The 71,117-nt window shown below is 41.3% G+C and overlaps 2 protein-coding genes across 4 annotated transcripts in view; both read left to right on the forward strand.

Moving 5' to 3' along the window:
- The window catches only part of pkp2 (plakophilin 2), a 20,164-nt gene extending 8,202 nt beyond the window's left edge, over positions 1 to 11,962 (forward strand). The window contains exons 6-13 of the mRNA XM_033614313.2: positions 786 to 963; positions 4,007 to 4,124; positions 5,338 to 5,499; positions 7,534 to 7,710; positions 8,776 to 8,929; positions 9,060 to 9,252; positions 9,460 to 9,547; positions 11,136 to 11,962. Of these exons, the coding sequence (XP_033470204.1) occupies positions 786 to 963; positions 4,007 to 4,124; positions 5,338 to 5,499; positions 7,534 to 7,710; positions 8,776 to 8,929; positions 9,060 to 9,252; positions 9,460 to 9,547; positions 11,136 to 11,198 (1,133 nt within the window). The 3' untranslated portion in view covers positions 11,199 to 11,962. The remainder of the gene's footprint in view (positions 1 to 785; positions 964 to 4,006; positions 4,125 to 5,337; positions 5,500 to 7,533; positions 7,711 to 8,775; positions 8,930 to 9,059; positions 9,253 to 9,459; positions 9,548 to 11,135) is intronic.
- A 16,127-nt stretch (positions 11,963 to 28,089) lies between these two features.
- rassf8b (Ras association domain family member 8b) lies at positions 28,090 to 58,810 on the forward strand. Of its 3 annotated transcripts, none has more exons than XM_033614960.2 (9): positions 28,091 to 28,538; positions 48,209 to 48,379; positions 51,164 to 51,514; positions 51,689 to 51,894; positions 53,408 to 53,611; positions 53,769 to 53,828; positions 55,372 to 55,494; positions 56,217 to 56,343; positions 57,862 to 58,810. In XM_033614960.2, exons 2-9 carry the CDS (start codon positions 48,268 to 48,270, stop codon positions 57,975 to 57,977), a joined length of 1,299 nt encoding a protein of 432 aa, XP_033470851.1. In that variant the 5' UTR covers positions 28,091 to 28,538; positions 48,209 to 48,267; the 3' UTR covers positions 57,978 to 58,810. The 3 variants fall into 3 exon arrangements, with proteins under 3 accessions (XP_033470852.1, XP_033470851.1, XP_033470849.1); XM_033614958.2 differs by having other exon boundaries at positions 28,092 to 28,538; positions 53,769 to 53,843; XM_033614961.2 differs by lacking the exon at positions 55,372 to 55,494 and having other exon boundaries at positions 28,090 to 28,538; positions 53,769 to 53,843.
- Positions 58,811 to 71,117: the final 12,307 nt, after the last annotated feature.

Genomic DNA, 71,117 nt, shown 5'->3' on the forward strand with positions numbered 1-71,117 from the left:
GAACTCTGTGTGGCATTCATCTGGTCTCTGATCTGAGCTGCTGTTAACTTGCGATTTCTGAGGCTGGTGACTCGGATGAACTTATCCTCAGAAGCAGAGGTGACTCTTGGTCTTCCTTTCCTGGGTCGGTCCTCATGTGTGCCAGTTTCCTTGTAGCGCTTGATGGTTTTTGCGACTCCACTTGGGGACACATTTAAAGTTTTTGCAATTTTCCGGACTGACTGACCTTCATTACTTAAAGTAATGATGGCCATTCGTTTTTCTTTAGTTAGCTGATTGGTTCTTGCCATAATATGAATTTTAACAGTTGTCCAATAGGGCTGTCGGCTGTGTATTAACCTGACTTCTGCACAACACAACTGATGGTCCCAACCCCATTGATAAAGCAAGAAATTCCACTAATTAACCCTGATAAGGCACACCTGTGAAGTGGAAACCATTTCAGGTGACTACCTCTTGAAGCTCATGGAGAGAATGCCAAGAGTGTGCAAAGCAGTAATCAGAGCAAAGGGTGGTTATTTTGAAGAAACTAGAATATAAAACATGTTTTCAGTTATTTCACCTTTTTTTGTTAAGTACATAACTCCACATGTGTTCATTCATAGTTTTGATGCCTTCAGTGAGAATCTACAATGTAAATAGTCATGAAAATAAAGAAAACGCATTGAATGAGAAGGTGTGTCCAAACTTTTGGCCTGTACTGTATATACATAGGGCCATTTTAGCTAACATTTTGAGATAAATATCTGTGCCTATAATAACGTATATTTCCATCTCACTCTCAGGTCTTTTGTGGAATCTCTCGTCTCATGACCTTCTGAAGGAGCGTCTCTCCAAAGAGGCCTTGTTTGTCCTCACCCAGTCAGTCCTGGTACCCAGTTCTGGCATCTTTGAAGGGGAGAACCCAAAAGATGAGCTCCTCGCTGATGCTGACTCTTTCCACAATGCTACAGGCTGCCTGCGGTAGGCTCCTCTGTTCACTTTGAAACTAGATACTCAGTGAGCTTTTGTAGCTTTGTAGATTAATAGATTAAAGTAAACAGACACCAGCATCAGCAGATATTCAGCTCACACCAAACTGAATACTCATGGTTTCTTCAAAAACATGCTGAAACTGATGGAGAAAGTCAAAATATTACAATCTAATCTATCAGCAGTGAAAAAGAAGCCCAGTAGAATCCGTGTTTGGTCACTGAGGCATTTTAGTTTTATGGTATCACAAAGGGCAAGAGTTAACAGATGGCAGAGCTACGGTAATATACAGCATCAGTCTCTGCCAAGCTGAGTTATGAGTAAACAGTGTCTCAACATGGTGTAAAGGGTTATCATCTTTCATCTGAATCCAGGCTGTAATAAGAAGCAGGAAATGCCGGCAAGTTTCCGTGCAAAGAACAATGACTCTGTTTGATTTCTTGTGAATCCTGTTGGTGAAATCCCAGTTAAAGGAGTTTAAAGAAGAAGACAAACTGAAAATGACAGTTACACCTCAGTTCCACTTACATATGTGACTGTTGTCCGTAGATCTGTAAATATACCGATGATGCCTCTATTGTCCAATGCAAGGCATTTCTTTCTGGATGGATAGATAGAAACTAACTGTAGCCATGGGGGAGAGGCTAATTTTGTCCATTTTTCGCCATGCAGCAGTTGGAATATGCTTTTCGAACATTACCAGATCAAAAACAGGACTAATATAGCATGGCAACAAATAAATGTAGATGTTGGCCTGCATGTTATGTGAAATATATTATATATATATATATATATATAAATTCCAGGCCGAAATATTACAAAGGGGGGAAGTTTTGCTGGCACATTGGGTATCATGGATATTCCCATAGGAATGAATGGAATTCCGGCTGACTCGTCTCCGTACACATACGTAAGTGGAAACGAGGCGTTAAAGCTAAACACCATAAACTGTATGGATGACACGTCTCCATTCACTCTCACTGCACAAAAATAATCACATCAGGGTGATAAGAGCTGCCTAATATGACAGAAACCATCTTTAGGAAAATTTTATTTGATGTGTACTTTGAGTTATTAGTTTGGCCCATGTCCCATCCTCTAACATGGAGAGGGTGGGGTTTATGACCTGTACTGCAAATCCAGGCAGAGGGCAGAGTCTCTGCAGAACAGTACACCGCCACACACTTCTAGTGGGTCATAAGTGATGACTGAGAAGAATTACATCTGTTCAAGTCTATACATTGTTTTTCAGGAAAATCCTGCGTAGTACATCTTTGAGATAAATATCACTAGTCTACAGCCATGCTAGTGGTTTTACCTGAGCTAAATGCTCAGATTAGCATGCTAACATGCTCCCAGTTATGAAGCTAACATTCTGATGTTTGCAGGTATAATGTTTATGTTCACAGTCTTAGATTAGCACGTTAGCTTGCTAGCAGGTAGCAACTGAGTACAGCTGAGGCTATGAGAATGGCATTAGTTTTGCAGGTATTTGGTCATAAAATTTAAACAAATCAAATTTTGTATTAGTTTCTACTGGCAAATCCACAAATGTGAACCTGCTGGTGGTGCAAGAAGAAAAGTAATTATGATGCATGTAGCTAGCATGACTGAAAACAACAAGCTAGGTCTTCTTGTATATTAAAGATGGTCATTAATACATCTGTTGCCATGGGAGATAAAATCTTTGCGCTCATCACACCCTGGCCAGCCGTTAGGAAATATGGGCAGGGGGACAACATTTTTAAAAGTGGGCCTCTCATCCACACCCGTCAGGGGGCAAAACTGTTAAGGTACCCCAGTTTGCAGAAATATTTAAATGCGCCATTTTCAAAAATGGCAATAATCCCGTTTCCCCTCACCAAAATTTAGTGTAACTTTGAAGCGTTATTTGGTCCCCTTCCTGATACCTTCAAGATAGCTTAGCATGGTGGGTACCAATGGATGCCTTAGGTCCTCTAGTTTAATATGATACCTGTGTCTACACTGTGTCTTTAAAACAAAGTCCATCACAGCAGGTATTCTTACAAAAATTAGTCTGCCTCAATTGTCACCTTCAGCTACGCCCGCCATATCTGGTGCTTGCATTTGGTTGTTGCCTCTTTTCTCCTTCCATTTCTCCTTCCACACCTGACCCATGTCAGATGGATTAGTGTTGCCCCCCCCCTTTGGCCATGGGCCGGGGTCGTCTGTACTCTTTCACCTCTCCTGATGACGGACCTGGTCATACCTGTACGTTGCTTGTTATAGGCAATTTTTTCCTCATTAGCCACAATTTATCAGTTCAGCGGCTACTAATTACGCCATCAAATAAAGCCTAAATGAGGAATGCTTTCTCATTAAGCCCAGTCACCAAAATAGATAATTAATCACCATCTTTTAAACAATTTCTCTACTAGCATGTGTTAAACCGCAATTTATCTGTTGTGGTCTAAGATTGTGTAACATATTGTCAGCTTAGCTGTTAAGACATACATCGTCTCTCTCTCTGTTTACAAAGCAGGAGATATCAGACGCACAGCTCCCCTGGCAACCGTAGCCAGGTCAAATGAGTGAAAGACTGAATTATTCATGGAGCTCTCTCTTCTCTCCGCTCTGCTGAACTGAAATCACTCAGTCCTCGCTGGCCCAATGTTATCAAGTTCTCCTCATCATGTTCTCAAAGCTTTTGAGCTCCCTGTGGATGAGAAAAATGACGAGTTCCTCCCCGATTTATGTTTCATCACAGCACAAAGAACCTGTTGTGTGGAGTTTCGAATGTTCATTGTTGTATTGTTTTCCTCAGGGAAGTTGGATTGCATAAAAAATGTTTTTGTTAGTCTGTAAAATAATTTGTCATGATTGCCACTGGCTTCGGAAAGATCCAAAACAGTGCATCCATTGAGTTTTCACAATGATGTTGTTGACAAAAGGGGACTTCCTTTTTTATTTTGCACACAATTCAATGTAATTAACGTTGCTGAATTCTCTGATATGGTATCTGATTGAAACATACACATAAATGTCACATTAACTTGGTTGTTTTTGTTTATAGAAACCTGAGCTCCGCTGGTCCAGATGGCAGGAAAGCAATGAGGGAGTGTGAGAATTTTATTGACTCTCTGGTCTACTACATCCGGGGTGCCATAGCTGACTACAAGACAGATGACAAGGTGAAATGAAAGTGATACACATCCCAGAGAAAACATTTATCTATACAGTCTGTTTCACAACAAACTGCTGAGCGGTTGGAGCTACAGTGTAATGTGCTATGTATGCAGGAAGTATGTAGTAGGAGGAATTCCTACATATATCTACATGTATTGTTGCATACATGTACATATGGGCGGAACATGACGTAATCAGCCCCTGGGCACCCTTGTGCTAAATGCCCCACCACTTCTCCTACACAGAAGCAAGACACACAGACTTTGTGATGGTTTTGCCTTCTATTTTCCCTTGTTGTGTCTCTTGAAGGTTTTTGTCTCTTTTATATTTATTTTGTGTCTCTTTGAGGTCATTTTGTGCCTCTTTTGGGTCATTTTTGTGTCTTTGAGGATATTTTGTGTCTCTTTTGGCCGTTTTTGTTTCTTTGAGGTCATTTTGTGTCTCTTGGAGGTCATTTTGCTACTCTTTTAGGTTATTTTTTGTGTCTTTTAGGTCATTTTGTGTCTCTTTTGGTCGTTTTGACTCTTTGTAGTGATTTTGTGTCACTTTGAGGTTATTTGTGTCTCCTTTGGTTGTTTTTGTCTTTTTGTAGTCATTCTGTGTCTCTAGTGATAGTATCTATCTCTTTGAGGTAATTTTGTGTCTCCTTGAGGTAATTTTGTGTCTCTAGTGGTAGCATTTGTCTCTTTGTAGTCATTTTGTGTCATTTTATGTCTTTTTGTCATCATTTTGTGTTTCTTTGGGGTAATTGTTTGTTTTTTGTCATTTTTGTCTCTGTGGTCATTTTTGTCTTTGTGTATGCCTTTGCATCACTTGTGGTCTTTTTGAGTCTCTTCCTGGTTGGTACCTGTTAATTCTAGCAACATTTTGCAGGTAAACGCTAGGAGGGGCCCTGGGCCTCAGCCCCGGAGGCCCATTCAGTAATCCATCCATGCATGTACATATATTTTGTGAAATTGGGCCCATACTTTTTCCCACTCTGTATTGCATGTCATTCTCATAAATCCTGTTGCTTCTCACTGAATTGTAAAAGTCACAGTCCAAAATTTAAACATAATTAGTAGTTTGAAACTTGTGTCTCACTTTTAAAGCAAAACTTACTAAACTGCAGTTTACCCACAGTACCCCCATCCAAGTTTCAATCTGCTGTATCTATTTGGGTAAACGCTTTGCTGTACTGCATTTAATTTAATATTTATGTATATATCTGCTCTGAAGTCCACAGAGAACTGCGTCTGCATCCTGCACAACCTGTCTTATCAGATAGAAGCAGAGCTTCCCATGAAATACGCCACAGATCTCAGAGAATCTCGACAAAACTTGGCTCCCAAGCAAAAGGCTGTCGGCTGCTTTGCTCATCGCAGTGCCAAGATCACAGAGGTAATCCCTTCGGACAATAATGCACACTGACAATACAAAAGATGTTCCTGCGGTGTAATATTTGAGCGCAAAATTCTGTGAAAACTGCTGCATTGCTGCAGATTTAATCACCCATGAAACAGCTTCTTAGAAGCCAATCAGATTTTTCTGTCTCGTATATGATGCATGGGGAGGGAAACATCAAACCAAATGATACATTTTACATTCCTGCTTTGTCAGGTGGGTCTGTGCCAGCAGCACAAAGACCTGCTGTTATGAACTTAGTGTTGCAATGCTTCATTAAAGCTGATCTAGTCAATATTTTTATATTAACAATATACCAAATGACTACAATATGAAAGGAGTCACCTGTGGTGTCACTGTGTGCTGTAGCATTAAAGTTTCCCTTAGTTGGATTTAAGGGGTCATGAAACCATAAAAAACAGCCCAGGACCAAAGTGTGTGGTGTCACTGATGAAGGTCAATAACATCTTCACGCTCCATAGCCTATGCACAGCGATTCATCAACTAAAGCTCTTGGAGTGGTGTAGTCACAGCTGACCTGGGGTTACTTACCCCTGCGTGAACCCACAGACTGACTTTTCTGTACCAAGAAGTCTTGACAGGTCCGGGTCAGAAGAGTGTAAAGAAATGCATTGGCACAACTGTTCCCATAGGTCAGACACGTGACAAAGAAATTCACATAATTAAGAGCAGCTGGAGTGAACAGTTCGGCTAGCTGCCATCCCCAGAAAGGCAAGAAGCAAAACCAGTGGGTGCTACAATGTGACAATATGACTTTTTGTTTGAGTCCTCTTCTCCGAGCAGACTGGCTGCTACCTCCAAAGCTAGCCTGCGCTGCCCAGTAGCGACTGGCTACACATACCGCCCCAAGGTGACGAGGTATTCCTCTCGAGCCTTTGTAAGCCTTTGTCCTCCAAATCTGTTCCTGGCTAATCCTATTTTTTTTCCAAGGTCCAATGTTGTAAAAAGTCAAATTTCTCTTTTGAAATATAAAGCAGGTATAGGTGCTGTTTAAATACTGTTTAAGCATCAAAATGCTCAATCTATGGAGAAATGCACACAGTCTGTATTCAGAAACTGTGCCTTTAAATGAGACTTTTGTTAAGTTATAATGTCACAACCATTGACCGAATCACAATGTTTGTTTACTGTAACTTTGGGGTAAAAAAATCCCCTTCATCTAAGCATATAGACCATATATAGACACTTTCAAACTTGAAATATAATCATTCCAAATGGGTCCCCTTGTATTTCCTATTGATCAATCAGAGCAGACTGGGCTTTTTTGGGAGGCGGGCTTAAAGAGGCAGGCGCTAAAACGGAGAATTTTAGACAGAAGGTGATGCAAGTACATTCGGGCAGGACAGTGTTAGAAGAATAATGTGTTTTTTGTACGTTAAAGCATGAAAACATGTTCTAGTAGAAACCCAGAATACAAGTGTGAACCTGAAAATGAGCACTATATGGGATCTTTAAATACTCCAGAGATTAAGTATTAGGACTCGAGACTGATCGTAAAAGAAGTGAAGCAGCAGAGACTGAAATGACCCTACCCTTCCCATAATGCCACCTCATAGTGTCTTGTAATTTTCATTCCTGAGTGAAATATGTCACAAACACAACTCAGAGTTCAGGTAGGGTCACCAAAAATATTTGAATGTTTTACAGGAGGAGAAAGTAGAAGGATTATGATGCAATGAAAAACTCCTCAGACGTCTTTGCATGCCCTTAGACCCCTTAAACAATCATCTGCATTGCAGCTACTCAGCATCTGCACTGAGCAGTGTGAATTCTTTATAATTAGGAGAATTTACAGTATGATGCTGCGGCAAAATGGCACGGATGCTCAGCCAGTCTTCCCTGGTAAGATAAACGTAAATTGCATAACAAGGGCAAGAGAAACAAGACAAAAGAAATGATGTATGTCCGTCACTGTTAATCTGCTGCATAATAACCTCTTGTTGTCAGTGTGAACTCAGTGAACCTGCTGACATGAAATAAACTGCAGCTAATAAGATGTGTCCTTTTCAGCATCTGGAGCGACAGTGCCCCCTGCTGGAGGAGAAGTCAAACCCCCGTGGTATAGAGTGGCTGTGGAGCTCCATCACTATCCGGATGTATCTGTCACTGATGGCCCGCAGTGTGCGTCACTACACCCAGGAGGCCGCCATGGGAGCCCTGCAGAACATCACGGCTGGGAACGGAGCAGTAAGACGGCACAGATTTACTCTCTCTGTTTCATTTTAGAGTTTCTTAGATTCTTACTGTAAAGAGGAAAATAACAAAATAGATACTTTGACCACAGCCTTACTTAGATTTTTGAAGATCCATATTTGGATCTTCTAAAGTTTTAGTTGTGGGTCAGATGAGAAGAAGATAGGGTATAGGATAGGAGGGGGATAATTTGGGTGAATTGATTAGTTAATAACTGGACATATCATTTAAGCACTAGATAATTGAGGAATTCATGAGTTGAAAGAATCTAAAGCATGGGTACAGCATAGCATTGTAATATTTTGCATGGCAACATTGTAATGATGCACTTACACCATGTAGAATTGTCAGTAAATTAATATTAATTACAGTTATTGTATGTAAATTATTAATATAACAAACACAAATTAAACTTTAGGCTCTCTACAATAATACAATCAATTGGTTTTTCCGTCCACTACATACATTTTGCTGCAATGAAAATGGCTGAAGTGAGATGAACAGACTGAAAACTCTATCTTATTAGATAACCAGACGGTCACATAGTTTTCCTTTCTGAACATAATTTACAGTTAAAAAAGGTAATAAATTGCAGTAGATATTATCGCAATACTCAGCATATTAGAAAACATTTAATATCGCAATAATATTGTATCGTGACTTGAGTATCGTGATAATATTGCAAAGTGGAGCCTTCAGTTTCTTACTGATTTAACAATTTAGTAACTTAGTTTAAAGGCATTTCAAGGGCATCTTTGAAAATATGTACATGGATTCACAGCTTTAACTGAAGAAATGGAATTATAAATGAAAACAAAAATACGATGCGATAGATGTGCTATAATATACTTCATTGCCTTCGTAGGCATGGGCAGGTAGGCAGGCAAATGATCATAATACACTGTTTTACACTTGTTTACAGAAAATATTGATATTAAACGAACCTTTAACAGCATCAGAAACTGATAGAAACAGATATTATGTATTATGACCTGTAAATCAAATTTAAAGCAACAGCATACATTTCACATACCTGATGTACGTTCTGTGGCCTTGCAGGTGAGTGAAGCCATCGCCTTCACTATTGTTCAACGGGAAAATGGCCTTCAGCACGTCAAGAAGATGTTAGAGGAGGGAGAGAGTGATGTGAAGAGGACGGCCGTATCGCTAATAAAAAACCTCTCGCGCTATCAGGAGCTGCACCCTGACATCGGTAACTGTTTTCCATCAAACCTGAGATACTTTTAATTATGAATTTCAGTCCACTTTGCCTCCAAATGCACCACAAACTGTGCTTTTTAATTTTGCGCAATACATCTTTTATTTGCTTCGTCCTCCTGAAGTGAAACAGGTGTTGCCAGAGTTGGTATGGCTGTTGCCCAACGACGACACCGGCACCGACCTGCCCACAGAGGTGACGGCTTCTCTGTGTCAAATCCTCACTAACCTGAGTCAGAGCGACAAACAGCACGTCAGGACCATCGTCAACCATGGAGCCCTCCCGAAGATCATCAACATCAGCAGCAAGGACAACGGGTTAGTCTGCTCCTCTGTGAAACTGAATCACTTCCTGTTTGATGATTAGCACTTCATTAAGAACACAGTGACACTCATAGCTTAGTTCATTAATAATTCATCTAGAAGCAAAGAGCCTTTTATCTCTGATGTGTAGTGTTTTTCATACTGATATCATACATATGCAGTATACAGATAACAGAGAATCATTAACTTTTAATTTCCTAGTTATGGACCAACCAGAGCGGGTCAGGCAGCGTGCGTCCTGCTGCACACCATGTGGAAACACACAGATCTCCATGGGGCCTACAAGAAGGTGGGTTCCATCAACATGTTTCCATCCTGTCTGCGTGTATTCTTACAGTCTCTTAGATGTTTATCTTTTTGCTTTGTGTTGTTTATGATTCCTGCATTAGATGCTTTAATAAACAGTGTCAGTTTTTGCACGTGTCATGGCACAGATAGTACCGGTGAAATCAAAGGAAAATTTAATAAGCTTCTTCTTGTCTTTAAGGTGCTTCATTAGACAGGCAATTAGGTGCCAGTCATTTTTGTACAGAATAACTCACATAAAATAACTGGAACATTAGCACACTGAATACTGACAGAGGTGAAAAGTAACTAAGTACTTTGACTGAAATAGTATTAATATAATCAACAAATAAATTATGATGTATTTTAGAGATAAAGATAAAGCCCAGTTCAGACCAGATGCACGATGAGACTAAACTGTTTTAGAAAGTTGTAAAGAAAAGTTGCAGTGGTGTAAACTGGCCTTATAAGCTCGACTCAAGCAGGCTGATGGTGTCACCTGCAACTCCGCCGGTCAAATCAGTGGCTGGTTTTAGAGCGTAAACCTCGTCACCTGTTTCTACAGCCAGTAAGCTTGTAGTGAAGTCCACTGGTCAAGTCACAATGATCGCAGACGGTGTGTTTGCTTGCTGCGGCAGGTGCTCTGTCCCCACAGAGTTTTGTTTGTGTTTTTCACCGTGTCATCACTACTACAAATGCAGCTGTAGCCAGTATCTCACTATCACTATCCTCATTTATATTTTAAGAAGCTACAAAATTATATACAGCCACAAAATGAGCCTGAAAAGCTGGAAATCAGAACAGAAGCACAGAGAGTTGTTGCATAGAGATGATACACCATCTCCTCGAGTTGCATTGGTGTGAACTGGCAAGTTTTTAGGTAGTTGCAGAACGGCACATTGCAAGTAGTTGCCTGTTTCAACTCTTCTCGTTACAAATCTTTGGTCTGAACTGGGCGTAAGACTTTATTAATCCCTTGGTGAGATTCACGAGATACCCAGGAGTGTATATGTGTATATACAGTATATATGTATATATATTTAAAAAAACGCCTCACGTTTAGCTGCAACATCGAAGTAATGTACATATTAATGCATCAACAGTTATATTAAAATTAGAAAATACACATTATTCTGAAAGAGCCCATTCTGCAAGATCAATACTTTTACTTTAGGTACTGTAAGTATATTTTGATGCTGATACTTTGTACTTTTACATAGGCAAAATTATGACTGCAGGACCTTTACTTGTATTTCTACATTGCGGTACAAGTGCTTTTACTTAATTAGAAGGTCAGAGGGCTTCATGTAAGTCTGAACATTGATGCATTGTGACAGAATTGGTGCAGGTTCCATTATGACAAGTAACATCTTAAAGAATGACTCTATTTGTTCACAGTGTACAGTCACTACTGATGTGGTTATTCATGAAGAAAACTAATCAGGCATCTGTTTATTGGGCCTGTTGTTGTCAGTGTCTTTTTTCATGCAACCACTGGGGGGCATGAGAGTGAAATTTTACACAAACCTTTTTACCTAAACGACATGAAATACAAATATAGTGTCTATGATCAACTCTTTGTTTGTCAACAGTGTGGCTACAGGAAGTCTGATTTCATCAATGCCAGGACAACAAAGGCTGTGAACTCTGGGTGAGACTGAGCTGAGGATCCTAAAGCACCAAACTCAAGCTGTACCTGTTGACCGTAACGGCAGCAGTCACTCGATGCACTGTTCCTCCTGTAATGTTCTGCCTGTGTGGGTTTTTTTTTTTTTAATGCTTAAAACAAACCATTATGAACTATGCCTACATTTCCCTTAAAGGGCCCATGAAATGGCTTTAAAACTGTATGTTTATTTTGTTTATGGTAGAGCTGGTCTTTGTGTTAGTTAGATAATCAGGTTATTTTGATTGTGACACAGGAAAAGAGCGGATGTTATATTAAAATAACGGATAAGTGGACAATAACTAGCTTACACAAGATCATAACAGAACTTCATCTGCCTGCTGTCTTAGCACCGCATGGTCAGAAAAACTGACACATGAATGTAGAGTGTTTTCCACTAACAAAGATAATGAATGAAATGGTAAGTATTTCTGTATGTTTGTGTAGTTTTTTACTGTAGCGGCAGCTCAACAGTTGAGAATACTGTGCTGTGTGTTTTCTTTATTTTAGCACTTCGGGCAACACAGTAGAACCACAATGAAAAATATTCAGATATTTCCACTAAAGGCATTGTGAAGGATGAAAAATCAAATCAACAGCATTATTTTGTGACAAACCAATGAACTGTTCTTAAATGTATATAAAATGTATTTTTAAATATAATGATTTCCTACTGTAACACAACAACAACAAGCTGATTTCTTACTGTCCTGAGTTGAGTTGATTGATCAATAAATTTTGAATAAAACTTTATTGCGTTCATTAATAACTTAAGAAAATGTCAGAATACAGTAGATCCCGACTGCTTTAGCTGAGTGTCAAGCCTCAAGCCTCAAGCGAGGGAGTTCAAGTATCTCAGGGTCTTGTTCAGGGGTGAGGGTAGAGTGGAGCGTGAGTTGGAGCACTGTGCTGGACCGCACTGTGCTGGACCGCCGTGGTGAAGAGAGAGCTGAGCCGGAAGGCAAAGCTTTTGATTTACTGGTCCATCTACGTCCCAACCTTCACCTATGGTCATGAGCTCTGGGTAGTGACCGAAAAAACTAGTTTCCTCCGTCAGGTGCCTGGGCACAGCCTTAGAGATAGGGTAAGGAGCTTGGATATCTGGAGGGAGCTCGGAGTAGAGCCGCTGCTCCTTTGCGTCGAAAGGGGTCATTTGAGGTGGTTCGGACATCTGATCAGGATGCCTCCTGGGCACCTCCTGTTAGAGTTGTTGTGGGCACATCCAACTGGTAGGAGGCCCTGGGGCAGACCCAAAACATGCTGGATGGATTACATATCTCATCTGGCCTGGAACCACCTTGGGGTCCCCCAGGAGGAGCTGGAAAGAGTTGCTGGGGAGAGGGACGTCTGGGGTGCTTTGCTTGGCCTGCTGCCCCCGCGACCTGGCCCTGGATAAGTGGATGAAAATGGATGGATGGATAGTTAAAACAAAAAAGAATTGTTTGGGGTGGGTAGATCGAAGAATAAACTTTTTGGGATTGTGTCAATGGCCCGCAAAATGGTTACCCAAAAGGAGAAAGGATGAGGAAGAAAGCAAGGAGATAGCATTCATCCTCTCTTCAGCCAGTTTGAGCTCTTAAGATGTACACAGGTGTTACAAAGGCAACTAAAAAATGTATTTGGGAAGTCCTTTGTTCTATTTATAACTCTTAACCAGGCTGGTTTGCCCAATGCCAGTTTTAGACAATGGGATAATAGTGGCATTAGTAGACTGAAGGAATTTTTGCCTATGTGGGACTCCTTTTGTTGTTTGCAGATTAGGCATTATATATTGCACTGGGGCCGTGGGCCGCACTGCCTGCACGTCTATATTTATGCCCCTGCCAAAAGCCTGTTATAAGGCTTTGAGTTTTCCACCCCTTGTTCCTTCACAGGGCTTCAGCACACACTTGAGAAGGAGCTTTTTTTCACCAATGATGATGAAGAGTCGGAAGATGTTTGGAGACATGCTAAAGCAATCCTGGTCTGCAATCGTATCAAAGCAATACAGATTATACACAGAATGCATATATCCCCCAGCTGTAGACATCATTTTAGCCCTTCTCTTTCATCCATGTGCCTTCAATGCTGGATAGAAATTGGTATTTTAACTCACTACCTTTGGTCATGTGGTAAGCTGAAAGGGTACTGGTCCAATGTGCTATCTGAAATAGAAAAAATATTGGGTTTGAAGCTGGAGATGGATCCAGTGTCCCTCATCCTGGGCCTCCCAGGCAGATAACATAAAAAAACATTGAGAGGTTGTACTGTATTCCTACTTATGCTGCGAGAAAGAACATTTCATTGCAGTGGATTAATGACAAAGTACCAGCTGTTGAAGGCTGGCAGAGAGTGCTCTTTGATTTAAAGTACCTCACATGTATATAACACCCAAGAACAGACCAATTCTATAACATTTGGGAACCCTACCTTAAAGATGTAAAGCTTAGTGTCTCTACCATCATGCTGCAGGGATTTTCTTCATTGTACTTGCTGCACATTATTGTGGTAACCTCTGGTGTTGGATGTATTATCATGTATCATTCTGTTATCCTATGGACTTTGTTTTGGAGTTTTCTGTTTGTGCTCCTTATTTCATGTTATTCATTCATGTTTCATCTGCTTCCTGTTTTATTTTGTAGGTTCTCTCCTCATGTGTCGTGTCTGGTTTTACTTCCTGTCTTTGTGTGTTTTCCCACCTGTTTTCTGTCACACCTGTCTTGTTAGTCCTTCCCTGTTCCCAGAGTCTTCCCTCCACACCTGTTCTGTATTAGGGCCTTTCCTATTTCTACCCCTTAAATCTTCCACTTGGTATTGAGTGCCCTCGTTTGCGAGATAACCCTTGATGAGTGAAGTGAGAAATATTAGGGTAGAGAACTTTCCCTAAGAAATGGGACACAACTTCATGCAAATCGGTGTGGCCAACGTGCAGGCATACGTCACGCATAGTAGCGACGCAAGGAAAATGCCGACTCCAGTGCTTGTGTTGTGGCATGTGCTATGTTTATTCTTCTCCATGTGATGAATCAACTGAGAAATGCTGAAAACAGGGGGCACCTACAACGTCCTCTCGTTCTAATCGATTTTGTTAAATATTGAATGATGAGTTTACGCTAGTCCAACCATCTGTTGTTTGTATAGCCTACATTCTGATCGTACAGTAACAAGTTAACGAAGTTGCTGACTTCGCAAGGTGTTCTGGGAAATTTCATCTTCCACTTTGTTGAAAGTGTGGGTCAGGGCTCCCTTGGAATCTACGGCGGGTTTTAAGTGTTGGAAACCACTTCTACGAACTCAATTCTGTTTTGGGACACCACTAGCCTAAACGTTAACGCGCACAACCAAGTGCAAGTGGGTATTTCTAGGGAAAGTGTGGGTATTGGGACAGGCCCTTAGTCTTGTTTGCTCCACCCTAGTGTTCCCCACCATACCCTTGTTGTCCCTCCTTTTGCCCGTGTCCTCCTGATCCAGCTGTGTCTTGTTCTTGCGATTAGCTTCCTGTGTATATATACCTGTGTGTTTCCTTTGGTTCCTTGTCAGTTCGTCTGTCTTCATCCCTGTGTTCTTGATGTCGTCCATGCTCCGTATACTGCCTGATACTTGTGTTTGGATTTTTTTACCTGAGTTTATTATATTTTTCCCGGTTGGTTTTCAGTTTATTTTTTGTTCTGCTTCCATTTGGACGTTCAGTTACAGTGCCTGCTGCATCTGGATATTTTTTTATCGGCTATTCATTCATTCATTCATCTTCTAACCGCTTCATCCTCTTGAGGGTCGCGGGGGGGCTGGAGCCTATCCCAGCTGACATCAGGCGAGAGGCAGGGTACACCCCGGACAGGTCGCCAGACTATCGCAGGGCTGACACACAGAGACAGACAACCATTCACACTCACATTCACACCTATGGACAATTTAGAGTTATCAATTAACTTAATCCCCAATCTGCATGTCTTTGGACTGTGGGAGGAAGCCGGAGTACCCGGAGAGAACCCACGCTGACACGGGGAGAACGTGCAAACTCCGCACAGAAGGGCTCCCACGCCCAGGATCGAACTGGCAACCCTCTTGCTGTGAGGCAAGAGTGCTAACCACCACATCACCATGCCACCCTTTATCGGCTATATTAAAGCTTTTTGTTAAAACCTCAACTGGCCTGTTCGTCTGCATTTGGGTCCTCCTTGAACTGCTACGTGACAGTCTTTGTGTCTTCGTACTTTCTTTCTCTCTCCCATGGATTTCATAATGCATTTATCAATTGCTTGTTGTAAAAGTTAAGATTGGGTAAGATTTAGACAACAGACTCTGACATTCTGAGTTTGAACATGTAATACGACCTTGTCTCAGTGTTTGCTTTACTGTCTGCTTTTTATGTTCTTGAAGACAAATTTTCACCCTGGTGGACGGTAAAGATATATTCTATTCTATTAACTTTATAATGAGTGCGGGGAAAAAAAGTCAGTCACTGCAAAGGTATTAGGCCTTTATGATGACAAATGACTGTTTTGCAAAGTCTAATAATATACAGTAAATATTCCCTTATGTTAGGTACAGTAAATGATTTCTGTGTGAGGAAAGGTCGACTCGTTCATCAAAAACTGGCTCACAACTGCCAGAGATCGATATAACTTCAAAAAGCATTTCTGACCTTCTACTTTGAAAAAACGGATTTAGGCCCAATCCCATTTCATATTTTTACCCCTTCCCCTTGTTTTCAAGTACCCAGAGTGAAGGGGTGGTAGTTGAAATTTTCCCTTGGAAATGCGTCAAATCTTCAAGACCCTGATACACCATCAGTAGTTGTTGATGGCATTTACATAAACAGATGTGACTGTGGCAATAATGGTGTAAGCACAATAACATTTGCCATTTATGATGGAGATAGAAAAGCACGAGCACTCAAGTTCCACACTATCGAAACAAGTCATCAAATAAAAAGAATAGTGTGTCATCATTAGGCTAGCAATGATGCTCTGTAGGGTAATGTTAGCAACCTGTGCTCCGACCCTGTCAGTCTGCACCAAGCGGCAACCTCCCAGGCTGAAAAATGAAGCCAACATTAAAGTGCCAAAAATTGCAGTTCCCTGATTGGTCACTAGAGGCTGGCTGAAATGTCGTACACAGATCAATAATAACAATCTTACATCAGCTAGCCAGCTAGTTAGCTACCCAGACATTGGTGTGCGGGCAACTTTTTTGTTATGGTTGTTGTAAAGAATAGGACATTAAACCAAAATAATGCAATGGCTATCGTCATTTTTTTTTTTTTTTTAAAAATTAACAATTAAAATACATTTTAGTTTCTTTTGTCGCTTGTGCAGCCATCTTCCTGATGATTTCTCATAACACTGAGTTTGGAGTATGCCTCTAGTCCTAACACTTCAGCCTGGTAAGACCATCCTGATGACATGAGCACAACATTCTGTTTTATTCTCTGTATCAGTCTGGAGTTGGTGTCGCTAGAGCACAGCTCTGGTCGCATTTTCCTGACCAAACCCGACCCAAATCTGCGACAGTTATAACTGAGCCCGGCCTGACCCCGACAGACTTTCTGATTTTTAAGTCCAAACCCGACCTGAGCCCAACGCAGTTTGTTACCTGACAGTTATTTACCACCTCCTGCCTGGAATGTAACTATCGGCCTGTGTTGTGTTCAGGCGTTGTTACGTAAATAACACAGTCCAGCACTTGAACACGCCAAAGCACAACACAGCAGCATGTCAAGTGGGCCGAACCCAAATGGAACCCGAGCAAAATTTCTGATTTGTTTGTTTTTTGGTTTTGATATCATGACTCAAATCCTCTTGAACAATTTGGATCAGTTTGTCTTTGGCAGACAGAGAGAGATCATCACAGACCATGTGCATAACGAGTGTCATGGTTTTGCCTTGCTTCTGATTCACGCAACACTCGCCCCCGGTCTCCCCTGAGAGCCAAGTGGAAGTGTCGGGGGTGTATTGAGACTGAGCGTTACAGTGCATGGACAAGATTAAAACCAAATTAAACAATCAAGTGTGGGAGATGAGGTCTGCGCCAGTGGATTAGACTAAAACCTCCGATGTTTGGTTTGTACATTAACCCGTCAGGCCTCTCTGTGACTTTGAGGCCTAAAGCAGCGTTAACCTTGTGAGGATCTGGCAGGACGAGCCGCACTGCGGTACAGCTGAAGGAGGGAGGAGTGGGGAGGCTAAGTGACAATCAAAATGGCTCCTCCCAGTAGTGGATATTGCAAGCTGTGTGTGTCATACATGAAATACAGGTAAGCAGGTGTAGAAGTTGCAGCTCATAGGAACTAATAGGAATCTCATCCTCAGAGCCTCGGTGGCCTCACTCACGACACTTTTATTTAAAATTCCTCCAGAGATCCACTTTGTCTAATGAAGCTGATCCCAACTGGGAAATCTACAAAGGCCTCTCTTGATTTCGGTAGTTACATTTTCTAAATGAAATTAATGAAGCAAGCAATTACAGCTCTGTATCAGTGATTCTCCTTGAATCTCCCTGTGCTCCAGCCGGTACATAGGACATAATGTAGCATGACATGATGGAGAATTGGAAATTTGAGCACTGATATGATTTTCTGTCTCCTGTTTTGTGGCATTTTGTTGGACGTATGTGTGCATGCGTTACAAGACAGAAAATGAAAATTAATTACTGAAGGACTTGGGATAATTAAATGGAAGCAGTTTTTACATGTTATTATGCTTCCTTTAAAGATGTTGAACCCTTTTTTTCTGGTCAATAAAATAAGGAAAACACAGGTTTGTTGTTGATATATCCTGCAGAGGGCAGTGGTGTTGCACTAACACAACTGCTCATCAGTCACCTCAATAAAGAGCCCAGAAAAGATTCAGTTTTGATCTGTAAAATTATCCCTGAGTGGTACTTTGTTTATAAAATCCCAATCCCACATGTTTCAAAGTGGTTCAGCCCTCAGATTAAAACCCTAAGCCTTTCTATTTGAGGAACTTAACTCTGCTCTTTCCTCTTTTTCGCTCATAATCTCTAATTCACCCACTTTGTGAACTATTTTGGTGACAAAGTCCTCGAGAAAAAAAAGGCTCTGAAGAAGCCAAATCCTTTTAACAATAGCTTGCTTGTCTCTCCACAGCTTATGTTGCTCTGAGAATTGGTCAGCTTTCTTATTTCACACGGAGAGCCTCGTTCTCTTGTAATGGAATTAATTAAGTGACCAGACTTAAAGCCAGAGGCATCATGGGATTAATCGATTGAAATTAACACATACATGATACTTGTCCCTTAGAAGTGCTAAAGATATGTTACTTTGTCAGTATCACTCAGCGTGCACAGACCAACATGAAATAATATATGTCCAAAATGTCATCGGTTACAGGTACCAAGACACATGAGTATGGGTTTGTTTGCTGCTGCAGTTGGGTGGAGTGAAGTGGGCCATGCTGCTGTTGTCACAGAAGGACCGAACATGTTTAGTTCACAGAAAGAAAGAAAGGATTCTTTCACCAGCAGCAGAAGAAGAAAACAGGCTAAAGAGAAGCCAGTTTAACTTTTTTTCTTTACACTGAAGCCATTGTCAGGGGCGTCTTCACTCAAATTGCTTTCCACTGACATAATCACTCAAGAACATTGGGGCTCTAAAATGAAAATGTGCAGAACTCAGTGCAGCATTTTCCTCATTTCCTGGGACCACATGTGCTTTTACCTCTCTGATCTTTTGAGAACGTGTGGAATGAAGTACCACCCTGTAATGTCACACAGTCAGACACAGTCTGCTCTGTGCTTCAAGTCAGGACCAGACAGTATTAAGCACCTAAAAACAGAGCTCCTAAAATCTATAGACACCCCAATTTGTGACAATCACTTTTTTAAGCCGGGTCTCACCGACATTGTGTTCTGGAAGTCCTCATATTTTGGGTTATTTGAGATGAAACAAACAAATAAACAATTACTCACAACCAATTGAGCACATAAATATCTAATTTTCTATGTATGCTACATATTTAACATTCCTGTGATGAATATGAATAAGCTTTATTTGGTGATCTCTACCTGCTAAAGTGACTGTAATTGCTTTAAAAACAGATTTTTACAGGAATAAAAACTGGTAAATCTCAGTTTTGAGAAGGAGCCGTTGTAAATGAGCTCAGCTGTGGGCATCTCCTACTCGTCAGGAGGCATCGCCTTCAGCTGAGCTTAGTCTTCAAAAGTCTCAGTCTGCTGGAGCACATGGTCACTTGCTCTGTGGCTGAGAGGGTGTGTTGCGTGTTTTGTTTGCCTTCTTTTTGTCTAAAATTGATTTTGGCAGCTTTAGAGTCAACCCAAATCAAGCGCCTCTTTCCTTTTTGGCACAACACCTTCTTTTAAAAGAACCCATGTCCCCCTAAAGCGCAGTTATTTTCTTGCTTTTGTTTTGTTGTCAGAGTTTGAGTTAATCCTTGTCATGGGGTGCAGCAGAGGACTCGGCCAAAGCGCTGCTAATTAAAAGCACCTAAGTTTGCCAGATGACAGGCATCCTGATAGTCAGTCATCAACTGGCAGAGACAAAGCAATCATTGAGTCCAGGGAGGCAGAGCACTGAGATCTTATGAAAGTGGGACAAAGGTTTCACCAGTTAGACTCCCAAGACAAAGCACAAGTTTCAAGGCTGTGCAGTCACAAGTTTGTAAATACAGCCACCTTAGTTTTTATCTAGTTGCTTGGGCACTCACTTTGAAACTACAGGCTACTACTGCAAAACTTCTAACCACAAAATCTTATACAAGCAAAACACGACACATCTCTGGTAAAAAGAAACACCCACGTTCCCCAAGCCTGATTATAATCTTTAGATCAGCACATGTGGCTTCAAGTGCAATTGTACAAGATTTATTTTTTAAAGATGCTAAGAATTACTATAAAGCAGCAGTTTTATTGTTATAAGATTTATTAAAATTCAAACCCAAACACTCAGATTTAAAACAGCAATATTACAATCCAAGGATGTACTGCTGCTTCTGCAAGTGAAATGACAAAAAGACAAATTATGAACCTACAAAAACAAAGTGCAATTAATAAAACAGGCTGTCTGTATGTGAACAAACCCCTTAAATCATGTGCATACACATAATACACACTCACTGCAAACAGAGACAGTATGACATAGATTAAAATCCATTAAACATCAATACACAGTCATGTGAATGAGCAAAAGAAGCAGAAGTACATTGATGCTGAAATTAGCTAGAGACTAAAACCGTTTTAAACCAGGCTGTAAAAATGTTTATTTCTGCTGTAAAGTTGGGCATTTTAACATTGGGGTTTGTGAGGATTGACTCGTTCTTGGAGCCAGCGTCAAGTGGCCAATAGAGGAACTGCACTTTTCGGCACTTGAGCGTTGGCTTCATTTTTCAGCCCTGGAGGTTGCCGATTGGTTTGCAAACCACAAAATCCTGATACTAAGGCCCTGATCACACAGAGAGCATTGCTTTCCACAGTAATTAGTATCTAGTTACTAAAATGTTGAGACAGAGGGTACTTGCTGTAGCTCTGGTTGAGAGGCTGTGAACAAATAGTTTGTTGGGCACAGGGAAACGGAGATCTGTGTGGGTACATGAGACCCTAAAAAGAGGGTGGATCACAGGGAGCACCACCAGTTGGTCCAGGAGCTTCTCCTCGGTGATGACCATTTCCAGGCATATTCTTGGATGACTCGGGGGCAGTTTGACAACCTGATGTCTATCATCAGGCTATATAGCTCTGGGTATCCACCAGCTGCTACCACCAGTTTCTCCTCCATTGTTTACCAACTGTAAACTTGTTGTCGTGACCACCACAGAAGGCCCGCCTCTCAAATCATCTGATTGGATAATGGGGAAAAAGAGATGACGTGGGGTGTTTTTCTGCTCTGAGTTGGAGGTTTTTTCAACTTGAGGAGTTCAGAGCGCTCCGGCCAAAACACCAGGCGCCTAGAGCACAGAAAGGCGAGGTGCGTTGCAATGAAAAACTACAAAGTGATTTTGTCCCAGACTCGTTGCTGCACCAGTATATCCCCTAAAACTGCTAAGATATTGCTTTACCTGACTGATGCTGATAAATAACTTTTCTAACTAATCTAAGTCACTCTTTGTGGGTAGCAACTAAATGTTACAACCTAATACCATATTACAAATTACATTTGGGCAAAAAATTTAATTAAAAGTTTACCATCAACTGAACACTTACTTTCGTTCGCCAAGTTTCTGCATATATGACGCTGACTCGGGAACTTGTGTGCCAAAATTTTCGTCGACTTTCTGAGTTGTTGTTCCAACTTGGGGAGGTGTTCATGTAAATTTTTCCAGTGCAGAACTAATTTTTTCGATTATTCCGACACCATGAGTGTGGGGTTAAACTAGTTTTGAAAGTCCTTATCCACTACAAAGGTAAAAACAAATGAATAAATAACAAGTGACATCACTGTGTTAAAGGAGACATAAGTGTTTCCTCTTGTTGTTTTTGGGAAGAAAAATAAGACTTTGAGTAGTCCTTGAGTCTTTGGGTAGATTGTAATTTCATTTGATGTTTCAGGTACATCTCCCCCTCAGTCTCAGATGTCTCATGTGTCTTCAGGGTGAAGCAAATGTCAAATAGTCTAGAAGTAAGATCTGTCAGCCTGAGACATAGAACAGAGGAGAGAACATCACTTCACTACTTGGAAAGCATGTACAGGAGGGAGCCAAGGACTGCACGTACTTGAGAGGGATCCCAGCAGTGAAATCCAATAGAAGCAGTCAACCAGGTAGAAAGACGGCATATGCAGTTAAACTCTCAGATCTCACGGTCTGCAGTGGTGCCAGGGAGTAACTGGTGGCTGACTGTGCCAGACACAGTAGAGACGGGTCAAGAAGGATGAGGGACATGAAAAGGCAGGCAGCATGAGAAGTGTTGAGTCCTTTTTGAAATCCTGAGAGTTAAGAGAGCTTGCCTGACTCGTGACTGATTGGGGTCAAGGAGGTTGTGTTGTGACGGGTGCGGAACGAGCTGGTTAGTTAGGTGTTTTGAGGAGTTTGAGAAAAGGATCAAAGGAGTGATTCTAGCAGGTTCTGACAACAAGATGGGTCAAACGCAGACTTCTTGACCTGATGGCAAACAGCACGCAGTCACATGGACACTCTGATGGTTCTGTTTGTGATTAAGAGAGACAAGGAGCACAGAGTTTAATTTACCCTTAACCCTCTCAAAAAATTCAACTTGTTGACATGACCTGGTTTATGTGTTTGAATGTCTATATTCACTGTAACCTAATATCCATGAAGGTCCAGGATTGGGTTACACCAGCTATTCCTAGACCCGCTAAAGTTATTTATAAAGCCTAGCTAGTGTTTTACTAAACCCAGTTGCACCATTAAAGGTCCAGTGTGTAGGATTTAGGGGGATATATTGGCAAAAATTGAACATAAGTATGTTTTCATGTTCTTGATGTTAATATCTATACTGGGAGCAGATCCTTGTCCAACGAGATCGCCATGTTGCAGCACCATGTTTCTACAGGAGGCCAGAAAGGACAAACCAAACACTGGCTCTAGAAAGAGGCATTTGCATTTTCACGTTGGCCCCTGTGGTTAGGGGAACTGCCCACTGGTCCGATATCCCATTGTTCCGACCATATTAAACCCAATGTTCCAAAGTCCTGTTGTTCCGAAATCATCATGATGCCCTGTGGTTAAGGTCTGGTTAGGTTTAGGCACAAAAACCACTTGGTTAGGGTCAGGAAAAGATCATGGTGTGGGTTAAAATGAAAAAGAAAGTGACAAACACATAAGCCGTGAGCCTGCTTCGCCTCAAGCCTTTCCCAGCTGACCCAGTGCTGGCCGCGGCGCACCATTAAGGCAGAAATACGCCCGCCGGGAGCCGTTCAGCACCGCGGACCGTCGGACTAATGGGATGTCGGACCAATGGGCTGTCGGACCAATGACATGGACCCGTGGTTAGCAGCCTCTCTGTGACAAGAGCATCAGAAAAACATTCATTTGTAACGTGAAACTGCTTTACTACACAAAATGAGACCTGAAAGAGGCATATGCCACTTCCCACACAAAGGTTGTGATCCATAAAAGCAGCTTTGATGGGAGAAACTTTGACCCATGCTTACGGACATTTGGACGGGAAATTGGTGACACAGATGGTGAGGTGGAAGCCTGATTGTAGAAATTGTTTAATATTTTGCCGTTTTTGGCTTTTGTCCATACCTACATTTTTAGTATGCTATGCACTGTTTTATAAATTCAACACACTGTCACTCCGACCTCATCACATACTGATGTTTTGGTCATGAACTTTCTAAGTCCACGTACGACGTGAAAGGTACCCTGGGTATGTTGGGTGTTGATGTTCTGGGACACCGTGTCAAGTTCTCGTCTTTCAACATACACTTCCATTTCAACAGGAAATGTAATGTTTACATACAGTTTCTTTCAAAATAAATGCACTACATCAGTACAACAATGCATTTTTTTTTCCTTCAACAGCTAACGCACATTGTTGGGTTTAGGCAACAAAAACACGTGGCTAAGTTGACGAAAAACGAACAGGGTTTGGCTTTAGAATCTTACGGGACACAAACACCGTTCTCTGGGGTGAAAGTCTGTGTTTGTTGGACTCATTCACCACCAGTCCCACCTGCCCCAGTCACACTTTCGCCGCCTTAACTTGTCCTAACGCGTTTTCCCCTGATGCCGCCAGGCGCCGTTAAACTAAATCAGCAACTGGCTGCGTATCATGCTGATGTTAAAGGATGCCTTTTTTCATTGGTTTCTGCCACTGCAAGTCACCACCCAAGCAACTGATTTTGGCGACTTCAGAGTGAGACTGGGCTCATAAATGAGACTCCTGGTCCATTTGTTTTGGAGAGGAAAAGACCTCTGCGGATAGCTCCCTCTAAAAACCTCCTGAACAACGAACATGAAATGTATATTTCTATTTTTATGCCTTTATTTGATAGGACAGGATGAATGTGAGGGAAGAAGAGAGAGGGAACGACATGCAGCAAAGGGCCACAGGTCAAAGTTGAGCCTATACAGCCACTGCAGCAAGGACATGGCCTTGGTATGTGGGGCGCCCACTCTACCAGGTGAGCTACTGGGCACCCCCAAAAAGGGATCCTAACTGGGAATTCATCATGCATGGCACATGAAAGAGGTCTTAGCTGGAGGTTTATATATTTCCTTCTTTAAGAAATGTTTGAATAGCCAGTATTGGAAGGCTTCCTGCAGCAACAACCTCGGCTTGAGTTTTACAAAAGGCTTGTTTTCAGTGACCTAAAACACAGTATGTGTGGACGAGGCCTCAGAATCTCATTGTTAAACCACAACCTGCTGTTTTCAACAGTTACACTCGGCAGTTACTGAGTTTTATAAACCTAATCTTTCTGTAAAACTAGTTTGTGTCATCTGTTTTAATTCAGTCCTGCATATATGTCCACTTGAAGCACCTAACATTGCAACCACACTGAGAGGCCGTTTACACGTACACGGTGATTTTGATAAACGGAGACATCTTCCTTCGTTTGTGCCCTTCGTTTACACGCAAACGGAGATTTCTCCTCTGAAAACGAGTCTTTCTAAAAACTCCGGCCAGAGTGGAGATTTTGGAAAACTCTGGTTGCGCGTTTGCATGTAAACTGAGATAAACGGAAATAAACAGAGTTATAGGCAGTCGACGTCACAGTATGCGCCGGAACTTGCGCCTGTGTCAAAAGTGCAACCTATGTTGCTATGGTGACAGTGGATACATGGAAGGCTTGAGCTTCTCGTTACACTGCCACCTACAGGTTTGGCATGCATTTTGTGTATATATACACGGGTAAGCGTAAACGAAGATCTTTTTGAAAACGGAGACGGTGAAATGTCCGTTTATGAAAATAGCCGGCAACGTGTAAGCGGCCTCTAAGTTTGAACTTTGGAGGAGCTGGCACAGCTACACACACAGGTGTTTTCACTTGCTGTGGTTGATTAGGCCTCTGCTGCTCAGGTTTGACGCTTGGTGGAGTTGTGTGAGGAATCTTAGGAAGGTCTAATCAGGCAGAGAGACAGCACCTGTGAAGGGACCTTAATGAGTTGGCTTTGAGGCTGAGACAGGGCGTTCTGGACTTGAACCTCTCGAGCCAGATTTTGAAATCAAATGCTGTATTTACATAACAACAGTGCAAATCCCCATGCTTCAACTTTCTGTGATGAATCACTAGCGGTGGACACAGGTTGTGTGAGGGGCAGGGACAAAAAACTTTTAAAGGGCACCAGCATGCAGAAAAGTTTTAAGCATGAAGGGCAGCTGTTTTTGCCAATTTTCAGGGCACCGTAGAGGGCAATTCCTCATGTTTAATCTTCCACAGGAGCATCCAAAAAGGTACATTTGCTGCATTTTTTTCTCAAACATCAGGACACCAAGGGGTGGCGTCCACCACGATGAGCAACAACCAAGCAGAAGCCTGACTATAGTGCACATTAAGTTTAAAGATGAGGCTTTAAATCCTGGAAGCATCTGTCAAATGTTGTCACCGCTGCCTGCAAGACAACATCAATCACACATGGCGGGATTGTCACAACAGCTGAACCATATGCTGAGGATTAATCGCAGAGTTTAGTTCTGAACTGATATATAGACCTACTACACCAGAGCAAATGACTGCTATTAAAATTAAAGCTGGCGTGAAGCAGAACCATCGTGGGTTTTATCAAATTTATGACTCATGTAAAGACGTTTGCAGACGAAATGGGTTGGCGAGGGACGGATTAATTGAGCGTCGAAGGAACAGATTAAGAACCGGATGCTGCAGCTATTGTGTACAAATGTTGTTGAAAGGAAATGCTTCTTGTTCAGTGTGGACAGTTGTGCATCATGTCTGCAGTGAAATTTACAGTATGCTGAAAAGCTGAAGGTCATCTGATTCTGCCTGATCAGCACAACAGGCGGCTGTCATGATTAATGCTGTGAGACATGAAGACACGAGTGCTGGCTGGAATTCAAATAAGGACACACAGTCTCATACCTAGGAAAGTAAAACACATCTCAGTAAAACATGCAGCTGCTCTGATAAGGCAATTAAAATGATCACAGAGTTTAAAGCATGTTGATGTCGAGTCTGTGCTGAAGCTTAATGCCTGTTGCTATAGAAGCAACATGACGTAAGACATATGTCAGGAATGGGAATTTAAATATTTTACTTGAATCACACATTTCTTTGAGAAGGAAATACACTCACCGGCCACTTTATTAGGTACACCTATTCACCTGCTCACTAACTGGGGGCGGCAGTAGCTCAGTCCATAGGGACCTGGGTTGGGAACCGGAGGGTCGCCGGCTCAAGTCCCCATCCGGATCAAATACGGAGCATGGACTGGTGGCTGGAGAGGTGCCAGTTCACCTCCTGGGCACTGCTGGGGTACCCTTGAGCAAGACACTGAACCCCCCAACTGCTCGGGGCACCTGACCAAGGCAGTCCCCTCACTCTGAGATCTCTCCACTTTGTGCATGTATAGGTCCTGTTTGTGCATGTGTGTGTCTTTCAGACCTGTGTGTTAATGACAACGGAGTGAAAAAAATTACCCCTCAGGGGGATTAATAAAGTATATAAAATTTAAAAAAAATTTAAAAAAAAAAACACACACACATAGCTAATCAGCCAGTCGTGGTTTTCAAACTTTTTTCAAATTAGGTAGAGTTTACCCTTTATTAGGAAAACATTCTCTTTTTTTTTTTTATCATTCCTCTTCAGTCATAGGTATATATTCAAGGTGGCAACGGGCCCCTCCACCCCACGGGCCCCAGTGCAACCGCACTGCCCGCACTGTCTATATTTACACCCCTGGTAACTAGTGATCTGTAACCTTCACAATTCTGAGTAATGAAATAATCTTGTTAATTCAGAAAAAAAAATGTTGTTTTTTTTTCCTTTTTTTGTTGTTGTTTTTGTTGTTGTTGATTGCTAAATATGATATGCTGTTAAAAGGGTAGGTGTTACAGGCTGTAGCTGCAGCCCAAACCTTCTCCGGACAGCAGAAGTGTCTAAGTTATATTCATTCATTCATCTTCTAACCGCTTCATCCTAGTGAGGGTCACGGGGAGCTGGAGCCTATCCCAGCTGACATTGGATGAGAGGCAGGGTACACCCTGGACAGGTCGCCAGACTATGACAGGGCTGACACATAGAGAGAGACAACCATTCACACTCACATTCACACCTACGGACAATTTAGAGTTATCATTTAACCTGCATGTCTTTGGACTGTGGGAGGAAGCCGGAGTACCTGGAGAGAACCCACGCTGACACGGGGAGAGCATGCAAACTCCCCACAGAAAGGCTCCCACGCAGACTGAAATAAATGCTTATGTTTTCTCAGAATTCTGAGATAAAATAATACAATAAAATAAAATAAATAAAAAATAATGATGAGTCAAAAAAAAAAAAACAGGGCAAAAAATATTTGTTTTTTTTACATTTAATTTAATTTAATTTTATCTATTTATTTCCCCTAAAATGAATGCATTATGCTTCCATAGCATGGTGACATAAACAACAGATGTGAAAACTCTTTCATATTTTGTTTGTTTGCATGATGTTCTAATTTCTAGAGCGAAATAAAAATTTTTATGTTTTCTCAGAATTCTGAGATAAAAATCTGATTGAGTCCAAAAAAAAGAAAAAACAGGGCAACATTTATATATATATATATATATATATATATAAAAGTGAATGCATTATGCTTCCATAACATGGTGACATAAACAACTGTACAAAATAAACTAAACATAGATCTAGAGAACTACAGATGTGAAACTCTTCATAATTTACTTGTCTCTATGGACACAATGTGACCCTGAACACTCTGCCTTCATCTCCACACTAATATATAACAGTCCTAATACATGTCCACCCTGTGCGTCTCGGATCAGACCCCTCCAGCTCCATCGTGACTGCATCACAGCTGAGTGGATCTCAGGGTCCATTTGCGTCGCCAGTGCGTTGCAGCTTTAACCGGTCCATCATGCCTTGCGGTGTCCCGGTTCAGTTCCGACGCAATTAACAACAACCTCAGTGGTCTCCCCTCAGTGGTGGTGGCGGGCACAGCAGCAGGCTAACAGGCGCAGCAGCACATGCAGGGAGCCCAATATCAGATGTCCAGTAACCGGTCGGACGCGTGTTGACATCCACACGGGTTGTGACAGAGGCGGGGATGTGCGCACGGCGTTAACTCTGCTGCAGCCAGGCGCGGAATAAACAGGATCTCCCGCATGTAACCCGCATAACATGCAGCGGAAAGTAGCGGATTTTACCCCAGAGAGAGACACACACCGAGGCTACAGCACAACGGGGGAGTTTCACATGCTCTGACATACAGTGATCTGCTGCTGAAAACAGGTATGTTGTTGCTTTTACACAGGGCTCCATGCTGGCTCTGTCTCTGCTGTGCATGCGTCAGTCAAGCCAGCATTTAAAATCTGCTGCCAACACAACAGCATTGAAAGCTTTTAAATCACCCTGAGAATATCAAGTAATAGTGAATATACTTTTTGTTATTAATGAAAGAAAGGGAAACACACAGCAGAGCTTACACACACTGGTCAGCTGGAGTTGCATAACTTTATTGTGCAAGAGGGTCAGATTTATTTCCTCCTTATCCTCCTTTTTTTCAAATGCAACACTAATGTGGCACTCAGTTTTATAACTTACTTTTATTGCACACAAGAATGCATCCTTAAATGGAGTGATACTTGTGGCAACATACCTGATCCATGAGCCAGCAGGAAATGAGTGAGTGGTCAGTGTGTGAGTGGATCTGCTGAGCCCTGCAATGATGAATGATCTTAATAGAGTTGGGCAATAAGCGCTCACTCAGCAGTGGCTTTAATCAGAGTTCCTTCAACTGAGTCATATGGCTACAGTGAGAGAGGAGAAAGTCCTTGAGGCACACACGTGTGATGGAGGCAAGGACAAAACTCATTCACACACATTGTGTTTGTAGTAGGAACACACAACAGTTTCCTCACTTGTGCACAGGACAATTACATAAAGTGTGTTTTAGCTTTTGTTACTGACCCACATTTGAAGAACATAATTTGACTTCAGCAAACTGTTACAGTTTTCCTTTTATTTCCTTATTAAAGAAGCATATATTAACATGCCATCCTTTTTATCGATGACGGTTAACTTTTAAGTCCTGACTGTGCCCAGTACTGTCTGAGAACTGCTAACTAAGGGTGCTTTCACTCCTGCCCTGTTTGGTTCGGTTCAGTCGAACTAAAATTTCTTTGCCCCCTAGGTGTGGTTTGTTCGGGCAGGTGTGAACACAGCAATTGCACTCGGGTGCGCACCAAAACAACTGGACTGAGACCTTCTTGAAGAGGTGGTCTCAGTCCGGTTACAAATTAACTCAGGTGCGGTTCACTTGTGGTTCTGACCTCGATCTTGTTTGGGCTAAACATGAGCATGTTATGCACATTCAGCACATCCATTGCATCAAAACATTGTTTTCTAGTTGGAGCCGCGCCTCGTTTTCAAACTGTATGGTTTGACTAAAATGAACAATGACAGCAATATAGTCCACGATGAGCAGCGCTAAAATCAACCTGCGTAGTTGTCCCTCCATTGTGACATTAGAAAGTGTCACATTTATCTTGCAAGTGTACTCTTCTTCAACATTTTGTTTACTTCCTGGATTTTTCCCACATGAAAATTCTGACCAATCAAGAGCAGCTTTCTCACACAAGGCATTTGATCTGGTCGCTTGTAAATGCTGCCGTGAGAACACGAACCAACTCTAGGCAATTATGCAACTTTGTAACCAAATTAGTCCCTGATTCAGACCAAAGCAAACACACTTTAGGTCTGAAAGCACCCTAACAGTAGTGATGTAGGGTTCCAATCGTCTGGCACTGAGACATGAAACAGCAGTTTCTCGGTTAAAATCAAAAACAACCAATGACCACCGCAGTGGAACTCAATTAGCCAATCAGCGCAGTGAGTGGGCGGGACTAACACAGTTGCTATGCTGTTGTCAGGTGGTGTGTCAGAACCAAGGAGTAGTACAACAATGGCAAGCGCTATAGATGAGATAGGCGCTGCTATTTTGCTGTGTGACATGTTTTCTCAATATCACCCAACATCGTAATTTGCTATTGCTTCACTCTGTTCCATTCTTAAAAGACCCCCAAAACAGATATATTGGCATGGCTAAGCTTTAGGATGGAGTTAAAAAGACCATAGTGGATAAGTTGTTCTCTAGTGATTGGCCAGAGGAAATCGAACCCCTCTCCCCAAAGAAATTGGTTAGATTGGACGTAATGTCAGACTGACGATGGAAACAGAGTGTAACGAGTTGACACAGAGTGTAACGAGTTGACACTTCTGTCAACTCTGTCAAACGAATTAATCATTCTTATTGACCGACTCTCGAACTGAAACAAGTTAACTCAATTTGCAAGTGGGAATGACTCCAGCATCCTGTTTCTGCATGGTGCATGTGCAGCGTAGACTGTAGCAAATAATGGACGCAGCCACCAGCCACCACATCATCCATTGGGTTTTGGATCAGACTCGTAAGGTCTTGAAACACCATTGGTCAATGTTGGGCTGTCGGTGAGCATCTGTTAAGTGTTCAAAAGTCTGATTGCCCATGGATAGAAGGTGCTTCTAAGCCGGTTTGTCCTGCTCTCCAATACCCTGTATCACTTCCCAGAGGGCAGGAGATTGAAGAGGCCATGGCCTGGGTGGGATGGGTCAGACAGGATCTTCTTGGCCCTGTTTAGCACTCTTGAATTTGCTATGTCTTCCAACGAGGTCAGAGGGTAGCCAATAATTCGCTGCGCTGATTTAATGATCCCTTGCAGGGCTTTCGTGTTCTTGGCCGTGCAACCTGTGTACCATATAGTGAGGCAGTATGTCAGCACACTTTCTATGGTGGAATGGTAGAAGGAGCGCAGCAGGTGCACATCCAGGTCACATTTCCTTAGCAGTCTTCGGAAGTGTAGCCTCTGCTGGGCCTTTCCGACTACCACTGACGTGTTGGTGGACCACGTTAGGTTATCAGCAACATGCAACCCAAGAAACTTAAAAGAGGAGACTCTCTCCACACAGACGCCCTCTATCTATAGTGGGGCTGGGTCAGCTCTCTTCCTCCTCCTGTCCATCACCATCTCCTTGGTTTTGCTGGCATTCAGCAGGAGGTTATTCGCTGAGCAACAGGCTGCAGGCCTCTGGACCTCCTCCCTGTATGCTGACACTGTTGTGTCATCCGCGAATTTGACGATGATGTTAGAGTGGTGTAGGGGGGCACAGTCGTATGTGTATAGGGCATACAGGAAAGGGCTTAACACACATCCCTGAGGCGAACCTGTGCTCAGTGTCCGAGTGGTGGACGTTAGGGTCCCAAGCCTCACTGTCTGTGGCCGGTCCGTCAGGAAGCTGTTTATCCAATCACAGGTGCGGGGTGGGAATCCCAGGTCAGTTAGCTTCTGTTAGAGAAACAGAAGTGAGGCAAGTAAACAAAGAGCTAAAGTCAGGAGGGAGTGAGACCAAACTAACATGTTACATAAGGTAAGATTATGATACTGTATTTTCATTTTAAATGGACCAAAACTATTTAACTATTTATTTTTTTTAGGATAAATAAATAAACTCTGTGCAAAAGCTTCTTATCAAAGCATCCTGTACATTTGTGTCCTTTTAGCCGAAAGCTGAACATCAAAGCTTCATTTACAGCCTTTACTTATGTCTCCTTCACCCATCAGTCATTTTCATAATCCAAATTATTGATTTCATAAAACATAGTTATCTAAACATAAACATGTCATTCCATGTAGGTCTAGCTGATATTGCCTCAGCAGCAAACACGTGCTTCTAAAGCAGAAACCCTAATTTAACAGGCTTTACGGTGTAAATCCAGCCCAGACTCCCCCCGCCCACCACCATCATGTCAGCTAAGCTCCGAGTCTTACAGGGTTAAAGGCTTATTGTTTCCACCAAGCTGATTAGTTTTAACTTTTGAGACGGCAAGGTGGCAGTTTGGTCACTTCAATATGGTGGTCGTTACCAGCACTTGTGGAAATATAATTAATATAATGCTGAGATAAACAAAACTTCCACATATGGTTGTGGAAATAGTTATAATCTCCTGCCCTCCTCCAGTAAAGATGTTTTCAGTCATGGCGTGTTTTGCATCCATGTAAAACTCCACCGCTTGTTTGTTTACAGGGAAATCTTACATTTCATCTCGCAGAATAAATGGCTGACAGTTCCTGAATGGAAAGCTGTTCTGTGTGATTACTCCCTGAATCTTTTCACTCAGCCCGTTCCAGCTTTTGTTTAACCTGCAGCCACCTCACTCTCCTCAGCTGACAAAGTCGATGTGGAAGTAATCTCTTAAAGGCGTCTCCATTGAGCAGCACACAGCTGCATCTCGCAGAGCATTCATGGGGAGATTGAAGCAGAGGTCGGAAATTAAAAAAGAAAAAGCAGAGGCTGTAAAGCTGTCAGTTTTGGTCCAATCTTACATTTGAATCAGTTTTATAGCTTTATCAGATTTCAGGATGGACTAGCAATAGTTGCTATACTGTGTGAAGGGTGAAGAGAAACGGGAAAGATGAGATACTGCTGTATAATGTATCAGGCTGTGCGCCAACTCAACATCACAAAGTCATGAGCATATTACTGCGAGGGCCACTGAGCCCTCACCACACTCCATCAAGAAGTGTCTGAGGACGTGGGTCAAATCCTAATTTAATTAGCTTTTTATATTTACCATCCATGGAGCCATGCCACAAGAAATGCTCAATTCAGCAGGTATTTCAGTGTGGCTCATCCACCACTTTGGTCCAGACTGAAATATCTGAACTGCTGGATGGTTCTCCATGGAATTTTGTACAACCATTAACGTTCCTCTGTAGATTACTTTTCATCTTGCATCGTCTTAAGTATAAAATTATGACATGTCCAATAGCCTCCTTTGGTTTACTGTACTTTGTGTTTAGTGCTAATTAGCAACTGTTAGCATGCTAACACACCAAACTAAGATGATGAACACGGTAAACATTATAGCGTACCTGCGAAACATCAACATGTTCGCACTGTCATTGTGATCATGTTAGCATTATGACGTTAGCATTTAGCTCAAAACACTATGGGGCCTGCAATGGTGTGCACTGGGCTTTGAAGCCAATTTTCATAGTGGCCAAACAGCAGAATTACAACTTCTGGTTCTGTCCATCGATGTCACTGGCCTCCAAGAGACATTTTCTGACGGACTTACATTAGGAAAGCAACGCCTGTAAATCAGTTGATACTTTTTTTTTTTTTTTTGAGTGTTGACAATCCCTGCACAATGACTTATTCTACTATCAATTTGGTTCAGTAACATTTGGATAATCTTAAAGAGCCACAACATTACATCATTTTATTCCCATTCAAGTTAGCAGAGTGCTAAACCAGAAGTCATCACCTTGACTGAAGTAAATCTCTAGTGTGCTTGCTCTGTGGGCCCAATGATGCGGATGCAGCGCCTATCATTTGTTTTTTTTTGTTTTTTGGCTTTATGCGCCACTGAGCAACTTTCATAAGAATGAACATGATCCCACCTCCAACGTTGTATCCAGGTCTCTTAATACATTGGTTCCCAACTGGTCCAGCCACAGGGTCCAGATTTCTCCTTCCTCATTAGTTCAAGGTCCACACAGTTTAGCATATTCAGCATCACACTTGCATTTGGCCATGTCATCGAGCTAGTTTGCTGTCAAGTAGCTGTCCACTATTTACTCACTCTACAGCAAGAAATGGCACTTCAAAATAACATTCACTGTACTTTCAAAATAAAGTTTAACAAACTTGGCATGTTTGCGAGTCACATACGGTCCATTCACAATGGACCCACCACCCACTTTTGGACTGTGACCTACCAGTTGGAAACCACTGTCTTAATACATCCATGATATGGCCTCACAGAGCTGCTTGCATAGATACAGATGGTGTCTAGTCATTGTTTGGGAGTTTGGTCAGTGGTCTTTTATTAAAGATATTCTCCTAACCTACCATAATATCAGTATCCTACAGCCATTAACACCGTGTTGTAGTAGACTAGCATGTTTAAGTGGATTCCATGCATGTTTTGAGACACGACTAGAGCAGAGCAAATGTTACACAACGCCATTAGCCTTTTTTGTTTAGCCAGAAACAGCCCCGAAATTGTCATCACCAAATCCACCAGACTCCATCTAAATAAACACTAATTATAGCGTGTCTAGAGACAGCATATTTTCATATCTAACGAGATGAATAAAGTTTTTTTTTTCAGCCAAACCAGAGTTGGTGATTGTTGAAACTGTGGAAAGATGAGCCAAGATGGTTTCTGTGAGCTTTATTTCGTTGAAGTTGACTTGAAGATAAAAATACTGTTCATTTAAATGGAGTTTGGCAGAGTTGACGATTGTGACTGTTGGGGCTATTTCTGGCTGAAATTTTGAGCATTGAACACTTTATTTCCTGCATTTTGATGAATTTTTTTATGCATCAATTTATAGTGTAGGGGGAGGGGGACGTATTAGGTATGGCAAGAGAAGTAAGATTGGTTAGGGCTCCTCTGATTTGTAACATTAAACTACTTCACTCAGTGTATTAACCAAGAAATGACCTCTACGGAAAATTTGGCTCCCTATAGAAACTCCTGAACAATTAACACAGACAAATTTCTAACTGGGAGAAGTTTCAGTTGGTAGTATGTACAAAAAAACTTCTGTAAGAGTTGTATGTAATAAATAAGGAGTGTGTTTATTCACTTAAAGGACTTGTGTAGCCAGAGATGTATTTTGACCAAACCATATAACGACTCCAGTTGAAACTACTCTCCACCAGCAGACCACTTCTGAGACGTTCCAGCAACACCCCACTTTAATCCTCAGTTTGAGGAACCCCGCTGCAGCACACACCTCAGTGTTTTCTCGCAGCCCACATTCAGAGGACACAAAGAGGAAGTGACAGGAAAGCACGGGTTGCTTCTTAATTGTTAGCGATTGTTTGGTCTACTTTCCCATACCGTGCCCTCCAATCAATCCAGTCATCTGTGTAAGGCCTCGGACAAAGCCAGAGCTTGGTCGCCATGGTGAGGGATTGTTTGCATCCAGTCATGCCGCTAGCCATGCAGGCTCACACACACACACACACAGTGCAGCATGCTCTTTTGTGTGTGCACCTCTTGTTTCAGGGGACCCCCCCCCCCCCCTGCTGCCTCGACCTCCTTGTTGCTTTAAAAATTGGCCCCTGATTGAATCATCACTGTTTTCGAACTGCTCACTCCAGCTGGTGCTTAAAAACGTCACGTCTTGATACAAGTCACTCAAATTACATTTGCAGGTGTGTTAGTAAAGTATGAAAAATATAGTTTGTCTCAGAAGTGTGTTGATGGATGATTTCTGTACCAACAAAACTGTGCTAATTTCAAAACAGCATCAATACAAACAAATGTACTCAACCTCAGGTAAATACAACCTAAAAGTCTCGATTAGTGCGGTATATTTCAAATTCCAGTAATCAGATATTAAGACATTAAGTACATTGTTAGAAATGGCACAAGTACATCATTCTGAAAGAGGTTCACATGGAAGTATGGCAATTTTGTATTCTTACTGTTTTTCTTACAAGGTTGTCCCTTAATAGTAACTATATTTTCACAGTGAAACTACAATTAAAGTAGACACTAATGTTGTCCATTGGGCTTGTGCTGTTGGAATGTACATGTGCAGGTTTAATTGCATTTCATTATGTCAGAAATCCTAATTTTATGGCAATCAACAACAACATTTTTCTGCTTCTTGTTTGCGGGCTGCTGGAGAAGCTGGGGTCAGAGGGTTCAAACTTAATCAATGAGTTTGTTAAAGTGTTTTTAAGTGATTGAGTGAGGGAGCACTGGAATGACGCGAGGCAGGAAATGAACTCTTTGGTGGATATTTTGCATTTAAACTCAGACTCAGACTTGTTGTGACTTTAAGGTCAGGTGTGTAGGATTTGGAGGGATATAGAAGCGGAAATGGAATATAATATAATAAATATGTTTCCTTTAGTGTCTAAGAATACTCTCATAGAGCTCCTAATTTAGCCTAAAAATTTATAGCAAGGACTCTTGGCTCAGGAGTGATTTAGGAAAGGTCTTAGAGCAACTCGTAGCCAGGAAAGGACAGAAACTTTTACCTTAGTGAGGAGGTGTGGTTGACCCTGTTGCTTGGTGTAATGCATTCTTGTAACAAATGTAATTGGTTGTCACAGACACACCCTTTTGTGAGCCGCAATGTGTGGACACCCAGTGGAAATGAAATAACTGCGTCACAACATGAAGACGAGAAAGTGTTTTGTTAGAGATCACTATACTGATGAAAGGTTGAGACAGATTCAAGTCATCACTGCTGCACTGTCACATTTTTCCAGTTGCCAAATATGTTAGAGTTGTGATCACTTCTCAAATAAGATTGACCACAAACATTATCCCTGCAGGTTCTAATCTGTAGCGTTTAATTTTCTCACTTTGATCCAGTGTTTGGAGAATATTTCTCCGACCTCTTTGTCTTTCCACCATTCTGAGAAAACATCAATTCTAATTTGTTGTTTTTTTAATTTTGCCAATAGGAGCAACTCTCTGTTGAAGGGAAGCTTTGTGAATACTGCCTCTGAAAATCTTGTTTTTATTACTTTAGAATGAGTCGTTTTATATCTACATAGGCAGCAGGTCCTCGTCCATGGAGTCTGCCATGTTGCACCGCCATGTTTCTACGGTAGCCCAGAACGGACAAACCAAACACTGGCTCTGGATAAGGCAGCCTCGTGTCAGCCTCTGCACTTCGCAGCCGCTCCACAATGAGCTGAAAAGCATTAGAAAAACAGTGATTCCTTACATGAAACTGCTTTGTTCAGTGTTTTTTTTTACTGGTTGAAATCACCGGGTCCATTTCTTTTAGAGGGGAAAACACCTCTGTGGATAATTCGGCTTCCATCAAAAACCTCCTGAATGAATCTTAGGTTATCGGAGAAAAAAGGTGAGCACACATTAGCAGGTGCTAGACTAACCGCCTGTCTGCGACATGCCGAACAGCGTCAGAGAAAAACGTGAAACTGCTGTATTCCGTTTTAGTGGTTTAAGTCACAGGTACCATTAGTTTTGGAAAGGAAGAAACCTCTGCAGATAATTTGGCTCCCGATAAAAAACTCCCGAACAATGAACACTGAAGGAATTCTAACTGGGAGTTTACGCTTGGCACACAGGAGAAGTTTCAACTGGTTGCAATCTGCAGTCCTCACTGCTAGATGCCACTAAATCCTAAACACTGCTCCCTTAAAAGCTTTTATTTGACATTTTTCAGTCATGAAATGCTAATTTTGGGAGTATTAAAGGGGCTTTCAGTGGTATTTCGTGTTGATCCGTCTTGTGAATTACCATCCATGTTTACACTACAAATAAGAAACACTGACTTGCCACACTGCGTCCCCTCCCTGGCTCTGCCTTCTTGTGGCATCCTGAGAATGAAACTTCAGGGGAGGCAGACTGAAGTCACGACTAAGTATAGCTCAACGGTTCACGGCCCAGACGACACAGTCTTCTTCACGTCTGAAACCACACGGCTGCAGCAAGAGTTGTCCAAAACCACAAATGTCTGCTTCAAAAATATGCACAGCCTCGTACTGATTATACTATTTAATTCTGGACAGAAGCTATATAAAGATAACTCCACCTGTAGTGAGTGTCTGTTAGATGGTGCTGTAGGAGGGTGAACTCTACTGTCCTGGATTCTCTATGGATGGATGACTAAGTCAAGGTTTCAGTGTGCAGTTGGAATGTGAAGCATTGAGTCAGTGTGTTTATTAAACTGTGACTAATAGAAAAGGAAATTCCAGCAGCTACAGCACCTTTCCCACAGGTTCTGAGCTTACTCACTGTGTAGCTGAGTCTCACATTAAATATGAGGAGTATACATTTACAGGGAAGCCGAACAGAAATAGAAGCACACATGTTGCAGCATACTAATTTGTGTACTCATGTAGCTCGTATGATTTATTTATTCACACTCTCACAGCGGGGGCTTCAAAGTGACTGTGATTTAGATCAAAGACGGAGAGAAAGTATGGAAATAGCATGATGAAAATTCAGAACAATAGCAGCAACGGCTGTGGTGAAGGAACCCACGGGGGGGAGGGGGGGGGTGGCTGAGGCGCCTGTCAGTGATTCAAGTGTTGGAAGTTATTAGCAGGGTAAAGAAAATCGAAGCTCGTTTCCACAAGGAAACAGACTGCAGTGGGGAGGTTGCTGTGCAGAGAATTCGATTAAGTTGACATTGACATACCCTGACCTTACTCTCCCAGGTCACAGCTCCTATATCCTGTGTGCTCCATGGGCGGATTATGAGCAAGGCAGGTCCCTGGGCACAGACATGCAAAGGCCCCACCCCCTTTTCTCCGTAGGAGCAAGACACACAGACTTTGTGATGGTTTTGCTGTCTTTTTTGTTGTTGTTTTGTCTCTGTTTGTTGTCACTATACATCATTTTGTGGTTGTTTTGCCTGTTTTTGTAGTTATGTTGTGTCTCTTCACTTATCTTTGCATCTCTTCAGCCGTCTTTCCACCAAAGACTTTTGGTATGGTACCTTTGGAACCAACAGTAGCCCTTCAGACATGGTACCTAGACCCTAGTGTTTCCACCGCAAACAGTCCTCTTAAATGTGGGCAGGGTTGTTGTCACTCACTGCTCCGTCCAGCACTCAATGCATTTCCTCATTACTGGTGGCACAGATGGAAGTCTGCACCTTGTTTATCATCCCCAAACGAGGCTGCACGCCGGCATTTTCAGAACAAAATAAAACAGGCTGCAGTGAGAGTCTCTCTCCATGGGATATTTAAAAATAGCAGGTTTGTGCATTGATGCCTTCTCAGGCAAGCTCAGGGGTTTAGTGTTGCTGTAGCCCACAAGAATAACGCTCCACAACACTTTTTTTTTGGAATTAGAATATATGCAGTTCACATAACCTGCTCAGAATCAGTATATATAAATGCTTGAAAATCTGCTCATTACTAAAGTGTGTTTCATATAAAGACGAATGGAATGGTCAAAGTTGAAACACTGAAATATAAGGTGTGTTGATGGATTATTTTCTCAGACTCCTGCGAGAGCTAGCAAAACCTTTCATTCTATATTTATAGTTCACTAATAAAACTCTCCACAGTATGAACAGTGGTTACATGAGCGTCAAAACCAGACACAACTCAGCCCTGAGCAGAGTAGTGTTCACAGCTCCACCTTTTAGTACCAGATCTGTGTGCTAGGTACCCCAACAGAGGGGGGACCAAAAATGGGGACGGTACGGAACGGTTCCATTGGTACCATCCACAACTTTTCACACTGGAAACGAAAAAAAAAAACGTACATAACTGAACTGTACGGCACTGCTCTGTGGAAACGGTGCTTTTGTAGTCATATTGTGTCTCTGTGTTTTTTTGTTTTTTTTTTACCAGTTTTATTTATTTATTTTCGCTCTTTCTCCTTTTGCTTTGCTTTTACATCCGTGCTCAGCTCACAGGCACAAGATTTCAATCATCAAAATCTAAAAAACTATAGGCCTGCTCAGTTTGACTAAACAACATCTGCTTGTCCACAGCTGCCTCCTCCTATGGCACTGTATGCTGCGTCTGATACCTACCAGCATATGTTCTGATGTTTGTGTCAGAGGGCCAGTGAGAGCATGGGACGTTCAACAAAGAGCAACTCGCAGACGTGTTAGTGACATCAGTTTTGACTACATGTTTTCCAGGTTTGATGGTCGTGTTTGATGCTGCGCTCGCAGCCAAGAAGTGTCTCCAAGGCTCTGAATCATCTTTTCATTAAATATAACTGTTACCTTGGTGGAAAAGGTGACTTGTAGTCCTGAAGAGACACTGCAAGCAGTCTTTATGCAGCACCCTGCCCTGCCAGACTCTCTCTTTTTTTTTACTATTTCAATGCCTCTGCAGCACTCACAGCCGTGGCTGGAGACAACATGTGCCTGGGTTTTCTGGTTTGTCCGTCCCATTGTCATGAAAGTGATATCTCAAAATTGTCCTTGAGGGAATTTCTTTAAGTGTTGCACAAACATCCACTTGGACTCAACAATGAGCTGATTAGATTTTGGTGGTCAAATGTCACTGTGACCTCACACGTGTTCTGCAAAAACATTAAGTATTCAAAGTTATAACTCAGGAACAGAAGGGGAGACATTTGGTGAGATGCTGAATTGGTGACTCTAATCATCTTGACAAGGTAATGTGATTGTACTGATCTTCTGTGCTGTCAAGTTGAAGATGTGTATGAAGCATTTAAAGCATTGTGAGCCGTCATGGCTACATATGAATTTGGACAGATATGGATATAAACTGTACCTGTAGCTTGACTGGTTTGTGGAGGCATACAACCGCAAGGTGATAATTGTAGTTATGATGCTTAAATCTTTCGCCATTTATGTGTGAAGATTTGCATATTAAAAGAATACTTTACCGGGTAAAGTATTCTTTTAATATGCAAATCTGGTTCAATTAAAAAGGAAACAATTTGCATTTATCTTCAGAAGTATTTCCAACACTGGCATTATTGAGTCAATCCTGTGAGCAGAGTTGAGTAAGGGTTACTTTAAAAGTAATCAGAGTACTTTACTGCATTACTTTTTTTGAAAAGTAACCAGTTACTTTACAAAGTTACTCCCTAAGAAAAGTAACCCAAGTACTTTTAAAGTACTTCCAACGTTACTCCCTGAGAAAAGTAACTCAAGTAATTTTAAAGTACTTTTGAGTGTTCTACATTTCCTATCGGGCAATTGACCACAGGGGGCTTTGACCAGTAGAAACACAGAATGATCTGTTGCCGTAGACAACTGTATGACAACAACACCCAAGCGTTTTTAATATTTCCTCTAGGGATGTTACCACGACAGAGTAAAAGGGGGAAATGATGGTGTGAAACAGCAGAGGCACTTTGTCAACCCACTGAGTTAACGTTACTGTCATTAACATCAAGCTAGCAAACAATGTTATTTCTTCATAATGGAGACAGACATAAAGTAATAACATTAACAAATAGCGGCGGGGCTTTTACTCACCACAACTGCAGAGGCTCCCAGCTTCATTTGAAACAAACTACATTATAGACGGTCCGTTATTTATTAATCCCTCTGTATCTTTATATATTTACTTTTTATCCGCTCCCGTTGTCTACATAAAGTTAACACATCGCGCCGTTATTTCAAACTTAACACTTCCTGAATTTGTTTCAAATTAAAAGCCCCTTATAACCTCAGCTGAGAGAATCCCTCCATTTTCTAAAACGGCTTTTATTGTGAAACATTTGTAGGAACTTGGTTGTGGAGGATACAGTAGCTTAAATGTTTGCATACGGTGCTTCAAATGAAGCTCCTGCCATCTGCTGACGCTTTTAGGTGACTACAACAACCTGTCGGCTGGCACATGAACAGACACAGTGACTCAAATAATAGTAAAAGTAATAAAAATAGGACAAGAATAACCCAATGACATCACACACATCGTGAAAGACGACTGGGGATAATTGGTGAGTACCATCGTGTAGTGTGTCCTGTCTGTCGGCCCAGTCATGGCACGATTTTATGACTCCACAATCGTGTAATGTGACATAGTGACTTACAGAACGGGCAGAAAAGTCGTGTAGCGTGTACCAGGCATAATGCAAGTCCTGAGTCTGACCTGTCTGTCAGCGAGTCCTCCTCCATCTGTTGAGTCATGGGTATTTTACTGAAGGATCCTGCAGAATGTTTTAGACTCCACCGTAGACAACAGCAGCATTTCTTCTACCACGTAGTTAGCCACAAGCTTTGTGGCTTCTTTCAGACTGATAAGTTTAACGTTATCTCCATTATTAGAACCAAACGACAGCCGTTGCTGTTTCGGAGCTGAAGGACCAGCTTTCTAAAAGTAATGGAAATAACTGATGGCTTGTTTGAAAATGTACTGAAGTATTTGATTACTCAAACAGCAAACTAATGCGTTAGGTTACTCGTTACTGCAAAAAGTAATCAAAGTACTCTAACGCGTTACTTTGTAACGTGTTATACCCAACTCTGACTGTGAGTCTTACAAACTTAATTAGTTTAGTACAACCAACATGATTTGCTTTGACCTCCAAAAGCTTAATCAAGTTGAACCAACTTGATATTTATCTAAAAGTTATGGTGACATTTAATGGTCAAATTATTTTATTAAAGCTATTCGTATTTATTATTTTAATTCAGTCCTACTCAAAAGTGTCAAGAAATGTTTTTGTTTGTTATTATCTCCTCCATCTCCTCATTGCTCTGAGGATTTGTCTTTGGTGACATTGTTCAAACAGATTGTTGTTTGGGCCAGAGGTCTTTCGAATTACAAACCTCATCCAAGGCCATCCTGTTCATCCAGGAGTTAGCTGCAGCAAAGCCCCAGTGAGTGCCTTCAGTGCACCAGCTAACGGGCTAGGCTAGCTAGCATATTACTGGCTTCACTTAATAAAAAGTCTGTGTTCCACAATCGGTCCAGGTGAAGGTGAAGACCAAACTATAGCTTAATGCGATGCAAACAGTCTGCGGGCCAAAAAGATCCACATGCAAGTTGGTACATGTTCTTCACCGGCTACCCCGGACCCCGAACTTCTGAACTTGCTGAAATAAGTTGACTGACTAAAACACGTTAATGAAGCAAACATAATTTTTTTAATGCTGAAAAACATCTTTGTTTTAAGCGTTATCCACTAACCCTTGAATCTTTTTTAGAGTGATATACCTTCATAGTGAATGAGGAATAAAAAAAGTGAAAATTCTTTGTTCACCACAGAGGTATAGGGGAATCACAAAGTTTGCTTCACAAATTCAATGCAGCATTGTAAGTAAATGATGTAAAATGATAATTTGGGGGGGTTAATTTTTTTTAAATTAAGTTTTTAGGCTTTTAAAGTTTCTCATTGTCGACTGATTTGGACTTGAATGAAGCACAAGTGAGTTTGCTGCAGCTTGTTTTGCTCTCTGTTCCGATGATACATTCATGATGATTGTATCACAGAGGAGCAAATGACTTCAGTTCGATTTCTCGTGTAGCTGTGCACGTAGCGAGTGTGTTTGTGTAGAGTGTGTTTATCCATGTGTGAGAAAGAGATAGAGGGAGGGCGCAGATTTACAAGCTCGTGTCAACACTGGCTCTTCCTCCTGGTGTGACTTCAGTATCACCCGTCATTGAATAAACACCGTATTACAACATTTCAGCAGCAGCTGTGATAATTTAAAGGCGTCATCACATCATCTGCTAGGATATTGTGTGTTATGTCACAGACCTTTTGTTAAGCTGCTGACTGCAAATTTAAAGGTCCAGTGTGAAGGATTTGTGGGAATGTATTGGCAGAAACGGATTGCAGTAATGTTTTCTTCAGTGCATAATCACCTTAAAATAAGAATTATTGTGTTTTTGTTACTTTATCATGAGCTGTTTATGTCTACATAGGGAGCAAATCCTTGTCCACTGTTTCTACAGTAGCCCAGAACGGACAACCCAAGCACTGGTTCTAGATAGGGCCATTTGGGTTTTTGTGTCACCCACTGTAGTTAGCTGTCCCTCCAGGACGAGCCAAACAGTGTAGGAAACGCTTAGATTTTAAACGTTAAACAGCTTTTTTTCTGTTTATTCCATCTTAAACCAACAGGTCTATTTGTTTTGGAGAGGAAGAGACCTCCCCAGATAACTCGGCCCCTGATTATAACCTCTTGAGCAATGAACACCAAAGGAATTCTAACCGGGAGTTCATGCTTGGCACACAGGAGAGGACGTAAAAAATACGTACTGTTGCATGCAGTATGCACACAATCAGGAAAACTGCTGTCTCATAACACTACGCCCTGAACTTTGACCCTCTTGCTTTTATAATCGTTACCTTGGGAATAAAACAAACGCCACTCACTGAGTTCGCCAGAGACGGAGATCAACTCAGAGAGCTCTGCTGATGTTACTTTGCGATGTATGTAGTTTAACTTTAAAGTTACAACAGCACAGATTGTAGATTCTAACATAGTTGTGACAGTGAAATTACATCTGCATATGTCCTATTTGTGGTATTGAGTACGTCTACATGGACAGTTTAATTCCCTTTCCATTCAGAATGAAAGTTCATTCCTATTAAAAGTGATCTTGTAAACACCTAATTCGGAATGAAAATGGCCAATGCGATTGAAAATTCAATCCGATGTAAGGGGCTGGAATATTCTGTTTCTAACTCCGAATGAAAGAATTTCTTGCCCTTGTATACACCCATTCCTCTTTAAGTTCATTCCAGTCTTTCTGCGCATGCTCGTTTCCTTGCCCTTCTGGCGCAATGACGTATATAGCGGGCATAGCAATGGGCTGAGATAGAGCAGTCGGACTCGTTGCACTCACCTGTTTCCATTCGCCACAGCACGGTCAGCTATCTCCCTGCTTCGACCTACTACCTCCCATCTCCCTAAAAAGGCACTAAGAATGGCGTTGTCAAGCATCTTGTTATCCGGAGCGAGGATTACTGCGTTTTCTTCCGGTAAACGTAAACACGTAACATCCGCCTCGCCCCCTATCCAATCAGAAACCTTCCCTGCCCCAAACCTTGCGCGGACCCGAATAAAGGCAATTAAACTGATCTCTTGTGTAAACCCTCATTTGGAATGAATATTTCCCATGTAAACTACATGGAAAAACTCCCTGATTTCATTCAGATTTATTTCATTCAGAATGAGAAGCCATCATGTAACCGCACCGTTTGATGATTATTTCATTCACTTGAACAATCAATATTCCTATTCTCGACACTCGACATTGCGACAGCTGTCAATCACCTTTCATCTGTTCGCAGCTCAGTCAATATGACAAATCATCCGCTGTGCAGAGGATTGTGGGTCAGAATGGCCAGAAAAGCATGCAGGCTTGCATACTGCACAATCGGACCGGATGTAGTAGAACATCCTGGTATTTTTGGCATTCTGCATTTGACATACTATGTACTGGGACATACTAAATCTTTTTCTGGCATACTATATAGTATGGTAGTGTGGGTATTGGAACGCACAGACACTGTTCAGGTCAAACTTTTCTAATGAACCGTGCATTCAGATTAGGAATTGTTTCACTCAACTGACCTATTGGTGAGTAGATCATCTTACAGTAAGCATGATGTTTCCTGTCCTGACTTCCTGCCTGATCCACCAACAAAATAAATATTGTTCCATGGCTTTTTCAGCCTGATAGTGTTTGCACGCATCCTCATGGCAATCCCAAACGTCTTTCTTTGCTTTGCTTATCCATCCATCCCTCCACTGTTTCACCTTCATTCCCCCTTTTTTCTCTAATTTCTCTTCTTTCTTGCCCCATTAAGCTGAGCTGTGTTCATGGGCACAGTCTCATTTACTAGACTGTGAGAGGCGTCTGAAGCAGATCCATCCTGCAGCATCTGTCTGCTGTTACAAATCATCCCATTCCCCACTGAAGGCAGGCCTTGCCCTTACCAGATGCCCTCAGTGCAGAGGAGTGTGCAATGTAATGCAGTCTCAGTAGGAAAAAGGCCTGAAGGGGACTGGTAGTTAAATTGCAGGAGGGATGGGAGTCCCATCCCAGCTGTGATGAAGATGGAAGGCGACCTAAATTGTTAAGGGAGGCCTCAAGTGATATGGAAGTCAAGGATCAGAGCTGAGCTGATGACCCCGTCGGGAAAAAGCAGGGCTGCTGCCCAGTGGGGTTGCAATAGTCTGAGCATTAGGCACCAGCTCCTTCACTGCTCTGTTGCACTGGCCCGCTGTCGTGGCCTTGCCAGGTTCGTAATGACTGCCTCGCTGCTGAGGTGCTTGTGTCAGCAGTTTGAAAATGGCTCTCGTTCTGCGTGCATGCGACCGCTGTGAGCTTTCCTGCACCGACACCGGCAAATGAAAAATATATTAGATGAGGCCTGTTAGCCAGTCACAATCACTGCACCACAAGTGTGCTCTTGAAGCAATTTATCAGCAGTGTTACAGGAAACTACTTCAGAAAAACAAGTGTTGTAAATTGGTGCAAGTTGTTCGTTTACAGGAAGCTGGTGCCGTGCTGCTCAATCATGTGGTGCTTGGTTGATATTTTTAAGATTTTAGCTCTTTCCTTCCATGTCGTAGTAACCATGTTGTCAAGTGGTTGTAAAGTCATTCTGGGAAGTGCTGGAAATTATTGATTAAAACATGAGGTTGGAAATAAAAGGCTGGGAATATCAAGTTATAGCTAAATCATTTTGTGGCAACATGATTGTTATTATTCTACAAAATTCCACAGCCAAAGTAAACAATATGAGTTAACTGGCATTTACTGACCACTAGGGGGCATGCTGTAAACTAGGGGTGGGCCATGTATCGATTAGACTTGAAATGACTATACATTTTCATGTCATTTTTTTAAGCCAATGGCATGATACTTTGGCGTTTCGGTTCTCTCACTCTCTCCTATGGCTCTGTTCTTCTCACAGAAACTAATAGAAAAATAGGACTCACAAACATGATACATCACATGCACTCCCCTGCCCATCCAGACCACTCTCTTCTGTGTGATAGTGTGTTAGCAGGCGTGTGTTTTCCTATCTGCAGGGCTCCAGACCACAACCATTTAGTTGTATTTTGCAACCATGGAGCACCAATGCGACTTTCAAATGTTATGAATATATATGAACTGTTAATTTGTTTACTGCTCACAGTGAATAAAATGTCACATTTAATAGTGCAGCTGTGACGCTTTAATTTTCCACTAAATGCTAACATCTGACATTTGACTGGAAGCTTCAAGTTCACAGTGAAAACATCAACACTTCCTGCTTCAGAATAAAAGCACCAGTGATTTCACTTTGATTTATTTCACTATAACAGTACTTTTTTTTTTAAACTTTTTTAATGACAGAACTTTATTTCACTTGATTATAGCACTGCTTTAACTTTATTACAATAAATTTATTTAATATAATATATAATAATAATAGTAATATAATAGGACTATTTCAATTTTCTTCTTTCTTATTCAGTATAACAGTACTTTATTTAACTTAATTGTTACAATAGTTTATTTTACTTTATTGTAACAGTACTTTATTTAACTTAATTGTCACAGTAGTTTATTTTATGTTATTGTCACAGCAGTTTATTTAACTACATTGTAATAGTACTGTATTTAACTTCAGTGTCCCAGTAGTTTTTTGTAGCTTCATTATTTGTACTTTGTTTAACTTCATTATAACAGTACTTCATTATAACAGTGCTTTATTTACCTTTATTGTAACAGTACTTTATTTTACTTTACTAAAAATGGTACTTTATTTAACTACATTGTAATAGTACTGTATTTAACTTTATTGTCCCAGTAGTTTTTTGTAGCTTCATTATTTGTACTTTGTTTAACTTCATGATAACAGTACTTCATTATTACAGTGCTTTATTTACCTTTATTGTAACAGTACTATATTTTACTTTACTAAAAACAGTACTTTATTTAACTTTATTGTTACAGTAGTTTATTACATTATAACAGTACTGTACTTTATTAAAACAGTATTTTATTTAACTTTATTGTCACGGTACTTTATTTAACTTTATAGTAACAGTACTTTATTTAACTTTATGTCACTGTAGTTTATTTAACTTCATTATAACAGTACTTGATTTTCCTTTATTGTAACAGTACTTTATGTAACTTTATTGTAACAGTAGTTTATTTAACTTTATTGTAACAGTACTTTTATTTATTATAGTAGTTTCATAGTTAGAAGTTTAGAGGAGATTTCAAAATATTGAGATATATATTGTGTATCGCAATATAGTCTAAAAATATTGTTATATTATTCAAAGGCTCTATTTCCCAGGCCTACTCTAAACACACAGTTGACACGTTAAATTTGATATGGTTGATATGTTAGTTCCAGTGCAGTGTAAAGGTTTTTGTTTTAAGAGTTATGTCTTTGATGCAAGTGTGTAACATAGACTGCACTAACATTGTGTTTTTTTGTTCCTTTTAAGGATGGACAGTTGAACATTATTAGCACCCCTTTGTGGTGTGGAGGAATGAGGGCCTCTGAATGAAGGCCATGGAGCTGAAAGTGTGGGTGGATGGAGTGCAGCGCATCGTGTGCGGGGTTACAGAGTTCACCACATGCCAGGAAGTGGTCATTGCTTTGGCGCAAGCCATTGGTAAGCTCAAAACAACTTAATACAATATGAAAGACAGTGCACTCATCTCTTGTGTTGGTAGATGATCAAAAAAGATTGAATATCACAAGAATATGAGCAGTGGCTGTGAAATCTTATTGGTTATATGATAGGCGATTCACAGCCCAATATGTATACCCAAAAAGTCTTTGAAAATCCAAATGGCCAACTAATAACATGACAAAGAGCCCGCCAAGAAGAACAGATCTAACACTTTAAGATGAAATCCTCTCCATCTGGTTCATGTGCTGAAAGAACTTAAACCAAGGTGGTGTAAATGATATTTAGGCCCTCACAAATCCCTATGGGGATTTTCTGCTGTGTGGGTTGTGTCCAATATTGGCAAGGCAGGTTGTCAGACATACTGGAGATGATAAATTGCAGTAAAATGAAAAGTGACTAGAGGGCACAAAGAGATTTTCATCATAAATGGAATGCACACAACGAGATGAGTCATGCTGCAGACTTTGGTTTATTTACCTGCTGTACAATTGCAGAGAAATAAGTTGACACTGATTCGGGTACTCATTGTATAGGTTGTATAGTGCATATAGCTGTGAATCCAAGACCACAAGAATATGATTTCATTAAACAGAAAGATGTGTTAAAATGGACAGATTTCTACAGGGATTTCTCACCAACCCAGAGTTAAAACACATGTCTTTCATGGTGACAGTGTAGTAGGAGTTATGGTGTTCACTGTCCTTTGTGTTCTCCGTGCCTTTTGTCCAGGTCTGGGTGCTTTGATGTGAATGGCTGTAGTGATGAATGTGACTCTTTTACAAGGACCCTTACTGTGAGGGTACGATGGGCAGTGTTTTACTCTTATCTATATGTGCACAAACACGAATGTAGGCGTACACACACACACACACACACACACACAGCTGGGAACCATTGAACGCAGCCCTTTTCCCAACACAATCAGTGTTTGTTGAGCTGAATTTTCCCACTGTTAAATTCTTTCAACAAACATGCTGGTAAAAGTTCTTTGAAAGTACCGATGCTGCACAAGTGTGGGAGAGTTGTGAAAGAATTTACTGTATCTGTTCTCTATTTCCTCTCCTAGTTGCAATACACTTTGAGCTGATTTTTTTAAAGCGTGCTCAAGTTAACTTCTTACCACTGGGAGTTTGCACCATGACAACAACAAACACTAATAGTATGAGACAATTAAATGATGCAAGTCACGTTACAGGCCATAAATCTGGGTGTAGTCAGTCTAACAATGAGAGAGAACTGTGTTTGTGACTCATGTGTGAAAGGGGGCCAAGAATACATCCTTGGGGAACACAACAGGTCAGAAGGACCTCCCAAGGAGAGAGCAATACCTACTACAACGGAAAGTTTTATTGAACAAGTGGGAGCTGAATCAGTCTAAGGTAGTGCCATACCATTGTTCAGATGGCCCAAAATTCCAAAGCCCTGTAAATTCAGAAAAACAGTCCTATGAAGCCAAAAGCCCAACAGCCTATTATCCCCCCCCAAAAATGGCTACTGCTCTGAAGTCTTGGTTCTCAAATAATACACACTCAATGAAGCCAGTTTCAGTTTTCCAGCAGCGTTTGAGCCACTTATAACGGGTATTTTTTACCAGCCCTTCCCAGCATTTCCCAGTGGCGTTTCAGCCACTGAGCCCATTCTGTTAGAAGCCAAAACATGATCATTTTCTAACCATAACTTTAGTCTCCCTAGCTAGGCTAGATATGGCTGCCAAATAGAAAAAAAATGTTTGCTGTAAAATAGAAAACTTAATTGTTTGTGGACAGATTTGTTTACTTTCATTGCCAATGCTGCAAAGTTAAAGTACCAAATTATTATAGATAGCCCACTAGGAGTAGTTACCTCATGGTAAAACATATCAATGGATGCTCATTTAGACCAATTAATAATATTAACAGGCTAATTAAGACCCAATAGGCTGTGTTACTTACATTATAAGGCTCAAATATGTTATGTGGCTCTTGAAAGATTACTTATTTATTTATTTGGCCAAATATGGCTCTTAATATAGTAAAGGTTGTCGACCCCTGGCCTAAACCTAACCACAGAGTCACCACAGCATTGTTGAAATGTGAAGTTTTGAACATATCGTTCATGTTGTCAACATATCATTCACATATCTTTGAATTACAAAAATGTACAATGCTCTTTTTTGGTGATTGGGTTGTTCAACCACAGAGTGTGTATTTTCTAAGGAATGAGACTTTGGAGGAGTGAGTGTTTGTTTTTGGGATAACGGGCTGTTGGAGAAATGGGTTTTTGGTCCAGTGAGACATTTTTCAGACTAACGGGGCTTCAGAATCTGGGGCTGTGGGAACAATGGGGAGTCCCTTCAAAGGCATCTTCCCTGTTGAAACCATTTCTCTATGCAATTAATTGAAAGCAAAGCTGAAATAAATTAGATTTAAAATTGAACAGTCAGGCCAGTAAAAACAACAAAACAACCCAAAAGCTTTCATCGCATTCTGATTGTCTGAATGTTTAATCCTGATTGGTGCATTAAAGTTTATGACATCACCCATTTCCAGCTGAGCTCCGTCCACTTTAAAAAGGGAGAAAAGGACAGAGAAAACAAGGAAATACAAAAAATCTGTTGTGAAATAATCAAACGTGTTTGTCAGATTATTTTGTGGTCATGTGTGATCCATCACCCACAGTAAGAAAGTGATTGAGAAAATATGTTTTCAGGGCTTCTACGATAAATTGTCAGGAATATTTCTGTAATTAAACACCAAATGCATCACATTTTTCACTTTGTCCCAGGGCGCACCGGCAGGTACACTTTGATCGAAAAATGGCGTGAGACAGAACGTCACCTGGCCCCACACGAGAATCCTGTGGTGTCCCTCAACAAGTGGGGTCAGTATGCCAGTGATGTCCAGCTCATCCTCCAACGAACAGGCCCATCTGTTAGCGAACGGCCCACCTCTGACGGGCAGGCTCGCGTCCCGGAGCGTGGTTTCTATCGGCAGAGCCTGCCACCTCTGGCCAAGCTCCGCCCGTCAGGGACAGACCGCTCACTCAAACGAAGGGAACCCAAACGCAAGTCTTTGACCTTCACTGGAGGGGCCAAGGGTCTGAGGGACATATTTGGGAAAAGCAGAGATGCTGAAGGTAGTGTGTTTTATGTTGTTCAGTATATTTAAGCTATTACTGCTGTGGGTGATAGTTGTGTTATTGGTTGTGTACGTACTGTTCTCATTCTCTTTCCCTCCCTCCTTCTATGCTTGCATTTGTCAACAATCTAATCCTTTCATCTCCCATCCACCCATTAATCCATCCATCCAGCCAAACAGCTACAGCAGCAGGGGGTGAGTCTGAACCTGAGCAGGGTTGGAGGTGTTGGAGTAGCATCTGTACCTGGGAGTCCAGCCAGAGAGCTGAGCCGACTGGTGCAGCTGCAGAGAGACAAACTCCAGGCCCTGGAGAGCCGTCTGCTGGGCTGCGAGGCCGAACTGCGAGACTGGGAGGAGACCGGCGGCGAAGCCAACAAAGTGAGTAAAACCACAGCTGCCAGTGCTGTTACTTACAGGAAACGATGATGTGTGCAGATCTAGAACACCTGCACTCTGAACACCCTCACAAATCTATTACAGCTGTAGCTGATAGCTTTAATTAAATAAGGTTTTGTCATATTTGATGAAACTGTCACTATGTTCAGACAGTAGTACATAAGACAGATAGTCTGAGGGGAAAAATCCTTTTACTCTGACTCCTCACTTCTAATGGCATTTGCAAGAATCCACCTTGGCTCAATGAAAACAACCAATCAGACCTGAGGAGTCTATAATGCAACTGTCAATCATGTCAGTCACAGCTCGTGAATCCTAGACAGAAACTAGACAGCACTGATCAGAGTTTCTAATTGCATTGCCTATTTCTCACCTCAGATATTTCAAAAATATATTTTAGTCAGTGTTTAGCTGTAAAATGGGATCACTTGCTCTGTATGATGGGCAGTGCCTGGTTTTGGCTCAACTGTTTTCAACATTGCAGCTGGGTCATTTACAGCTAAACAGCAGTTTGACAGTTTGACTGCCGTTCATAAGCAACGATTGATATAGAGATGGACACAGTATATTCTCATACACGGTTAGTATATGGCTACACTTCGTATAATATCCTACTCTCACTCTGACGTAGCTGCCACACTATGCACAATATTGTTCATTTACAAAAAAAGGTATCATCATTATGTCATCATCATGTCATTATGTCATCATCATGTCATTAAATTGTCATCATCATGTCATCATCATGTCATCAAAATATGAACATCATGTTGTCATCATATCATGCCATCATCATGTCATCAAAATGTCAATATCATGTCATCATGTCATCAAAATGTCATCATTATCTCATCAACATGTCATCATGTCGTCATCATGTCATCATCATGTCATCATCATCTCATAATCATTTCATCAGCATGTCGTCATCATGTCTTCATCATGTCATTATCAACATGTTATCATCATGTCTGTGATCTTTTATACACTGCTCCAACTGGATAGTCAGTTTTTCTGACGTAGCCGCCACACTACTTACAATATTGTTCATTTGAAAAATGTCATCATCATGACATCAGCATGTCATCAGCATGTCATCATTATGTCATCATCAAATAAATAACAATTCATTGTTAAAAAAGCAAAAACACCTAAATCTTACTTGCTATGGGCAGTTGCAGCTTCTCTCTGCAGAACACTGTATTGCTGTGTTGCTCTGCAGGCACTGGAGTGAACTCTGTGTTTCATTAAAAAAAAAGACGAAAAAAAAAACATTGTTCATTTTAAATCTCTGTAGGTGGCTGTGGGCCACAACACTAGGTCTAATTCATAATTAATAGCAGCCTGTCTCTGTTCCATCTTTTGAGTCTATAAGTGTGAAAGGCCAGGTACATCCCTGCATCATCTTTCATTCCCTTACCGTTTTCTTTAATAAGTATTTTATATTCTCTTTGGGGCCAGAGAATTCTCAAATGGAATCATTTCTCATTACCAGGGAGGAAACTTGGAGGAGGAGCTGCTGCTTTTAGAGCAGCAGGTGAGGAGGAACGATGCAGAGATGGAGGAGGAGGAATTCTGGCAGAACGAGCTGCAGATTGAGCATGAGAGCGAGCGGCAACTTCGGCAACAGCTAGTCGAGCTGCAGGGCCGTGTACGTGACTGTGAAGCCAAGCTTTCAGAGTACTTGGCACACATACAGGTGAGCTCGGAGTTATAGGGAGGCTACCTGGTTCATGCTGGATGCTGTTTTACTGGGTTTATAAACAGCATGAAAACTTGGAATTGAAAAGTGTAATTAATTTGGTTTTCTGTGAAGATTATGTTCCATATTATTCATTATCTGTCATGTTCTGTAGAGCCTGGAGGGAGGCCTGGAGCAGGAGCGGCTGCAGCAGGAGGCCGAGCTCAACCAGAGGGTCAGTGAGGAGGAGGTATAATCTAATTCATCATGTTGTACAAAACACACTCAGCATCATGCAAGCAGAGAGGAGTGTAGTTTGTCAAGCTGCTGACATGTCCTTCAGGTCTCTCAGTGTCTGTCATACAAACAAAAATAATACTTCAAGGTACTGTATGTAACTTTTTACATGCATTAATCATTTTTATATTGCCAATGGGTAAACAAATTGTAACCAGCTTAGAAACTGAGAACTTTGCCGACTTTCTCCATTGCTTTTTATAGCCTATGGACTGACTTATCTGTAAGGGACACTGGCTGAATTTAATGGGAAAATCAAAATGATGTGATGGACCTTAACCACAATAATCCCTTTCTGGCAGAAAGCCCTCTAGGCAGACTTTTCCCAACAGCGTGCTGCATCTCTCTTCAGCTAACATAGCTAACATTAGCTAAGAAATGGAGTCCACCAACATAAACAACCAACCAACACCAACCCATATACATTTTGCAGCGGCAGCCAAGAGACACATCTTCACAATCTGTGGCTGGGGGGTGAAGCTAAAGGATAGCTGTGTGCATTGTCGCTTGTATGTGTCTGCAACTTGCCATCAAAAAATATATTTTAGACAATGTCTGAGGCCCATTAACATCCCGTTTTGCTGCCCCATTACAACCCCAGGTGCACTGCAATGCACATAAAGCTAGCACAGCGCCAGCTAACAGCTAGAAACATATAATAAAAATGACTGGTTGACGCTTCACTGCGTCATTGGGGCAGAAGTTGAAGGTAGCTCAGCTTTTATTTTTAGCACGTCACACTCATCCACAGCAACAAGTGTTGGGCATTAAAAATGACTGTAGCCCATTACTGTGTCGCTCATAGTGTAAACACTGCTTAATGTGGACATTTTGCTAGCTAGCAGATGTAAAATACAGTATTGAGGGGATAATGTCAGCTAATTTATCCAGAATGGGGTTGGTTTGCAAATTATTTTATCTGCTACGAAGCAACCAGGTCCATGCAGTGTAGCTGGACGGCCAACAACAACTAGCTGTTAAGCTAGGTTAAGCTATTTGTGTACTTTGTAACGTTAGCTTAACAAAGTAATTGCAAACAGCAAGCTAGTCACGGAGCTGGTTGGTCCAAATGAAATGTAGGAACATACAGATAGGACGTTATACTAAATTTATTTTCTTTTTCCAGTATTCAATCAACATTATGCTGGTCAAGCATAGTCAGTCTCTTGTTTGTCACTGTTGTGGCAGATGTAGGTGCTCGCTCTCAGTTACAAAGGATGCTGACTGCTTTTCATTTAACAGCCTTGGAGAGAGGTGTGACTAATAACAAGGATTTTTCTGACTGTGAAGTTATTCTTCACATAGTACAACTGTATTGTTTTTTTTATACCAGAGGAACTATTGTGAAGTTCTGAACACATTAAAGCATGAAGGAGCCCTTCCTCATATTTACTACAAGCATTAGTAACTTTTGCCCACCTCTCCTGAAAACTGGTAATGAGCGTTGGCTTTTCTCTCTTCACTTCCACTCTGGATTTCAGGTGCAAGCCCAGCTGGAGAAAGTGAAGGCAGAGCTTGAAATGCAGAGCCAACACACGGCGCGGCTGGAGAGCAGCTGCAGGGCGCTGGAACGCTCACTTAGCCAGTCCAGCAAGAGATTACAGGTCAGCTCAGATTTAGTGTTTCGATTTAGATTTTTTAACACCAAAGTCTCGAAATTGCCAGGAACTGAAAAGCACCCTTGGCATTTCCGAATACCTGCAACAGAGGTTTATTTTAAAAAATGTTTTAAAAGAATTCTCATTAAGAAAGTTGCAGCGTTTGAAAATTCAGTCCTCTGCACACAGGTGGAACCATAGAAATCTAAGCTCATTAAGTTGTGGGCAGTGAAGCGAAGTTTAATCTGTGGCTTGCAGGGATGTGCAGCGGATCCTTGGCCGCGTGCATCCTTGTATGAAGTGAAGTGCTCAATGTGCAGGCGAAGTCCAGTAGGGTGTGGGAAGCATGAGGTAATGAGAAGGGGAAGGAAGGGAGGGAGGGTATTACAGCATTCTTCGCCTGATTAGAGAGGGGCCTGAATAAGTACACAATCCCTCGCCTACAGTTGCGTAACCATCTGGGAGCTAACTCTTCTCTCTAGCTGTCTCAACTGGGTTATGACTTCTGGAGAGATCCTGAGCTCAGTGAGATCCCTTATTGATTTTCATGTTTTAAATCCAAATATGCAGAAAAAGATTCAAATAAGGTGCAGCAGCTGGATTCACGTATGTCATCAGTACTATCAGACACATTTCTAAAGGTAGATCTCATTTTAGTGCTCATTGAGTGTTTTTCAGCCTTAGAACAGACTTAATTTAGTTGTCATGGTGTCTTTCTTCCATTACAGGAGAAGGAGCAGGAGCTGGAGCAGCTGACAAAAGAGCTACGACAGGTCAACCTGCAGCAGTTCATTCAGCAGACTGGTACCAAGGTCACTGTGCTGCCCGCTCAACCTACAGGAGAAAACAACAACGGCACGTACACACACACTCACAGAGAGACATAGACACTAGATGCACATAGTGTGCATGTACACACCAACACAGACTTGCCACACTACCATCACCGTCTTAAAAAGTTCAATTTCAGAGCCAACCACATTTTGATTGAAGAGCTTTACATGCAGTATTGCTTTCACATGTGTATGCACACAGTGGCACCCTGTGGTCATCCTGAGAATTACATGCTATAAACTGTAGACTTGAGCTGTTGAGGCAAGACAGTGCCATAACAGCTTAAGTCTGTAACCCCATTACATGGACCAAACCACTAGCAGCCCTGAAATGCTTTAAGACTTTCACAGTTAGTCAAAAGGAAAATCCCTATTTTCATTCCTTTTTGAGAAAAATCCCCCAGAACGTTTGGGTGACAAAGTACTCATTTATCAGTTCTCTCCTAGTTCAGTTTGACATCATTGCATTTACTATAGTGGCAACTGTTTGTGTTATCAAGTACATTAATAATTGCGCACATAGAGTTTGAGCTTTAAAGTTTGGGGGTTCACCAAAAAAATAAATGAATATATCAACAGACAGAGGCTTCATTTACATGAAAATTAATAACCAGGATACCAGCAGGTGCATTTTCATGCCCTGACTAACATGCCCAATAAGTGATGGAATATCGTGAGAATTACCAGAAACCAAACTCCTATAGACTGCAAAACTCCACACTTTCCCCCCTAAGTGTGGTTTGTTTGTGCAGGTGTGAACACAGCAATCGTACTTGGGTGTGCACCAAACCAACCGGACCGAGACCTTCTCGAAGAGGTGGTCTCGGTCTGGTTACAAACAAACACTGGTGCGGTTTGTTTGTGGTGAGAATGCGTTCCTCGATCCAAACCTACTGCAGTCACATGACACATTGTTTGGGTTAAACATGAGCATGTTACAGTCCTGGAGGATTATTAATGTGCACCTCCTCCTGTACTGCCTTAATATGCACATTCAGCACATCCATTGCATCAAAACATTGTTTTCTAGTTGGAGCCGCGCCTTGTTTTCAAACTGTATGGTTTGACTAAAATGAACAATGACAGCAATATAGTCCACGATGAGGCAATTATGCAACTTTGTAACAAGATTAGTCCCTGATTCAGACCAAAGCAAGACAACTCTAGGTCTGAAAGCACCCTTAGTATTAGGGCTCAACATTAACGCTTTCCTGGGGCAAGTAAACTCTGTTTTTGGGCAAGTGGAATGCCTCATGCAGTTGTCCAGTCGGGCAAGTAAAAAATAAACGTAATGTGTGATGTAAGGTTATCTGAAAATAAACTCTGTACTGTGTCACTGAAGCAGAGCTTTTGTAAATCCCTACAAGCATTACAGCCACTGAACCAACACAAAGTTACGGAAATTATTTACAGTGGTCGACAGATCCATGAGCATCATTGTGCTAGATGGCAAAAATATCATGTCTGACTGTTGAATCAGACTCTGTCTCTTTTCCTTGATGGCTAAATACTTTTGTTTTTGTTTTGCTGTTTGCTACAGAAGTGGACTCTGGTTCTCTGAAACGACTTGGCTCTTCTCGTCTGCTACCCAGCGACCTTCGGACCCTTCAAAGCACCGTGTCCTCCAGCCTCAACCCTGAAGGCATCTACGTGTGACCCCAATCTGTGCAGGAGACATTACTTGAGCAGCAGGGTCAGCCTGGTGTCACTAGGATTGCTCCCCTGACTGAAAGGCTCCCAAGAATCGACCCCCTAAGCTGCTGAAATGCTCCTGAGCAAGGAACTGAAACAAAATGTGGAGGCGATAACATCACATGGAGGATGTGCGGGGTATCACAAAAAAAAAAAATCGTACATCTGTTTTGCATCTTTCCTTCTCTGCCTCCTCTTCCATCTTACTACGACTCAAACTGATGTCAATACTCATTTGCAAACTAACATTTAACCTGTCTGTACTTCAATGAGTGAGTGAATATTCCTCTTAAATCACTTTCTCAGAACAAAACAAAAACAAACTATAAGCCAGCAGATGCATTTTTGTTGCCTGTGGAGGCTTCAGCCAAACAGCGCAGACGAACTTTATTTTTATGTTGTAAATCATGAACAAAGTTTGAACACATGTAAACATAATCCATGCACGAGCATGCACAAACACCGACACCACACCTGTGCATAGCCATATCTGATTGCCTTACTCTGGTGTTTTTAAAACCAGACGTCAATGATGTTAAAACAGAACTCAAGGTAGCTACTGAACTATGCGCCATATAAATTTGATAAAATACTTGGCACCAATTCAGGTGATACCTAGTCATGGTAACTGATGTCAGTATAACTCTACTTTGGCTCAATCTTTCACATGAGTTTGAATTTATCATATTGATTTTAACTGGGGATTCATTTGTCTCATATTTCCTGTGTTTGTAAAAAATGTTTGCCTTTAATATAAAGTAAACGACAGAGGAGAAAATAAATGGAGCATCATCATCAACTATTGGACTTTTTTGGTGAAATATTTTGGCTCTGTGTTCAGTTTTTATGTCAAATTTGGTGCAGAGCCATTAATCTGCTCTTTGTTTCACATAATCACTTTCTCCAAAAACTCTGAAATGTGAACAGAGCGATGAGTGATGACAGAGGCCTTTGTGCCTGCAGTGGAAATCCTACTTGGAAAATTAGCCAACAATGACTTCAGACCCAGACTGACCACCAGGTGGCGACAAAGTATCGATTTTTCAGACGGGTAAAAGTTAACTGTGTGAAAGTTCCTCCTGGTCTGATGTTATCTGTCTTTCTTCATTCTGTCAAACATGACTGTGCATTTTGTTTTTGGTACAAAGCCTCAGCACTTTAGCTTTCAGTGTGTAATTCATCTGAGGTGCCACTTAGATCGTTTGACATGTTTCACTGTGTTCATCGAGCAGGGACACACAAAGAAAACACACACACCTCTCAAAGCAGTATCACACCCACATACTGTTCTTCCATCTGATTTTTAATGAACTAAAGATGTCTCATATGAACCAAAGCTAGTGTGGAAAAAAATAGTAGATGAATGTACTTTTTTTCTATGAATGCAACATATGCCCGTGAAGTATACCAACTTGAGTCAAATAGTACTTTTTCAGTTTTCATGGTTTGCTGTTGTTAGGTGCCAGAGGGTTGAGTGCTGTCTTGTTGAATCTTGACACAGGAGAAGCTGACTGTAAAAATCTGACAACTTCTCCTCTTGTCAGGCTCAAACACTTGAAAACAATTCCATTAACATCTGGTTGTTACTGCATTTACCCATTTCTAGTTGAGAACTTCTCAAAATGGGATAAAATTGGATTTCTCGCAATGTGTCTGGCATGAAACTGACACTAACTGTGTGGGAATATCTGGGCTCAAATACGACTCATTAAGACTTGGACTTGAAATAATTTATAAGTCTGTGGTTGTATATCAAACCTGTGAAAAAAAAACTACAAGAAAAATTGGGACTTTGTAGAAAATATTTGCGTTGGGGACTGCTTGCTGGGAGGAGAGTGGGCAGCAGCTCAGGAAACAAACCTTCTGGCTGGTTGACATTGGCAGTGCCTGGTTTAACCTGTGTAATGGCAGCAACAGAAAGTTTGGTGATCTGGCAGGGAGTCAGGGCTGTCTGGTCTCCAGAGCTGCTGCCTGCTCTCCTCCTGGCAAGGTGGTCTGTCAGAGTGAGGCGGTGGACACACACAATGATTCGAGACTCTAACGTTAGCTAACGTTAGCTTAAATATGAACTTGAAGCTGCAGCTGTGAGCCTTTGGCTCCTGTTAGCAGAAGACTAAACTATTAGCAACATTTTAGTCCATCTCTGAAACGCTTTGCCAACTTTGACACATTTTATTTAGTTTATTATGAGACTCTCTTTTCGATAAGTCTGTCTTCCTTTCTCGGGTTGCTCTGCAGCGTAGGCAGTTGTTGCCAATGCTGGAGTAGCAACTTTCTCCGCAGGATTCTCCGCCATTGAATCAGGGTTTCCCCAGTAGGAACACCCTTTCTCTGAGATGACCTGTTATCGGCCAAAGTCTCCTGTCACGGACTAGATTTTCTAAAGCCTGAAAGGGAGCCAAGAGGAGGTGCAAAAGTCTCGTTTTCTGTACTTCCTAATTAAAATTAGCTCCACCTTTACCAGCTACAATAGTAATGTGTACATGAATGCCTTATTTATAATCCAGTATATTACACAGTATTCTGAAATGGCTCATTCTGCACAGCACTTTTTTAAATAAGTAATTTAAGTATATTGTGGTGCTAATACTTTTGTACTTTAGCAGTACTGAGATAATTCTATTTTTACTTAAGTTAAACTGTAGTAGCCTACATCCTCCACCTCTGACACATTTTGTGTTCAGATTCTCGCCTTTTTCTACATCAACAAATCTTTCTATCTGTTCACAGACTTTAATTTCTGTTGAGTTTTTTCATAGTTCTACTAAGCGTGATGTACAACCACAAGCTTTGAACTCATTTCAGAAGCTCAGTATCTCATTGCCTCATATTTGAGCCCTCGAGAAGAAGCTTGTATTTGTGCTGTGAGCGTACGATAACTCCCTCCGCTGTGAAGGATCTTCGTTGTTTGCTCTGCGGTGCAAAGGTAACCGGAGAACTTCACATCAAAACTTGGCAAACTATTCTCAGAAATTGTTCAGTGACATAAGTTTTTTTTTTCCTCCTCCTCCTCACTCAGTATGCAGTATTATCGTCATGGCAACAAGTTCAGCTGTGACACAGAGACTGTAACCCGCTAATAAAGGAATCACAGCCCTCGCTGACTGAAAGTTTTGAATAATGGCATGCCTTACTGGAAAAAAAAATGTAAATAATGTCTACATATCAAATCAGTCTATTGACTTTTTTTATAGTAGATTGAAGTCTGAAAAATGCAGAGTGCTAGAGAGGTTAGATTTTAATGCTGCCATTCAACAGGCAGCTCTGTGTGCATGCAATAATGTGTGATTGGTTTATTTGGACTCCTAATTAGTAGCTACCGAGGATGCAACAATTCATCTGAGAATCATTTTATTTTCAGTTTGTTGTGTCCCTTTTTGCCTTGTTGACATTTACACTGGTGGAGATGTGAGCTTTGGTAAAGAGCAGGCAGTGAGTACTAGCAGAAAACCTGCAGATTATTTTGTCGCCTTTTCATTTAATTCTAGCAAAGACAACATCTCTGGATGTCAAAGAGGTCCGTGTTGCATCAAAACATGACAGTATGTTTACAGACATTGCCAATGATTGGTTTCTGTTGTGCCATCAGTGTTGCTTTTCAATAACAGAGCATATGATGAGATGATGTACCCATTATGGAGACAGCCATCAAGTGGTTTTGAAAGCTAATGTAGAAGCGCTGCGGCTCAGGGATATTTCAAGACACAGTATTACCCAGACAAGAATGGGCAGAAAGTAATTATGGATGAATGCTGTTCATGATGTCTCAAGCCATTTGACAAGTTCAATCATGCATTTGCTCTCGTGGGGGCTCGAGCAGCTGTTTGACAGATTTAACATGTAGCATTGGCTCCTAGATACAGCGCGACAAATGTAACTGCTTCTGAGAGAGATGTAGATTTATTTGAAAAGCAAAGTGTTTGTGTTGGCTCGTGATTCATGGCGGAGCTGGGGACAAAGTGGGACTGGCTCACGTGAGTCATGAATTGAATTGGATGAACTGTGCATGGCTAACTCCACTGACATTAACTCGACATTTAGACAAATTAATGTGTAGTATATGTCATCATTTTGTATTGTTTACTCACAAATTCACCTGCTTGTTTTTTTTATTTAGCCTTCAGAATTTAACACATTTTTTTCTTTGGGTCCTCATTCAGCCGTATATGTATGAAAGACATGAAAATCAAATAAAAAAATGATGTAAAATATATAAATAAATGAATAAAATATATTTAAAAACATGCCAGAAATGAATAAACTGCTATACAGCGCTGAATACTGTGGTTTTTGTTTTATTTGTGATTGCATTTCATATTTCTCAGATGGAAAACTTATGGGAACTAACTTCTTCAGGCTTCTATCATTTACTATAGAGCTAGAGAACATATGACCCTGAGAACATATGATCTTGGGAACAGGCTCTTGGAAACATAGGACCTTGGAAACATGGGATCTTGGAAACATAGGCTCTTGGAAACAAAGGATCTTGGAAACAGGACCTTGGAAACATAGGACCTTGGAAACAAAGGATCTTGGAAACAGGACCTTGGAAACATAGGACTTTGGAAACAAAGGATCTTGGAAACAGGACCTTGGAAACATAGGACCTTGGAAACAAAGGACCTTGGAAACATAGGACCGTGGAAACACAGGATCTTGGAAACATAGCATAGCACCCTTGAAGCACATGACCTTGGAATCATAGGCTCTTGAAAACAAGGGATCTTGGGAACATAGCATAGCACCCTTGAAACATAGGCTCTTGGAAACAAAGGATCTTGAGAACATAGTATAGCACCCTTGAAACATAGGACCTTGGAAACATAGGATCTTGGAAACATAGGATCTTGGAAACAAAGGACCTTGGAAACATAGGACCTTGGAAACAAAGGACCTTGGAAACATAGGATCTTGGAAACAAAGGATCTTGGAAACATAGGATCTTGGAAATATAGGATCTTGGAAACAAAGGACCTTGGAAACAAAGGACCTTGGAAACATTAGATCTTGGGAACAAAGGATCTTGGAAACATAGGATCTTGGAAACAAAGGACCTTGGAAACATAAGATCTTGGAAACAAAGGATCTTGAGAAGACAGTGTCTTGGAAACAAAGGATCTTGGAAAGACAGTATCTTGGAAACATAGGATCTGAGAAACATAGGATCTTGGAAACATAGCATAGCACCCATGAAACATAGAATCTTTGAAACATAGGATCCTGGAAACATAGGACCTTGGAGACATAGCATAGCACCGTTGAAACACAGGACCTTAGAAACATAGGATCTTGAAAACACAGGATCTTGGAAACTTCGCATAGCACCCTTGAAACACAGGATCTTGGAAACATGGGATCTTGGAAAAATACATAAATACATAAAAATATGTAGAACTGGGGAACATATGACCCTTTGTCATGTCCCCATTATATGCCATATAAATCTGGGGAAACAGGACCCTAGGAACGTAAGAGTGACTTCCCCAGTTTGCCTACACTCTGATATAGTAGAATCAAGGACCCAGCTTTCACACAGTGAGGCAGTTATACACAGTATATACACCAGAGATGTTTTAAATGTAACCCCACAAAATAATGTAGTATGAAATGTCACTGGCATTGGAAGTAATTGAAGCTAAAGCAGACAAACGCACTGTTTAATCCATTCTCTACACATTTGCTGCTGCATTTTTGCTTTAGGAGTAAAAGAGAAACCACCAACTAAACTCTTTATATGTGAAGTATCACTCTTAATACAGCCTCACACACTGAGCCTCAGCGTGCCTCAACTAGACAGAAGAAATGAGTCAGATAAGAATAATGTGTGTAGGCTGACAGTCTTCTAGTAATGTATCCCGAAAAATCAAAATACTTGTCACCACTTCAAGTACTGGTAATATCAGGAAATGTTAGTGACACTCATTCAACAACAAAACGCAGATTTATTTTTTGGGTGCTACTTATGAAAAATTGGCACTTGCACTAAGAGCAGAGAAAAGCCACCGCCGCCACTGCTGCAACCTGAATGAGTCGGAGATGCGAGGGTGACTTTTGCAGTTGTCTAAACAAGATGAGATAAAAGCAGGGATGACCTTCTCTAAATCTGCGAAGGATAAAAACAACTTAATTTTTAATATGTTTCTGAATTGCAGGAAGCGGAGTCGCTGCAGCCTCTTTACCTGCACTCCAGGAGTCAAGTAACTGTCAGAATCACTCTTGGCTCCTCTGGTCAGCCAGCTTTGTGTTTGAAGACAGACAGACACTACTGCCAAGAACGACTAGAATAAAAGTTTCTCCAAATAACACCTATAGTTCCAAATTCATTTTCAACTTCTGATACTTTACAGAGTTGGAGAACTTTGGTTATCACACCAGGTGTTTTTGAGGGAAAAGTCATTTGTCTCTCCCCTGTGTATTACCGCCTTAATACTTTAAATGGAGCTCAACAGCTGGGTCAGAGGGGCTCATATTACATCTGTGACCCTCTCACACCAGACGATACTTGAAGATTTGTAGCCTTAAATGCTGTTAAATTGATCCAGCCTGTTTTTTTTTAAACCATCATTTCTTGTTGATAAGGTGCTATCATTAGATTTACTAGTTTACCATTCTTAAGCAGGCATTACTTTTGGTGATGCCTTATGCAGTATATCTCATTAGGGAAGAAAACTCCTAAATAAGTGACAGCAGCTCTCAGCATGTGGGCACCAGCCAAGCCTCCAGCCATTACATCTCTGTATATTCAGTTTTAAATGCTATTTTTCTACATCAGTGTGGTGTTTTTAAATTGAGGCTCGTGGATGAAACAGAATTGGATGTTATATAATGCCACAACTGATTTTTATTACAATATCAACACTGTAAGTTCCTCTTTAATACAAAGTTCTCACACCCTTATTCCATAACCTCTCCTCTTCTTCCCTTGTACCTGCATATATACTGTAAGTACCTAGAAAGTATTTTAGTGATACCCAACATGTACAAAACAAACAATGTAATTTGTGGCTGTAATCTGAACAGGGGCGGATTATAAAACAATGTGTCCCTAGGCTCAGATATACATGGTGCTACAAAGTCCCTTTTTTATGCTGCCTTTACATTTTTACACAGCACGATGCGTAGGCAGCATCATGCAGCTCCAGTATGTGATTTTAGACAGCATGCCGACACTGTGGAAGCAAAAGAGATGTGACGGTCGAGACGTATAACACAACATCGTCGGCCTCTAGTGTGACATATAACGTATGCATCAGCCATACTTTCTAAACAATAAATGGACCTGCACTTGTATAGCACCTTTCTCGTCAACCAACCACTCAAAGCCCTTTTTACACTACGAGTCACATTACACCCATTCACACACACATTCATACACTGGCGGCTGAGGCTACCATACAAGATGCCACCTGCTACTCCATTTTTAAAATCATCACACACTGGTGGAGCAACCATCGGGAGCAATTTGGGGATTAGTATCTTGCTCAAGGATACCTTGACATGCGGACTGGAGGAGCCAGGGATCGAACCGCTGATATTCCAATTGGTGGACGACCCACTTTACCTCTGACATAACATGACAGTTGCTGCTGACCTTGTCCTTTGTTCAGAAGGTATGGAGCTCCCAGACTTGATTGTTTTCCAAATTTATGGACATTTTTGGCTGCTGTTCTTTTTCCTTGAGTTAGCTGCTGACTGCTAGCAGCTACTTTTAAAACTCCCGCAGCAGGTCACAAGCATAACAGGCTGTCAAAACATTACATGCTATGATCCTGTTCTGCCAGCTGTCCCATAACTATAGACCACATTTCAGCAATGTTACTAGCTCTGATGGCGCCTCAAAGGGCTTTTGTGTCCACCCAAACCGATTTCGTGAGGGAGAGGGATTCAATTTTCCCTAACCAATCACTAGGGACCGATGTATCCGCATCAAACATTATTTTAAGTCTGACGCCTACTCATGCCAGCATACCTGTTGTGCAGTGGTTTTAAGAGTGGAGTGGAGCGAAGAAAAACAAATGTTGTTGTGCGATCCCGAGAAGACATGTTGATTTAGAACATAGCGTGTATTTTGTCTATAGTGCTCACCATTGTTGTCATTACTCCTCATAGGTTCTGGCGCGCTGTTTGACAATGCTTGACAACAGTGATAGTCCATGGTGCTGATTGGCTAATAAAGTCCCACTGTAGTGCTCATTGGTTATTTTTTATGTTAACTGAGAAACCACTGTTTCATGTCACGATGCCAGATGAATCAGTCATGTCAAACTCAGTTGATTGGACATACTGAAAGGTGTGGACCAAGGCAAGTTATTTTATGTCTTTGCAGTTCCTCTTTGTGATCATTTTTAATCTCTTCCTGTTCAGTGAGTGATAATTTGGGTGACATTTTGCAGGTAAGGCCCAGGGGCCCTCATTACCTGCACCTGGCAGATTCAGTAATCCTTCCATGAATCTAAAGTGCTGTCAGTTGTTGTCAATCAAAATAGTTTTTTGAATGAAACAAAACAAAATGTGGGTAAAATAAGGAAAATACAGCATCTTATACCGCTCCCAGAGTCTGAGGAAAAGTCAGATTTAGCTTTTTATTGGCTGCTTAACTTCTAAAATGTTTGTTAGGTGAGAATCTATCCCTGATTCATACAACAAATCCACTTCCCTCTAAGCTATTATCGGCTCCTTTCTCTATCCTGAGCTCCGCTGATTCAATCACGAAGCCATCCCAGGGCTTACAATAACATCAAAGTAGTTTGATTTTATCAGAAGGAAATCTGTACGATGCCGTGGTGGTGTGACAAGACTTTTGTGAGAAACTGGCTGGATGGAGATCAGAGATTTTATGTGAGTTATCTCAAAGTCTTCTAAAAGGCACAGTGTGATGGGGATGAGTAATAGTCTTACACTCATGGAGCCTAATTAGTTAACCTCAATTTGTGAATTATGATGCAAATGTTGCACCTTAGATGGATTAAACAATTGTGTTTAGAATGAATTATAGTTGTGCCAGAAGATTGATTAGACCACATTTGTGTGTGTGTGCGTCTGTGTGTGTATGTGTGTGTGTGTGTGTGTGTGTGTGTGTGTGTGTGTGTGTGTGGATATTTGCACAAGCCATGGCTGATGCTGTCATTAAATAGCCCCTTGGCCCCTCTCCTGAATTTGTTTATTCTGCACTGGGCATGGGAGGAGGTGGCAAGCAGATGGGCATCCATGAATTATGGAAATTATGGGCTTTGATTAACCACCACACACTCTGCTGGATAAAAGTAACTACAGGGTTGCCAAGTTATGTGGTGCACTGGGCTGTGCCGTCAGTCAGTCAAGAAGCAGCGTGATCAACCTGATGCGTGATTGATGTTGTTTACCGCTCAATCTTAAAAAGCGTACAACAAAACTGCTGTGTTTCATGGATTTCTTGATAACTTTGCTCAAGGTGAAAGAGCAGTTCGACATTTTGTAAAAAATTAATGTATTCGCTGTCTTTTCAAGGGTGAGGTGAGAAGATTGATACCACTCTCATGTTGATGCATTGAAATATGAAACTACAGTCAGTGACTGATTAGCTTATCTTAGCATAAAAACTGTAAACAGATAGCACCTCTAAAACCCACTAATTAGATGATTAATGCTTCTCTTATGTCTGTATGGTAAATACGATGCTGAATAAACCAGCAGCTGATTAGCTTAGCTTAGCATAAAGCATGGGCACAGGGGGAAATGGCTTCTGGGTTTACGTCCGTGGTATGTAGCCCACTGAATATTCGTAGTAGTGTTTTAGCGTAGTAGTGCCTTTGAGACTTTACATTGTGATGATGTCACAGATTTTTAAATTGCTTTTTTCAGCTTGAGGAAAGTTTTACAAATATAAAACCACTATGGCTAAACATTTCAGAATAGAAAGAATCACAATTGACCTTGTTTGCAGTTTAAGGTGTCTTGTCAACTGTTTTATAGACGTGTCTTTTACAATGGTGGCCTATGGGGAAAATGCTTTTTGAATCGCAGGGGATTTTTTCTAGGGCTGCCCCAACTATAAATTTTCCTAGTCCACCAATAGTCGTCATTTAGGGCCATTAGCTGACTGGTCGCCCACATCTTTACCATATCAATGTAATTATTAATACAGAATGCCAGAAATGCCAAACTGTTTCTTTAGCTGGCCATTCGCACTCTTTCAAATTTACTGGCGGATCCTGTCTCACTTTTGATTAATGTTCATTCATAGCCTAATGTTTCCATATGTTCAGTTTTAGAAAAACATTTTGATGACAACAGGGATTTGGCTCCTTGTTTCTCATTTGCACCATAATCCAGTCTTTAAAGAGGAGTGTTTGAAACTCTGAGCATATTCATTCAGCAGCGCACTGCAGGATAATTAATCATGTATATCATAATCATTTAATTTTTCAGTTATTTTCATCAAATGAAGTCAGATTTCTTAATCAAAGCTTCTTTAAAAAGTATTTGATATGTTTGAAACAGGCTCCAATTATCTCAGTATTGGCCTTGCAACTCGCCTGCAACCAACACCCCCCCTTTAGCATTCCCCCCTACACGTACACACCCACACGCACACATACATACACCATCAGCCGTCCCCCCACACACCGCTGTCCCCATCTCTTCACTCTCATAAATGAAGAGAGACAGCCTTATCCCGGAACCAACACGGAAAAGCAATTAAAAAGGAATTAAGGGTGTGCAGGGAGAAATTGGATATGATATCCAACGCCTATTGTAAATGTCAACGTTATTACTGTGTTGTTGTTTCCCATTCCTTTGGCCGCCTTGCCCGTTTGCAGGAGTGACAGCCCATAGTCTGCTGGGCTTAATGAAGCCGTCTCAGCAGCCAGGGTCTTGGTATGTAAGGTGAAGAGTGCTGCTTATCCTCCTCTGCATGCAGCTCTCATTAAGATCAGTTTTGCTGGTGAATAGTAACAACCCCCACTTCTCTTCTGTCTCTGTCCTCCAGCAAATGTCTGTTAAACTTATTTAACACCGCTGCCCTAATGCTATGTGAATTGTTACTGTACTTTAGGTTCATCTAATTGTGTTTTCAGCTCAGCTCACTCCGAGGAGGAGCAATGATTGCCGTTGGCATTAACTAATGGGGTGCTTGATAAAAGAAAGCAAAACAAACACCCGTAAAACTGGATTTTTATGCTTGAAATTGCCTTTTTTTTGTGATCTGTTAAAAAAATATCTAGTGGTCATGAGCTCCTGAGTTAAATTCTGCCAGATGAGATTAGGAATAAGGGGACCATTTACATTACAGAGGTGGATTATAAACTGTACATACAAATTAATACAGTTTAATATTAAAAACTAAAACAAAAATCAGTAAAATCTATCAATCAGTATCACTATAAGACCCTGTGTCCTCATATGAGGACAAAATATTTAGGGTTTACTTGACCTTATACTTCATTCTACTTAACTCAGACCTGTTGTCCTCCTTCGTGGACACTTTCTTGTGCCATCTAGTGGTAGTAAGTGTGAGAGCCACTTAGGCACAAAGTAATATTTGATAAAGTGTTTCTGTTGTCAAGTATATGCAGTATGTTCTGGCTATATTTAAGTTCATGCAACAGTTAAAAAACAGTATATGGACAGGTTATGTGTATTTTAAGATTTATAAGTTAAAGGTTTGCAATTTTTGTGTTCTGATGCTAAATGCTGTAAAGTATATTGTTTTGTTGCTTTACGACAGTTAATTGGGCTTTGTGGCAATTTGCCACACGTGTGCAGTGAGGACAACCATGTGTGCAGCTAGGATGTAGAGGAATCTGCATAAGTGTGGATTGAAATAATTTTTTGACTGTGTATAACGTGCATAACGTGTGTAGTAGTGTGTACAGATAGTAAGTGACAACGTGTACAGTTTTGGACCAGGTTTTTTTTTGTGTCTTCAAATAAAGTGACATCAACGTTTTCCCTGTCTCCTGTGGACTACTTGTGAGTAACACTGTCTTCTTTCAAAATACACTTCTGTTTTCACAGGAAATTTAACATTTACATAAAGTCTCTTTCAAAATAAACGCACTACGTCGGTACCACGAATTGACCTTTTTTTTCCATCAACAACAGACACACACGGTCAGATTTAGGAAAAAAAAACAGGGTTTGGCTTTAGAGACACAAAGACACAAACACCGCTCTCTCGGGTGAAAGTCCGCGTTCTTTGGACCCATCCACCACCCCTCATGCTGCCTCGCCGCCTTAACTTTCATCCTTGTCCCGCTGCGATGCTGCCGGGTGCCGTGAAACTGTCGGCATGCTGACATGTAAGGACATGTTTCTGACACTGCAAGTCACTGCCCAGGTGCCGAATCAGGACTCTGAAAAGTGGCTGTCTCTCACTGAAACATTGCTCCGTTTCCACCGAGGATTGTGCTCCCAAAACTGGATACTTTAAGCCCAAACATGATCTTTTCTTAACCATATCCAAGTGTTAATGTGCCCAAACTTAACAAGACATTAAGCAAAAGTCTGCTACACAATAACATACAAATTTAACATTTCCATTTTTGGCAGAAACATACAATGCCAACATTTTTCTGGCTGGTTCCGGATGAGTGGACATAATGTCAGCTACAGGGTCCATGCTACCGACACCCACTAGTGTTTGACGTGGAAGGTCAAAGGTCAGGGTGAGCTCCAGAATAACATAATAGGAAATCACCGTCTTAGCAACAGACACATCACCAGTGAGGATATTGCCGTTACGGGAGCTACTTGATGTTTGATTATCACGCTCAGTAATTCCAGTTTTATTTGGTGTAACACTAAATAAATTAATCCCTACAGCCTGTAAAAAGCCTGACATTTTCTGCATGACAAGTGAGACTTCCTCATGAAATCCAGCTATGGATTATTCTCAGAAATGGGAGTTTGGAGACACTGAAAAGCAATTTCAATTTGCACCTGCTGCTGACTGCTGTCCGGGCTGTCACTGAAAACATAAGAAGTGATCTTGATAGGAGAGACTGAAAGGAATTACACTGGGATCTGGGATATCCAAGGTGAGCACAGCTGGCTGTATTACTGTAATATGTGAATACGCTGTTTTATCGCACTTTAATTTCCCCAAAGGATTTTTACTTT

The sequence above is a fragment of the Epinephelus lanceolatus genome, chromosome 23 (assembly GCF_041903045.1).
Source record: "Epinephelus lanceolatus isolate andai-2023 chromosome 23, ASM4190304v1, whole genome shotgun sequence".
NCBI lineage: Eukaryota > Metazoa > Chordata > Actinopteri > Perciformes > Serranidae > Epinephelus > Epinephelus lanceolatus.

Coding starts and splice junctions, on each gene's coding strand:
- rassf8b (XM_033614958.2), top strand. CDS start 48,268: ATGAAGGCCATGGAGCTGAAAGTGTGGGTGGATGGAGTGCAGCGCATC. Junction 51,895..53,407: donor CCGGCGGCGAAGCCAACAAA/GTGAGTAAAACC, acceptor TCTCATTACCAG/GGAGGAAACTTGGAGGAGGA. Junction 55,495..56,216: donor AGTCCAGCAAGAGATTACAG/GTCAGCTCAGAT, acceptor CTTCCATTACAG/GAGAAGGAGCAGGAGCTGGA.